Source organism: Salmo salar, chromosome 17 (assembly GCF_965601325.2).
Source record: "Salmo salar chromosome 17, fSalSal1, whole genome shotgun sequence".
In the NCBI taxonomy this organism is placed as follows: Eukaryota; Metazoa; Chordata; class Actinopteri; order Salmoniformes; family Salmonidae; genus Salmo; species Salmo salar.
Window position 1 is genome coordinate 75,918,083 of NC_138307.1, and position 72,089 is coordinate 75,990,171.

The 72,089-nt window shown below is 42.9% G+C and overlaps 4 protein-coding genes across 12 annotated transcripts in view; 3 read left to right on the forward strand and 1 right to left on the reverse strand.

The window, feature by feature from the left end:
- LOC106576512 (uncharacterized) overlaps positions 1-4,993 on the reverse strand; it is a 37,719-nt gene extending 32,726 nt beyond the window's left edge. For 2 of the 8 annotated variants that reach the window (XM_082964120.1, XM_082964114.1), the window contains exons 1-3: positions 4,868-4,965; positions 4,206-4,276; positions 3,614-3,678 (exon numbers count right to left, since the gene is read on the reverse strand). In XM_082964120.1, the coding sequence (XP_082820246.1) occupies positions 3,614-3,678; position 4,206 (66 nt within the window). In that variant the 5' untranslated portion in view covers positions 4,207-4,276; positions 4,868-4,965. The other 6 variants (XM_082964115.1, XM_082964116.1, XM_082964118.1 and 3 more) reach the window with 6 other exon arrangements.
- Positions 4,967-7,638, forward strand: zcrb1 (zinc finger CCHC-type and RNA binding motif 1). Its single transcript, XM_014184894.3, has 8 exons — positions 4,967-5,111; positions 5,267-5,380; positions 5,709-5,737; positions 5,990-6,101; positions 6,193-6,300; positions 6,418-6,527; positions 6,730-6,802; positions 6,938-7,638. Exons 2-8 carry the CDS (start codon positions 5,297-5,299, stop codon positions 7,085-7,087), a joined length of 666 nt encoding a protein of 221 aa, XP_014040369.1. The 5' UTR covers positions 4,967-5,111; positions 5,267-5,296; the 3' UTR covers positions 7,088-7,638.
- Positions 7,639-8,597: 959 nt separating this feature from the next.
- On the forward strand, positions 8,598-34,201 carry LOC123731903 (YY1-associated factor 2). Its single transcript, XM_082964124.1, has 4 exons — positions 8,598-8,750; positions 9,153-9,278; positions 23,772-23,927; positions 31,830-34,201. The coding sequence occupies exons 1-4, from the start codon at positions 8,725-8,727 to the stop codon at positions 32,107-32,109; spliced, it is 588 nt and encodes a 195-aa protein (XP_082820250.1). The 5' UTR covers positions 8,598-8,724; the 3' UTR covers positions 32,110-34,201.
- Positions 34,202-34,212: 11 nt separating this feature from the next.
- On the forward strand, positions 34,213-45,831 carry gxylt1b (glucoside xylosyltransferase 1b). Of its 2 annotated transcripts, XM_082964123.1 has the most exons (8): positions 34,213-34,338; positions 35,581-35,716; positions 37,047-37,233; positions 38,471-38,602; positions 38,832-39,083; positions 39,288-39,411; positions 41,685-41,857; positions 43,861-45,831. In XM_082964123.1, exons 1-8 carry the CDS (start codon positions 34,335-34,337, stop codon positions 44,026-44,028), a joined length of 1,176 nt encoding a protein of 391 aa, XP_082820249.1. In that variant the 5' UTR covers positions 34,213-34,334; the 3' UTR covers positions 44,029-45,831. The 2 variants fall into 2 exon arrangements, with proteins under 2 accessions (XP_082820249.1, XP_082820248.1); XM_082964122.1 differs by lacking the exon at positions 34,213-34,338 and having other exon boundaries at positions 35,263-35,716.
- The last annotated feature ends 26,258 nt before the right edge of the window (positions 45,832-72,089 follow it).

Genomic DNA, 72,089 nt, shown 5'->3' on the forward strand with positions numbered 1-72,089 from the left:
GGTTGTACAGTCGTCTCAAATAAAACTGTGAAGGACCTCGGCGTTACTCTGGACCCTGATCTCTCTTTTGAAGAACATATCAAGACTGTTTCAAGGACAGCTTTTTTCCATCTACGTAACATTGCAAAAATCAGAAATTTTCTGTCCAAAAATGACGCAGAAAAATGAATCCATGCTTTTGTTACTTCTAGGCTGGACTACTGCAATGCTCTACTTTCCGGCTACCCGGATAAAGCACTAAATAAACTTCAGTTAGTGCTAAATACGGCTGCTAGAATCCTGACTAGAACCAAAAAAATTGATCATATTACTCCAGTGCTAGCCTCCCTACACTGGCTTCCTGTTAAGGCAAGGGCTGATTTCAAGGTTTTACTGCTAACCTACAAAGCATTACATGGGCTTGCTCCTACCTATCTTTCCGATTTGGTCCTGCCGTACATACCTACACGTACGCTACGGTCACAAGACGCAGGCCTCCTAATTGTCCCTAGAATTTCTAAGCAAACGGCTGGATGTAGGGCTTTCTCCTATAGAGCTCCATTTTTATGGAATGGTCTGCCTACCAATGTGAGAGACGCAGACTCAGTCTCAACCTTTAAGTCTTTACTGAAGGCTTATCTCTTCAGTAGGTCCTATGATTAAGTATAGTCTGGCCCAGGAGTGTGAAGGTGAACGGAAAGGCTGGAGCAACGAACCGCCCTTGCTGTCTCTGCCTTGCCGGTTCCCCTCTTTCCACTGGGATTCTCTGCCTCTAACCCTTTTACAGGGGCTGAGTCACTGGCCTACTGGTGTTCTTCCATGCCGTCCATGGGAGGGGTGCGTCACTTGACTGGGTTGAGTCACTGACGTGGTCTTCCTGTCTGGGTTGGCGCCCCCCCTTGGGTTGTGCCATGGCGGAGATCGTTGTGGGCTATACTCGGCCTTGTCTTAGGACGGTAAGTTGGTGGTTGGAGACATCCCTCTAGTGGTGTGGGGGCTGTGCTTTGGCAAAGTGGGTGGGGTTATATCCTGCCTGTTTGGCACTGTTTGGCACTGTGGCCCCATATCATCGGATGGGGCCACAGTGTCTTCTGATCCCTCCTGTCTCAGCCTCCAGTATTAATGCTGCAGTAGTTTGTGTCGGGGGGCTAGGGTCAGTCTGTTACATCTGGAGCATTTCTCTTGTCTTATCCGGTGTCCTGTGTGAATTTAAATATGCTCTCTCTAATTCTCTTTCCTCTCTTTCTCTCGGAGGACCTGAGCCCTAGGACCATGCCTCAGGACTACCTGGTATGATGACTCCTTGCTGTCCCCAGTCCACCTGGCCGTGCTGCTGCTCCAGTTTCAACTGTTCTGCCTGCGGCTATGGAACCCTGACCTGTTCACCGGACGTGCTTGTTGCACCCTCGACAACTACTATGATTATTATTATTTGACCATGCTGGTCATTTATGAACATTTTAACATCTTGACCATGTTCTGTTATAATATCCACCCTGCACAGCCAGAAGAGGACTGGCCACCCCTCATAGCCTGGTTCCTCTCTAGGTTTCTTCCTAGGTTTTTGGCCTTTCTAGGAAGTTTTTCCTAGGGAGTTTTTCCTAGCCACCGTGCTTCTTTCACATGCTTTGCTTGCTGTTTGGGGTTTTAGGCTGGGTTTCTGTACAGCACTTTGAGAATATCAGCTGATGTACGAAGGGCTATATAAAAATAAATTTGATTTGATTTGATTGATCAAATCACAGCCTACTTCAACTTTGCCAAACGGGTGATGATTTAACAAAAGAGCATTCGCGTAAAAAAGCACATTCGTTGCACAAATGTACATAACCATAAATACCAATGCCTTTCTTAAACTCAATACACACATATTTCTTAAACCTGCATATTTAGTTAAAATAAATGTATGTTAGCAGGCAATATTAAATAGGGAAATTGTGCCACTTCTCTTGCGTTCAGTGCAAGCAGAGTCAGGGTATATGCAACAGTTTGGGCCGCCTGGCTCGTTGCGAACTGTGTTTCTTCCTAACAAAGACTGTAATTAATTTGCCAGAATTTTACATAATTATGACGTAACATTGAAGGTTGTGCAATGTAACAGCAATATTTAGACTTAGGGTTGCCACCAGTTCGACAAAATACGTAAATGGTTCCGTATTTCACGGAAAGAATAAACGTGTTGTTTTCGAAATGATCGTTTCTGGATTTGACCATATTAATGACCAAAGGCTCGTATTTCTGTGTGTTTATTATAATTAAGTCTATGATTTGATAGAGCAGTCTGACTGAGCGGTGGTAGGCAGCAGCATTACATTTTACATTTTAGTCATTTAGCAGACGCTCTTATCCACAGCGACTTACAGTAGTGAATGCATACATTTCATGCATTTTTGTACTGGCCCCCCGTGGGAATCGAACCCACAACCCTGCCGTTGCACACACCATGCTCTACCAACTGAGCCACAGGGACGGCCTGTGGCTCATTCGCAGGCTCGTAAGCATTCATTCAAACAGCACTTTCCTACGTTTGCTAGCAGCTGTTGCTGTTAACAGCGCTGTTTATGCCTTCAAGCCTATCAACTCCCGAGATTAGGCTGGCAATACTAAAGTGCCTATAAGAACATCCAATAGTCAAAGGTATATGAAATACAAATGGTATAGAGAGAAAGTCATAATTCCTATAATAACTACAACCTAAAACTTATTAACTGGGAATATTGAACCACCATATGTTCTCATGTTCTGAGCAAGGAACTTAAACGTTAGCTTTTTTACATGGCACATATTGGACTTTCACTTTCTTCTCCAACGCTGTGTTTTTGCATTAAACCAAATTGAACATGTTTCATTATTTATTTGAGACCAAATAGATTTTATGCATTATATTAGGGTTAAAACAAAAGGGTTCATTGTTCATTCAGTATTGCTGTAATTGTCATTACAAATATATATATATATATATAAAAATACAAATATAATTAAAAAAAAAAATAATAATAATAATAATAATGCCACTTAATCGGTATTGGCTTTTTTTGGTCCACCAAGAATCGGTATCGGCGTTGAAAAATCATAATGGTTGACCTCTAATATCAAGGCGGAGTTGAGTATTGATAACTAGTCACATGATTTGCTAGCAACGACATTCAGTCACCATCAGTTGATACTTGCACAAATGTTCATTCTGAAAACTCTTACCTGTACAACTGCAGGTGCTGAAGTTCATACTTTTAATAAAACCTATTATTGAATACAACCACTGACTTTTTCCTAATTTGTGTTGACCAACTTTTGTGCCAATTGAATCTCAACTGACGTAGTACGTCAAGGCCACTAGAACCCAAATGAGGAAAAAGTCACTGGTTGTATTTTTATTAACAGTTTGAATTTCAGCACCCCACAGAAGGAACGGTAAGTGTTTACAGAAATATTCACAAGTATCGACTGACGGCGAGACAATGTGGTTGCTAGAAAATCGTGCGACCAGTTACCAATACTCACCTCCACCTCGATACAAGAGAACGGAGTTGAGCGTTCCTCAGCTAAGTTCTGTTAAGTATTATAATGGAAAGTAAATTAGTACAATTATAAATATATAAACCCAACAACATTTTCCACAGACAGAAACACTCACCGGTCTGTCTGGTAGGAAGCGTTCCTCATAGACATCCCTTATGTTTCGGTCTCTCCTGTAAGCCACTGCAAAGTAGACAGCAGGGGAGGTTTAGGGTGGGTATAATTTGTGGAACGTTTCAACAGGAATCTGTTCCAAAAACGTTGTAAAGTACAAGGATGCCAACAAACAAAGTATACAAAGTAGCATGATCAATTCACCTAGCTAACTAGCTGCCGAAAAAGCATCAACTCACCACGTAGCTTATTCTTAATGTTTGTCCATGGGCTATCAGAGTGAGGACAGACATTTTTCAGAATAAACGTGGTGACTGAAACTTAATGAAATAGCCCACCCCCTACCCGGTATCTTATTCTGCAACTATACAACTTTGTATGCGTTGTTTGTTGGCAACCTTGTTATTTACGAAGTTTTTGGAACAGATTCCTGTTGGAACGTTCCACAAATTATACCCACCCAGGTTTACACAGTTAATGACAATCAAAGTTGTGGTAGGTGTTCATGAATATGCCTACATGTGGACATGGTGGAATTGTTCAGTACGCATAACTGGAAACCTTTTTTGGAGGAAAGCAAGATATTTTCCACTTACTTGTTTTGTCTGGACAAGTCTATGTAGTAGTATTGGGAGTGGGTAATGCCAATAGAGACAGTCAATACTAACTGGGGAAAAGAGAAGATGTTACGTATTAGTTTGACAATAGTGCATGTTGTGCGCATTAGCTATTAACAATGTAGGTTAGGTAATCCCAAGCATAGAGATATGTCAAATCAGTATGTGTGATAGTATGGAAACTACTGTAGCTAATAGCTAGCTCTGATCCAGAAGTACTGGCAGGATGTTAGCGCGCATTCCTCTGAGGCTCAGCCATAATCTTTGGCTCAGCGTTAGAAAGCCGCACTAACTCCTCGCTAGTAGCTAACTAATGTTACTCTTCTTTATAACAAACCTTCAACCATTGAGATTAGTGATATGAAAACACCTCTTTCTACTGGCTTGCTAATTAGCTACCGTATTTAGTACATAACGTTGTTCTAATATATATTTCGCAGGTTGTGTGGATTTAACTGCTAGCTACGTATGCTTACGTTAGCTAGCTACATGCTCAAGCTAGTCCACAGTCCATGCTGAGTTAATTCGCTCAAAACGAAGACAGTATTTAGAAAAAATACATATTTACTAACACAAACATGTAGATACGCACGTTGGAGAAAATAAAGACGTATTCTGAAAAGATATGACAACAAGCTCACCATTACCTACTTCTCACCTTCTTCCGGTTGGCGCATGTACACACTGAATTTTGATTGGATTGACAAAAAGTCAGTCACGTGAAACGTCATATTCCTGTGACGACGAACAGTTCTCCTTTGTTTTTGGCAGCTAAATAGCAAACACATGTTACTGAGATTGAATAACTAATAAAAAGCAACATATTTACCAGTTTTTTTGCCCACACTACTTAATAACTACAAATCACCAATGTTGTCTCTCTAGGTAAGTGATTTATTCGATTCCTTGAATGTGTATTTCCAGGTAATACACATCTGATTCGAGCTAGCATCACTGCTAGATTGCATATCGCTCAATGAAATAGATAACTAGCTAACTAACTTCAATCTGAATATTCATCACCATGAATCTGTTTTCAGTGTCTGTCTCACTCTGATGGTGAAGTCAAGATGAGTGGTGGTTTGGCTCCCAGTAGAAGCACAGTCTATGTGTCCAACCTGCCCTTCTCTCTAACCAACAGTGATCTACACAAGGTAAAAAAAAAAATGTTATCTTTGTTTAACTAGTCAGTTAAGAACAAATTCTTATTTTCAATGACGACCTAGGAAAAGTGGGTTAACTTGTTCAGGGGCAGAACGACAGATTTTTACCTTGTCAGCTCAGGGATTTGAGCTTGCTACCTTTCGGTTACTAGTCCAACACTCTAACCACTAGGCTACCTGCCATAATGTCTCCGTATGTAGAGTAATGGGATAGAACGACTTAACCCCTCCCTACCACTATTTCACAAGTTCATGATCCTGCTGTTTATGCCATTTGTAAAAATGACCTCAAATAATGTCTTGGATCTTTTCATTTCAGCTTTTCAGCAAATATGGAAAAGTTGTGAAGTAAGTTACTGGTATCAAAATAATGAGCTATACAAAGCTCAAATACAAACCAAAAAATTGTCACATGCTTTGTAAACTAACAGTGAACTTCCTAGTTACTGGTCTGTTTCCAATAATGCAGAGTTAAAGACAAAGATTTTTTTTTAAAAATAGTGACACGATGAATAAATACACAGTGAATAACTAAAAATCTATAGCACTATGTTGGTATTGTGGTGATCAGAGAAGATAATGATGGTCTCATGCTTTCAGGGTGACAATAGTCAAAGATAAAGAAACACGCAAAAGTAAAGGTGTGGCTTTTGTGCTCTTCCTGGACAAAGAGTCTGCGCAGAGCTGCTTTAGATCACTCAACAATAAACAGGTGGGCATTTTTCCTCTCCCTGTTTTCATAAAAAGTCACATATCTGATGTGTTGTTTTTGCGTTAAAGTCCCCCTCGTTTTCGCCCCGCAGTTGTTTGGAAGAACAGTGAAAGCGAGCATTGCAATAGACAACGGGCGAGCCACTGAATTTATCAGGAGGCGAAACTACACAGACAAGTCCAAATGTTATGAATGTGGGGTATGTTGATACTCTCTGCCTAGATAAGCCATCTCCATTTCCCTCTTCATCCATCCGGACGGTGTATCCGGATGTTAGTGCTATTTATACAATATTTCTGTCCTTTTCACTTCATAGGATACAGGGCACTTAAGCTATGCATGCCCAAAAAACTTGCTTGGTGAACGAGAACCCCCGAAGAAGAAAGAAAAGAAGAAGAAGAAAAAGGTTGAAGAGCCTGATGAAGTGTAAGTATCTTATCAGGACATTGATGCCATTCTCTCGTGTTCATAAACGGCTATGATCGTGGTCAACAGTAACTGTTCTATTTCAGATGGACTTTAGTTCAGAGATTCTTTGTTTGATTGTGATGTCATATTTCTCATTGTTTGTGAAGTCCTCTGTGTTTTGTTTCTATGACTTTTCTACTTTTTCCTCTGTCGTTGACAGAGAAGAGGAGGAAAGTGAGGAAGAAGGAGAGGACCCTGCTCTTGACAGCTTAAGTCAAGCCATAGCTTTCCAGGTAAGTGCACAAATGTACTTCAAGTTGGGGGGAAGTTAGTAGGCTATTGTATTACTTGAAACCCTCTATTTACTTGGTATTTGTCCTTATCTGACCCCTCTTTTACAATCACACATGGGATCATGTGTTCTACAGCAAGCACGACTTGAGGAGGAGCAGCATAGGCGACAGCAGACGGCCTTCGTGGCTGAGGAGGCCGGTCAGGCTTCTACATCAGACGACTCCAAGAAACCCAGGATCAAAAAGAGTGTCTACTTCAGTGACGAGGAAGAACTGAGCGACTGAGGGGATTTCACAGATATAATTCAGACTCTTGAGTAGCAAATATTTGAAAATGAACGGGACATTCTGTTTGTCAAGATCTGCAAGGGCATCATCGACCTGAGAAAAGACGAAGCATGTGTTTGATGAAAAGGGTTACAGTGTACCATTGTTTAGTTTAGGTCCTCAACTGTTTCTGTATCAGTATTTGTTCTGATCCTTAGTGTCCTTTATAATGAGGACTCAGCCACTGTTCTTTGCAGGCATTGGGACAATGTGAATGGAGATTAACTGTGTTTCTGCTCTTTTCTTTTCAACAGCTGTGTAAATATACCATAGTTGTTTTACTGTCTTTTTTTCACCCTTCCTATGTATGTCAATATTAGGGGAAATACAACTATTCTGTTTCAAGATGGCCTACCACATCCCCATCTTTATGTGAATGCACAATTTATTTGAAAATGGTATTGAAACATCAGTGAAAGAGTAGAACACCACAGATAGCATGTGGTTTTTCACAATAATGAACCACACTTTTGCTAATAAATAGGAATAAAGAACATTCAAGTCATGAACATTCCTTCCTGTATTTCAATATCGATCACAACTCCCCATCCACCAGCTGCTAACCAGAGACAAGGTGCAGTAAGGTGTGTGTACTGTAGTGTTGCCCTAATGTGTGCACCAGTCTCTCTCCATGTTTTCTAGCAAGGCAATATTCCTTCCTGTATTTCATTATTAATCTTCCATTCTGTGGGGGCTACTCTTCCCCTCCAACAGCCGTTGACAGTACAGTAAGGTGGATGTTGTCCTGATGAGCGCAGTGTGCACCTCTCACATACGATGTGTTCCCTATCAGAGAGCAAGAGCTCCATGTGATGGAGTGTCCTGACAGGAAGCCAGGCGATATAGGCTGCAGCTCAGCCCTGGCACATTCTGATTTATACCTGCAAGGCCACGTCTGTCTGTTAGGCAGGTCATCTTCAAGAGCTACCTTTTAAAGCGATGGGATGGGAGGAGAGCCAATGAAGTTACGTTATACAGATTTATGGTTTAGAAATGTATGACAACTAAATACAAGGTGAAATGCATGATTCACTTTTCAGTTCTGTCATGCATTTTTCTAACCCGTTATTAACTATGTATATAATCTGTAGCCTCTCCATCACAGTAGGAAACATGAATAGGGCTTAACATTCAACTATGCAATAATGTTAATGTCATTTACACTATGTCTATTGCGCTAAATGTCAGATCATCATAAATCAAAAGGATGGAATCTAATTTTCTCCACCCCTGCAATGATTGGGAATTCACCCGTCGAAGACATTGAACAATCTCAAGAAGTTTATGATAAAATGTCAAAAGACACCTCATTAGACCCTAATAATGCATAATTACGGTTACATTAGCGTATGTGTTACAAAGACGAGTGTTATTACAAATGTATCCATTTGAATCAGGAATGTGTGTTCCTGTCTGCGCTATATCCTCAGGAAATGGCTTCAAATGTGATTGGACAAGCCGCGTCATGTGACCATCCTCCAACTGGAGTTTCCACGACAGCTGGGAGCCGTGCGATACCTCCTCGCGTATTGCTTTCTTAAAGAATACGTAGGGACTGTCCTTATTTCAACATCCGCAAACAAACTTTTGGCGGCATGGGAGACAAGAAGAGTCCAACCAGGTAATGTCTGACTCATTCATTGCGCTGGTGTCATTGATGCTTGAAGTGGACACCATGACACATAATTGAAACACTCTTGTGTATGTGGTGTGGTGTGTGTGTGGTGTGGTGTGTGGTGTGTGTGTGTGTGTGTGTGTGTGTGTGTGTGTGTGTGTGTGTGTGTGTGTGTGTGTGTGTGTGTGTGGTAGCCGCGGTGTAACAACCATGGCGGACTGTCTGTTTTATTGCAGTGTCAAATCATAGCGCGAGCTCGTAAAACAGAACAATTTCGGAACACTGAATGGATCATCTTCCCAGATGTTTGACAACGCGAGCATATAGCCTACACATGATGCACACGCAGCACCCTGAACTGGGGATGTGAAACTGACGTGCTTTATGTCCTTTTTGTTTTGTTCGAAGGCCGAAGCGTCAACCAAAGCCTTCGGCGGAAGAGGGAAATTGGGACTGTAGCGTTTGCACATACAAGAACACCGCGGAGGCTTTCAAGTGCATGATGTGCGATGTAAGGAAAGGGACGTCAACACGGTAAGTGGATACGATTCATTTTGCTCGATGATAAATGCTATTATGGTCGTGCAAATGGATGGTCGACACGCGTATTTGTAAGTATTGTTGTATCAGGTTGTGTCCATTAATTTTAGTTTATGAAATGATGCATGTAAACATGAGAAATCTGGACGTCTTTATGCTGCAGTAGCCTGCTGATCAGCTGTACAGTGTGCGATTTTCTAGTAACCTGATTTGTATTGTGTTCCATGGAACAGCATGGATGCTGGTTATGAAATGGAGTGCATCTAAGAACACATGGAGTATCCTTAAAAAACATGGTAATCACTATCATCTATTGTAGTTAGAAAAACAACCTCTATTTGTACGCATGGTCAAGCACAATGAAAAAACATGTTTTAAATGAATTTGGCCTAGTTGATACTAACTCTATGTAGGCCAATTCTGTAGACAATCGGCAATAATAAGTGTATGTGTTTATCTACAATAGAGAGGTGAAGTGACATGACCAGCTATTATGCAATCATTATAGAGTAGTTACCAGGTCTCTCTTGAAAGAGATGTTATCTCAATGAGACTACCTGAATAAATAAAGATCAAGTCGCAGTAGGCTACTGAGTCCTTCCCCTGAAACTAGGCTACCCTTGCCTTGAAACTAATCTATGAAAAATGGCTCTGTAATCACGTGTCATCGTTGTTTGAAGAAGGATGTGGAGCCAGGTTCGATGTGTTAATTGAAAAAAGGTTACATGTAGTTTTAGTTTCACTCTGATTCATAGCTTCCATTGAAAACTTGAACTGCAACTTTCCTTCCTTCCAGACTAGAAAGGCAAGGCATGGTGGTGTCCCAAATGGCACCTTATTCCCGAGGTAGTGCACTAGTTTAGACCAGGGCCCTGTTTAAATGTAGTGCACTACATGGAATATTCTAACATGACAGGCACAAAACCTGAGCTGTTCCATCCTTGTTATTCCTTGTTATTCCAACCCCCAATACGGAGCTAAGAGACATAGATGGGTCATGAACTGGAGCTAGTTGATATGGTCATATCCTGTCTGGGGTTAACACCTCATCTGAGTGGAGAGAGAACATTAGTCTTCTAGAGCAGCACGCTGCGCACACACACTTCACACACACACACCGCAGACACACACACACACACACACACACACACACACACACACACACACACACACACACACACACACACACACACACACACACACACACTGGGGAGGCAGGTAGCTTAGTGGTTAGAGAGTTGGACTTTTAACCGAAAGGTTGCAAGATTGAATCCTTGAGCTGACAAGGTAAAAGTCTGTTGTTCTGCCCCTGAACAAGGCAGTTAACTCACTAGACCATCATTGAAAATAAGAATTTGTTCTTAACTGACCTGCCTAGTTAAACAAAGGTAAAAAGACACGCGCACACACACACTGCAGGCACACACACACACACTGCAGGCACACACACACACACTGCAGGCACACACACACACACTGCAGGCACCCACACACTGCAGGCACCCACACACACTGCAGGCACCCACACACACTGCAGGCACCCACACACACTGCAGGCACACACACACACTGCAGGCACACACACACACTGCAGGCGCACACACACACTGCAGGCGCACACACACACTGCAGGCACACACACACACTGCAGGCACACACACACATGCTTTGACAAGGCTGGCGGTGTTGATGAACTCAGTGGGAAGGGGAAGTGGAGGGCAGGAGGCAGGTCGGTATTTAATCATCACGGCTCTCATCATCCATCTTATGTCATGGTAGGTAAGGATCTTCAGGTCCAGGGGACATCATCCATCTTATGTCATGGTAGGTAAGGATCTTCAGGTCCAGGGGACATCATCCATCTTATGTCATGGTGGTAGAGGATCTTCAGGTCCAGGGGACATCATCCATCTTATGTCATGGTGGTAGAGGATGTTGTGGTCCAGGGAACATCATCCATCTTATGTCATGGTGGTAGAGGATCTTCAGGTGCAGAGGACATCATCCATCTTATGTCATGGTGGTAGAGGATGTTGTGGTCCAGGGGACATCATCCATCTTATGTCATGGTGGTAGAGGATCTTCAGGTCCAGGGGACATCATCCATCTTATGTCATGGTGGTAGAGGATGTTGTGGTCCAGGGGACATCATCCATCTTATGTCATGGTGGTAGAGGATGTTGTGGTCCAGGGGACATCATCCATCTTATGTCATGGTGGGTAAGGATCTTGTGGTCCAGGGGACATCATCCATCTCATGTCATGGTGGTAGAGGATCTTGTGGTCCAGGGTACATCATCCATCTTATGTCATGGTGGGTAAGGATCTTCAGGTCCAGGGGACATCATCCATCTTATGTCATGGTGGGTAAGGATCTTCAGGTCCAGGGGACATCATCCATCTTATGTCATGGTGGTAGAGGATCTTGTGGTCCAGGGGACGTCGTCCATCTTATGTCATGGTGGGTAAGGATCTTCAGGTGCAGGGGACATCATCCATCTTATGTCATGGTGGTAGAGGATCTTGTGGTCCAGGGTACATCATCCATCTTATGTCATGGTGGGTAAGGATCTTCAGGTCCAGGGGACATCATCCATCTTATGTCATGGTGGGTAAGGATCTTCAGGTCCAGGGGACATCATCCATCTTATGTCATGGTGGTAGAGGATGTTGTGGTCCAGGGAACATCATCCATCTTATGTAGGGATGCACCAATATTACATTTTTGGCCGATACCAATATCCGATATTTTCCTTGCCCCAAAAAATTATACAGATAACCAACATTTAACATTTAAGTGGACTTTTAAGCATTCTCGTACAGTTAAATAGTTAACACACACACACACATGGACACAGCAGTCTAAGGCACTGCATCTCAGTGCAAGAGGTGTCACTACAGTCCCTGGTTCGAATCCAGGCAGTATGACATCCGGCCGTGATTGGGAGTCCCATAGGGCCCAGTGTTGTCCGGGTTTGGCCGTCATTGTAGATAAGAATTTGTTCTTAACTGACTTGCATAGTTATATAAAGGTTACACACATACCACACTGACAAAAAAAGTTATTTTGTTGGCATTTATATATGTCCCCATTACCATTAAAAACCTCAAATCCATCATCAAAACCTATTTCTTTCACTTACTTGCTGTGCTGTTTCATTGTTCATTTGTTCAGTCTCAACCAGGATTTCATCATACATGTCAAGCAGTGAAGTTTCAGCTCTATCTGTCCTTGGCTTCTCTTCCTCGGTGCGCACTGTCACTGTGTCCGTTTCCATCTTGTCCAGCTGTGTATGTAACATTTCACGTAAACCCCGTTTTTCTGTTCTGCATCATAGTAGCGATCCTTGTACCTAGTATCGAGCACGGTGGCAGTAAAGAGGCTCAGAGAGAATGCCACAGAATCACTTGTTCACAGCCTTGAGTACTTTTGTAAGTTTTAACCCCACGGTCTGTGTGGGCAGTTTTGTTGAGCAGGCGCTTCAATGCCATGACAGAGGGTATCACGTCTGCTGCAGACGCAGTTGATGAGCTTATTTCTCCAGTCAGTTGTTCAAATGGTGCTAGGAGAGTGTTCATGTTTCCTAGTTTCAAACATGTTCTCAAATGCCATTAAAGTGGCAGCAGCGGTATGAAAACCAGCACATTCTTGAGCATGCAATACGGCTTTCCTCAGTACGAAGTCCTTGTCGATCCACTGTGCTGTCACACTCAGCATGCTCATGGGGTTGACATCGCTGGTGCAAATGTCAGTCGTGAAGCTAATAGCAGTGACGCCCATAGCAAGTAGCTCATAGATGTGCATTTCAACAATACTGTGTAACTCCGGTAGGGCAACATCTGAAAAATAGTGCCTACTTGGTAGTGTGTACCAGGGCTCAAGATGCTCGACCAGTCGCGAAAGCCAACATCATCCACGACAGAGAATGCTTGATTGTCAAGGACAATGAATTCCATTATTTTGATATTCATGGTTTTCGCCTTTGAGTTGTCTCGCAGATTTTTTTTTTTACTCTTTACTCTTTCAAATGACTGCTCGACTTGAACTTGTTTAGTTGTTGGAAGTGTGCACTTAGTATTTTTCTGTGTTTGTTCTGTGTAGCGCTGTATTTTTAGTGCCGTCTTTAAGTCATCTACCTACGTTATATAGGTATGCACGTCAGCTTTGACATCGGTTTTGCACATCGGCGTTAAACTAGACATCAGGTCGATGTTGGCATTTTTAGCTAATATCGTCTGATTCCGATATATCGTGCATCCCTAATCTTATGTCATGGTGGGTAAGGATGTCCAGGGGACATCTGCCAAAGCTTAGCTGACTGTGAATGTACAGTACCAATCAAATGTTTGGACACACCTACTCATTGAAGGGGTTTTCTTAATTTTTACTATTTTCTACATTGTAGAATAATAGTGAAGACATCAAAACTATGAAATAACACATATGGAATCATGTAGTAACCAAAAAAGTGTTAAACAATCAAAATATATTTTATATTCTTCAAAATAGCCACCTTTTGTCTTGATGATCGCTTTGCACACATTTCAATTAACAGGTGTGCCTTGTTAAAATTACATTTTTTGTTATTTCTTTCCTTCTTAATGCGTTTGAGCCAATTAGTTGTGTTGTGGCAAGGTAGGGGTGGTATACAGAAGATAGCCCTATTTGGTAAAAGAACAAATCCATATTATGTCAAGAACAGTTCAAATAAGCAAAGAGAAACGACAGTCAGTCAATCCGGAACAGTTCAAGGACTTTTAAAGTTTGTTCAAGTGCAGTCGCAAAAACCATCAAGCGCTAAGATGAAACTGGCTCTAATTAGGACCACCACAGGAAAGGAAGACCCAGAGGTACCTCTGCTGCAGAGGATAAATTCATTAGTTACCAGCCTCAGAAATTGCAGCCCAAATAAATGCTTCACAGTGTTCAAGTAACAGACACATCTCAACATCAACTGTTCAGAGGAGACTGCGTGAATCAGGCCTTCATGGTCAAATTGCTGCAAAGAAACCACTACTAAAAGACACCAATAAGAAGAAGAGACTTGCTTGGGCCAAGAAACACAACCGATGGACATTAGACTGGTGGAAATCTGTCATTTTGGTCTGATGAGTCCAAATTGTAAGATTTTTAGTTCCAACCGCTGTGTCTCTATGAGACGCAGAATAGGTGAACGGATGATCTCCACATGTGTGGTTCCCACCGTGAAGCATGGAGGAGGGGGTGTGGGGGTGCTTTGCTGGTGACACGGTCTGTGATTTATTTTTAGAATTCAAGGCACACTTAACCAGCATGGCTATCACAGCATTCTGAAGCGATACGCCATCCCATCTGGTTTGCGCTTAGTCCCACTATCATTTGTTTTTCAACAGGACAATGACCCAACACACCTCCAGGCTGTGTAAAGGCTATTTGACCAAGAAGGAGAGTGATGCAGTGCTGCATCAGATGACCTGGCCTCCACAATCACCCGGCCTCTACCCAATTGAGATGGTTTGGGATGAGTACGACCGCAGAGTGAAGGAAAAGCGGCCAACAAGTGCTCGGCATAATTGGGAACTCCTTCAAGACGGTTGGAAAAGCATTCCTCACGAAGCTGGTTGACAGAATGCCAAGAGTGTGCAAAGCTGTCATCAAGGCAAAGGGTGGCTACTTTGAAGAATATCAAATATATTTTTATTTGTTTAACAGTTTTTGGGTTACTACATGATTCCATATGTGTTATTTGATAGTGTTGATGTCTTCACTATTATTCTACAATGTAGAAAATAGTAAAAATAAAGAAAAACCCTTCAATGAGTAAGTGTGTCCACATCCCAAATGGTACCTATTCCCTATATAGTGCACTACTTTTGACCAGAGCCTGGCACCATGACGTCGGTGTTATTGAGTCACAGTCACCCTGGTGTTGTCCCTGAGTGACATCTTGCTTTCATGGACAACAAGAGAAACAAAGCCATGCAAGAATAGCTAGCTCTCTCTCTCTCTCTGTCGCTCCGTCTCTCTCTCTGTCTCTGTGTGTGTGTGTGGTTTTATTACCAAAGGTTGAACATTATCCTTCTCCTTCATGCAAAACCAATTATCCTGGTTTAAAGAGCAGTTTTCAAATGAGCCAGCTAACAGTGTGGAGGCAGACCCAATTGTCTCCATTGCCTCTGTGACTGGAATGTTGTGTGTACACGGGTCTGTGCACGTGTATTTGTGTGTATGTCATTTGTTTGTGTGTGTGTGTGGGTTTTGGGGGGCCTGAGTGTGTGTGCGTGTGTGTGTGTGTGTGTGTGTCTAGTCTCTGAAATGAGGCTGCTACAGCAGCTGCCAGACAACCAGAGCTAGGCTCATTAGTATGCTAGGGCTTAATCAGTGTGATGTCATCAGTGGAACAGAGATTTTCATCAGGACAACACTCTTAAAGCAGCCAGGGGGTCACCACCATTACAAACAACTCAACCACCGCTGCACACACAGGAAGATAGCAGAGGGAGAAGAAAGAGAGAGACATCAAATTCCCTCCACACACAGAAGACAAGGGGCTAAGAGAGAGAGAGTCTGAGAGGGACCTCTGCTCCAGAAGGGCCAAGCACTTGCCATCTGCCCAGAGCAGCAACACAGTTCACGTTTGCCAGCCGATGGTACTTAGCATCTCTGAACAAAGTGCCGACCGTAATTTGCCAACCGAGTGCGAACCGATTTTACGTGTAGAAATGGACGAAAATGCCGGCACTCAGACACCTACCGGCGTGTGGTCCTTCAAAAAAACAAACGGTAGACTATCATTCACTGAGATGTATTCTCAAGAGGGACAGGAAGAGATCTCAGTGCTGTCCTCCCTTCCTTTCCTCTCATCTTTTTCCTCTCTTCCTTTCCTCTCCTCTCAGAGAGACGGTCTACTTCATCAAGGCCAAGCGCTAACCCTCTGCCCTCTACAGCAACAACAACACAGCTCCTACCAGAGGTGATGCTAGCAAGATGGCCAACAAAGGAGGTCGCGGTAGTTAATGAAGGGCCAATAGCAACATGACTCGACCTGCGTCACCCACCCGTCCACACACAGCACACTCCAGGGGGTTGGCTGTCTCTTCTAGGGAGGGAGGGAGGGAGGGAGGGCTCTTCCAGTGGGGGAAAGAGCCAGACAGCTGGTGTACTAAGTCTAATGTAGGACATGGATTATGGAGGATATTAATATGACCTTTCTATTTCCCTCTGGCTTTATTTAGCTTGAGATATTATATATATCTCAAAGATTATATTGTGGTCACTAATTTTAGCTTGAACAATAATGTAGACCCTATGTAAGATCATTGCATGGTCACTGACTTTTGTAATCCGGTTTTAATATGGAATTAGTTACATAGGTCAAAAGTTACCCGTATCTGTGTCAAACAGGCCTAACTTTACTCCCAGATGGATGAGTTGGTACTGAGCTCATTTGGGGTAAAAGAGGGGAGGAGAGAGATGGAGGTAGAAAGAGAGATGGAGGTAGAAAGAGAGATGGAGAGACACGGGGAGAGAGAGAGACACACGGGGAGAGAGAGAGACACACGGGGGGGGGGAGAGAGAGAGACACACGGGGAGAGAGAGAGACACACGGGGGGGGGGGAGAGAGAGACACACGGGGGGGAGAGAGAGAGAGACACACGGGGGGGAGAGAGAGAGAGACACACGGGGAGAGAGAGAGACACACGGGGAGAGAGAGAGCCACACGGGGGGGGGAGAGAGAGAGACACACGGGGGGAGAGAGAGAGAGACACACGGGGAGAGAGGGAGACACACGGGGAGAGAGAGAGCGAGAGAGAGAGACACGCGGGGAGAGAGAGAGAGACACGCGGGGAGAGAGAGAGAGACACGCGGGGAGAGAGAGAGACACGCGGGGAGAGAGAGAGAGACACACGGGGAGAGAGAGAGAGGCACGGGGAGAGAGAGAGACACGCGGGGAGAGAGGGAGACACAAGGGGAGAGAGGGAGAGACACGGGACAGAGAGACACACTGGGAGAGAGAGAGACACACTGGGAGAGAGAGAGACACACGGGGAGAGAGAGAGACACACTGGGAGAGAGAGAGACAGACACACGGGGAGAGAGAGAGAGACACACGGGGAGAGAGAGAGAGACACACGGGGGAGAGAGAGAGACACACGGGGGAGAGAGAGAGACACACGGGGGAGAGAGAGAGAGACACGGGGGGAGAGAGAGAGAGACACGGGGGGAGAGAGAGACACGGGGAGAGAGAGACACACGGGGAGAGAGAGACACACGGGGAGAGAGAGGGACAGAGAGACACGGGGAGAGAGAGACACACGGGGAGAGAGAGACACACGGGGAGAGAGAGACACGGGGAGAGAGAGAGACAGAGAGACACGGGGAGACAGAGAGACACGGGGAGAGAGAGAGACACGGGGAGAGAGAGAGACACGGGGAGAGAGAGAGACACACGGGGAGAGAGAGACACACGGGGAGAGAGAGGGACAGAGAGACACTGGGAGAGAGAGAGACACGGGGGGAGAGAGAGAGAGACACGGGGAGAGAGAGACACACGGGGAGAGAGAGAGACAGAGAGACACAGGGAGAGAGAGAGACACGGGGAGAGAGAGAGACACGGGGAGAGAGAGAGACACGGGGAGAGAGAGAGACACACGGGGAGAGAGAGAGACACACGGGGAGAGAGAGAGACACACGGGGAGAGAGAGACACACGGGGAGAGAGAGAGACATGGGGAGAGAGAGAGACGGGAAGAGAGAGCCAGAGAGAGAGACGGGGGGGAGAGGGAGACGGGGAGAGAGAGCCAGAGAGAGAGACACGCGGGGAGAGAGGGAGACACAAGGGGAGAGAGGGAGAGACACGGGACAGAGAGACACACTGGGAGAGAGAGAGACACACTGGGAGAGAGAGAGACACACGGGGAGAGAGAGAGAGACACACGGGGAGAGAGAGAGACAGACACACGGGGAGAGAGAGAGAGACACACGGGGAGAGAGAGAGAGACACACGGGGGAGAGAGAGAGACACACGGGGGAGAGAGAGAGACACACGGGGGAGAGAGAGAGAGACACGGGGGGAGAGAGAGAGAGACACGGGGGGAGAGAGACACACGGGGAGAGAGAGAGAGACACGGGGAGAGAGAGACACACGGGGAGAGAGAGACACACGGGGAGAGAGAGGGACAGAGAGACACGGGGAGAGAGAGAGACACGGGGAGAGAGAGACACACGGGGAGAGAGAGACACGGGGAGAGAGAGAGACAGAGAGACACGGGGAGACATAGAGACACGGGGAGAGAGAGAGACACGGGGAGAGAGAGAGACACACGGGGAGAGAGAGACACACGGGGAGAGAGAGGGACAGAGAGACACTGGGAGAGAGAGAGACACGGGGGGAGAGAGAGAGAGACACGGGGAGAGAGAGACACACGGGGAGAGAGAGAGACAGAGAGACACAGGGAGAGAGAGAGAGACACGGGGAGAGAGAGAGACACGGGGAGAGAGAGAGACACACGGGGAGAGAGAGAGACACACGGGGAGAGAGAGAGACACACGGGGAGAGAGAGACACACGGGGAGAGAGAGAGACATGGGGAGAGAGAGAGACGGGAAGAGAGAGCCAGAGAGAGAGACGGGGGGGAGAGGGAGACGGGGAGAGAGAGCCAGAGAGAGAGACGGGGGGGAGAGGGAGACGGGGAGAGAGAGAGACACGGGGAGAAAGGGACAGAGAGAGACGGGGAGAGAGAGGGAGACACGAGGAGAAAGGGACAGAGAGACCCGGGGAGAGAGAGAGACACACGGGGAGAGAGAGAGACACACGGGGAGAGAGAGAGACACGAGGAGAGAGAGAGACACACGGGGAGAGAGAGACACGGGGAGAGAGAGAGACACGGGGAGAGAGAGAGACACGGGGGGAGAGAGAGACACGGGGGGAGAGGGAGAGGCACACGGGGAGAGAGAGAGACACGGGGGGAGAGAGGGAGACGGTTGGGTTGTGTGCAGCCAGCAGTTAGATTAAGATGAATGTTTTACAAAGCTGAGGTTTAGCAGAGCAGCTCTCTGATGCTGCTGAGAAGATAGAACCAGAATTGAAAGCATGTTGTCAACGAGGCTGTAATGTCTCCAGGATGGGAGGATGGCAACAGACGCCAGGGAGGAAGAAAGGAGGGAGGAGGAGGAGGGACAGAGGGAAGAGAGAAGAAACGAGGGAGAGAGGAGGGGGTAACCAAAACGAACATGACAAAAGAGCTTGTGACGTGCAGTTGGATTGGCACGGCAGTAAACACTAGGCCACGCGTTATTGCCAGGCCATTAAAGACACGCCATTAGCCACAATAGGAGGTGAATACAGGAAGGCAAATTACACGCCATTCTTTTAATGATTATCCCACTCTGTTCAGGTATTTTACAGCCATTGGAGAGGAGACACCACGTTATTCCAGTGCTCTCACTGCTCTGGCTTCTAGTCATTAGAAAACAATAAAACACTCTTCATGAAAGGGTGATTTAACTGCTGCTAGACAACTGTTAGAAACGGCGCGTTCCAAACATTAGCCGTCCTGCTAGCAGTCTAATAACTGGGTGTGTGAAGACCTAATTGTATTTGACCTTTCAACCCACCAGCTGTCCACTAATGAGTTCTCTGACACTTTCAGCCCAAGGGAAGGAACAGTCAGGATTTTACTGTAGCCAGTATTATGCTAGTATATTTCCACAAGTTCACACGGATATTTACTGAACTTCACCTGAGGGCTCGTATGACAGCTTGAATGATGGGGGAACTGCTCAAGTGTGTGAGCAGTGAACACACACACACACCCTCCATGTAGTCCTTTGCAGGACCTCTGGAGAAAAGGTCTGTTGAACTGAAAATCCAGTTGTCATGTCGGTACTGTTTACCTATGCCTATTTCAGACTTTCAGCAGTGAATGTTATATTATGTAAATTGTACAGTACACTGCGTGGGCATCTCCCTCCACCAATCACGGGGCATACTTACAAATATTCTCTACACAGTGCATGTAAGCTGTCTTTTTATCCCTACACCTACACCATACTAAACTGTACAGTACGCTGTGATGCAACATAGAATAGAATGCAAATGTACGTGTGTGTATATAAATATCACCTGAGAAAATGACTCTATAGGACTTCCAGAGTAGGGGGGGGTCTAGGGCGTAGTGGGCTAAATGCTGTGGAGGTGCCATAAACTATAGGAAGCAGAGAGCAATCTCTCTCACACACACACACACACACACACACACACACACACACACACACACACAGCTCCAATGGAGAGCAGCATAGCAGTAGCATGTTCTGGCAGGGAGAGACATTAATCATGTCACTGGATCCCAGGAGGAGGTGTAACACACACACACACACACACACACACAGCGACCTGCTGAAAGGGAGATGTGACAGAACACTGAGCCTGTAGGTTGACTGATCTGTGGGAGGACAGAGCACTCCTGCTCTGCTCTGATTAACACTGTATTATTCAGCTTACACTGGGCTGATCCCAGATCTGTATCGTTGTCTATGGCATGACAATGATAGTCAGGTGACCAAAGCATCTGGGGCTAATCTTTCATTAGTCTTCAATTGAATGACTTGCACTATGTTGTCTAAGGGGAACTGGTGTTTTTGTGTGGACTGTGTTAAAGAAAGAGCGAAGACTACATCAAATGATTTCAGGTTGACCTCATGAAACATACTGCAGCAGTACAACACATTGAGAGCTGACAGTTTCAGCCAGCTGTGGTCTAACAGCAGCCATGAAACATACTGCAGCAGTACAACACATTGAGAGCTGACAGTTTCAGCCAGCTGTGGTCTAACAGCAGCCATGAAACATACTGCAGCAGTACAACACATTGAGAGCTGACAGTTTCAGCCAGCTGTGGTCTAACAGCAGCCATGAAACATACTGCAGCAGTACAACACATTGAGAGCTGACAGTTTCAGCCAGCTGTGGTCTAACAGCCGCCATGAAACATACTGCAGCAGTACAACACATTGAGAGCTGACAGTTTCAGCCAGCTGGGGTCTAACAGCAGCCCTGTGAGACACCAGTGTTATGCCTGGGTCAATGAGTCATCAGGACCCCTGGTGTCTCTCTGTTTTAACATTACTGTATAACACAACACCATCACTAGAGAGGCTGACAGACAGGGGGAGGGAAGAGTGGGAAGAAGGGTGACAGGATGTGCAGTCATCCAGAGAGATTGCTATTGAGAAAGGCCGCCGTAGGCAGACCTGGCTCTCAAGAGAAGACAGGCTATGTGCACACTGCCCACAAAATGAGGTGGAAACTGAGCTGCACTTCCTAACCTCCTGCCCAATGTATGACCATATTAGAGACACATATTTCCCTCAGATTACACAGATCCACAAAGAATGTGAAAATATCTCCCATATCTATTGGGTGAAATACCCTACGAGAGAGAGAGACAGATTTAGGCTACTTCTGTTCGTTAGTCATTTCAATGAAATATATACCAGTTGATTGTTGAATAATGTAAAGTGTCAGGGCAGTGTAGAGACTAGAGACAGTGATGTAAGATCTAAAGGCACCTCATCATTATTTATCTAGCTGGCTGAAAGGAAATCCACTCTGTCTGGCTGCTGTTTGGTGCCTTTATTTAAACCCCTCCTTGATGTCCTACTTTCATAGTGGCAGACTCCATTAGCCATTCTAGAACAGATTCTGGGAGTGGGCTATTGATTGAAAATCACACTCCCACACAGGGGTTCCAACACACAGTATTAATGTCAGAACATAGGCTAGCGCGCAGAGCCAGACACTGAGGAAAGTCATCCTATTGGAATCCCTGTCCCAGCCCAGCCTGATGTGGTGTGTAAATGCTAGGCCAATACTGGACAACACACACACACACACACACACACTGGAGACCTATAGTAGGTGCTTTCATAATGACCTCTGATTGGGTTAACTGCTGTGCTCTGTTAACCACTCCACCTCTGTACAACATGACAGCATCAGTCCTGGCAGCAGTCTCCTCTATCACCTTGCAGCAATTGACTCAGTCTGAAAACCAAGCGCTCCCATCATCCATCCCAATGTGTTTGGGGAGTCGGGACAGAGATGATTTTCAACACACACAACAACATGAATTATGTTATTACTGAGAGATTGTTCTCCGGCTGATTAAAGTTGTCAGCATTGGTTAGTTCCATGGTGGGCTGTGCTGCGACTCCCCTCTCTCTCTCTCTCCCTCCATCTCTGTGTCTCTGGCAGTATATAGGCCATGTGAAACATGTCCACGCTGGCTGGTCTTGATGCAGTTACTGTAAGGGGATTTTCAGAACAACACTTGAATGTAGCTTTTTCAGGCTGTAGGTTTATAATTGAGGCCATTATGGTCATCTAAACTAAACAACGCCTTCCTCTTCCCTTAGCGACTCGTCCAGCTGTAGTTGTCATGGTTTCCGTGTGTCAGAAAGTCAAGTACTGTTCTATTTGAGAGTATCACAGATAAGCATACTGATAAGTAGCACTGCAGAAACAAGGCTAAACTGTTACTCCATCTTACTACAGCGTGATTGGAACTGACTAGAGACAAGCTGATGACAATTACTCTCATGGTGGTGAATTTCGTACTAAATGTGCTGGTCGGGTTTCTGCATGCCTCCAGGGCTCATCTGTGAAATGTCAGCGTGTGTGTTTTGTTCTAGACAGAACCACTGAAAGGAAAGATCACTCTGCAGTCAGTACAGAGACTGTATGGTGTAGTAATCTCACCATGGCAGAACACAAAACACACACACACACACACACACACACACACACACACACACACACTGACTGTATGGTGTAGTAATCTCACCATGGCAGAACACAACACACACACACACACACACACACACACACACACTGACTGTATGGTGTAGTAATCTCACCATGGCAGAACACAACACACACACACACTGACTGTATGGTGTAGTAATCTCACCATGGCAGAACAGCAGATGGGTCTGTCAGCACTGTGGGCTGGGCTGGCATTCACACTAGTTATTTGTCCGTCCCTAAAGAAGCAACATACAGGACCTGGCAGCTCATGCATACAGTGCTACTGGAATAATTGCATAATGCATGTTGTTGTGAAGCATTTGGACAGAGGAGGATGACATGGGGTAGCTGCTTCTTCAGAGAGGAGCTTTGGCTACACCCACTGATTGCATTCAATGCTGTATGTTCTTTTAAGTATTAAGCTGGGTGGTTAGTCACTGCTTTGGCCTTTTCACTTGTTATGTTGGCGAACTTCTGTTTTTCCCATAAGTGACGTCATTGCGCAACATTGAGATCAATGTTGATTGCTGTATCCAAGTTTCCAGCTTTTTCAACCGTTATTGTTGACACTTTACATTAAGGTATACTTTATAAATGGCTTAGAAACTGCTAATTACTAGATAGGTTGTAAATATAACACATTGGTTTTGCTCGCTAAACGCTTCCCTGTCTCACTAATGGTACGGTGTGCTCCTACAGGAAGCCTCGTCCTGTCTCCCAGCTGGTTGCTCAGCGGGTAGCGCCGCAGTTCGCCTCGCCCACGCTGCTGCCCAAGAAGGACAAGAAGGACAGAACGGACCAGGAGAAGAATGACAAAGAGCCCACAGTGAAGAAGAACAGCCACAAGAAGATGAGGTAAACATTCACAGATAAACAACTGTTTATCATGAACCTGTTGCATTTAACCTGTAGTAGTAGTATGATAGTGTGAGTAGTAGTATGATAGTGTGATTAGTAGTATGATAGTGTGATTAGTAGTATGATAGTGTGAGTAGTAGTATGATAGTGTGACAGTAGTAGTATGATAGTGTGAGTAGTAGTATGATAGTGTGAGTAGTAGTATGATAGTGTGAGTAGTAGTATGATAGTGTGACAGTAGTAGTATGATAGTGTGACAGTAGTAGTATGATAGTGTGACTAGTAGTAGTATGATAGTGTGACTAGTAGTAGTATGATAGTGTGACTAGTAGTAGTATGATAGTGTGATAGTAGTAGTATGATAGTGTGATGTAGTAGTATGATAGTGTGATTAGTAGTAGTATGGTGTGAGTAGTAGTAGTATGATAGTGTGTTTAGTAGTAGTAGTAGTATGATAGTGGGATAGTAGTAGTAGTATGATAGTGTGAGTAGTAGTAGGTGTGATTAGTAGTGAGTAGTAGTATGATGGTGTGATTAGTAGTATGATAGTGTGATTAGTAGTATGATAGTGTGAGTAGTAGTATGATAGTGTGATTAGTAGTATGATAGTGTGATTAGTAGTAGTAGTAGTATGATAGTGTGAGTAGTAGTATGATAGTGTGATTAGTAGTATGATGGTGTGATTAGTAGTATGATAGTGTGAGTAGTAGTATGATAGTGTGAGTAGTAGTATGATAGTGTGATTAGTAGTATGATAGTGTGATGTAGTAGTATGATAGTGTGATTAGTAGTAGTATGATAGTGTGATTAGTAGTAGTATGATAGTGTGATGTAGTAGTATGATAGTGTGATAGTAGTAGTAGTATGATAGTGTGAGTAGTAGTAGTATGATAGTGTGATTAGTAGTAGATAGTATGATAGTGTGATTAGTAGTAGTAGTATGATAGTGTGATTAGTAGTAGTGATGAGTGTGAGTAGTAGTAGTATGATAGTGTGATTAGTAGTATGATAGTGTGTAGTAGTATGATAGTGTGATTAGTAGTAGTAGTATGATAGTGTGATTAGTAGTATGATGGTGTGATTAGTAGTAGTAGTAGTATGATGGTGTGATTAGTAGTATGATAGTGTGATTAGTAGTAGTATGATAGTGTGATTAGTAGTATGATGGTGTGATTAGTAGTATGATAGTGTGAGTAGTAGTATGATGGTGTGATAGTAGTATGTAGTGTAGTAGTAGTAGGATAGTGTGATTAGTAGTATGATAGTGTGATTAGTAGTATGTAGTGTGATTAGTAGTAGTGTGATTAGTAGTAGTGTGAGTAGTAGTATGATAGTGTGATTAGTAGTAGTGTATGATAGTGTGATTAGTAGTAGTAGTATGATAGTGTGATTAGTAGTAGTAGTATGATAGTGTGATTAGTAGTAGTAGTATGATAGTGTGATTAGTAGTAGTAGTATGATAGTGTGATTAGTAGTAGTAGTATGATAGTGTGATTAGTAGTAGTAGTATGATAGTGTGATTAGTAGTATGATAGTGTGATTAGTAGTATGATAGTGTGAGTGTAGTAGTATGATAGTGTGAGTAGTAGTATGATAGTGTGATAGTAGTAGTATGATAGTGTGACAGTAGTAGTATGATAGTGTGAGTAGTAGTATGATAGTGTGAGTAGTAGTATGATAGTGTGAGTAGTAGTATGATAGTGTGAGTAGTAGTATGATAGTGTGCAGTAGTAGTATGATAGTGTGACTAGTAGTATGATAGTGTGAGTAGTAGTATGATAGTGTGATGTAGTAGTATGATAGTGTGACTAGTAGTAGTATGATAGTGTGATTAGTAGTAGTGATGAGTGTGAGTAGTAGTAGTATGATAGTGTGTTGTAGTAGTAGTAGTAGTATGATAGTGGGATTAGTAGTAGTAGTATGATAGTGTGAGTAGTAGTATGGTGTGATTAGTAGTAGTAGTAGTATGATGGTGTGATTAGTAGTATGATAGTGTGAGTAGTAGTAGTGTGAGTAGTAGTAGTATGATAGTGTGATTAGTAGTATGAGTAGTGTGATTAGTAGTATGATAGTGTGATTAGTAGTATGATGGTGTGATTAGTAGTATGATAGTGTGAGTAGTAGTATGGTGGTGTGATTAGTAGTAGATAGTGTGAGTAGTAGTATGGTGTGTGATTAGTAGTAGTAGTAGTGTGGATAGTGTGATTAGTAGTATGAGTGTGATTAGTAGTAGTATGATAGTGTGATTAGTAGTAGTGTGATAGTAGTAGTGTGATTAGTGTGTGTGAGTAGTAGTAGTGTGATTAGTAGTAGTGTGATAGTGTGATTAGTAGTAGTAGTATGATAGTGTGATTAGTAGTAGTAGTATGATAGTGTGATTAGTAGTAGTAGTATGATAGTGTGATTAGTAGTATGTAGTGTGATAGTGTGATGTGTAAGTAGTATGATGGTGTGATTAGTAGAAGTATGATAGGTGTGAGTAGTAGTATGATAGTGTGATTAGTAGTATGATGGTGTGATTAGTAGTATGATGGTGTGATTAGTAGTATGATGTGTGATTAGTAGTATGATGGTGTGATTAGTAGTATGTATGGTGTGAGTAGTAGTATGATAGTGTGAGTAGTAGTAGTAGTAGTAGTAGATAGTGTGATGTAGTAGTATGATAGTGTGATTAGTAGTAGTAGTATGATAGTGTGATTAGTAGTAGTAGTATGATAGTGTGATTAGTAGTAGTAGTATGATAGTGTGATTAGTAGTAGTAGTATGATAGTGTGATTAGTAGTAGTAGTATGATAGTGTGATTAGTAGTAGTAGTATGATAGTGTGATTAGTAGTAGTATGATAGTGTGATTAGTAGTAGTAGTATGATAGTGTGATTAGTAGTATGATAGTGTGATTAGTAGTATGATAGTGTGATTAGTAGAAGTAGTAGTATGATAGTGTGATTAGTAGAAGTAGTAGTATGGTGGTGTGATTAGTATCAGTATGATAGTAGTAGTAGTAGTAGTAGTATGGTGTGAGTAGTAGTAGTAGTAGTAGTAGTAGTAGTAGTATGATGGTGTGATTAGTAGTAGTAGTAGTATGATAGTGTGATTAGTAGTAGTAGTATGATAGTGTGATTAGTAGTATGATAGTGTGATTAGTAGTAGTAGTATTGTAGTGTGATTGGTAGAAGTAGTATTGTAGTGTGATTAGTAGAAGTAGTAGTATGGTGGTGTGATTAGTAGTAGTATGGTGTGATTAGTAGAAGTAGTAGTATGGTGGTGTGATTAGTAGTATGATGGTGTGATTAGTAGTATGATAGTGTGATTAGTAGTAGTAGTATGGTGTGATTAGTAGAAGTAGTAGTATGGTGGTGTGATTAGTAGTATGATGGTGTGATTAGTAGTATGATAGTGTGATTAGTAGTAGTGTGATTAGTAGTAGTAGTATGATTAGTAGTAGTAGTAGTAGTATGATGGTGTGATTAGTTGTAGTATGATGGTGTGATTAGTAGTATGATGGTGTGATTAGTAGTATGATGGTGTGATTAGTAGTAGTAGTATGATGGTGTGATTAGTAGTATGATAGTGTGATTAGTAGTATGATAGTGTGATTAGTAGTATGATAGTGTGATTAGTAGTAGTATGATGGTGGTGAGTAGTATGATGGTGTGATTAGTAGTAGTATGATGGTGTGATTAGTAGTAGTATGATAGTGTGATTAGTAGTAGTATGATAGTGTGATTAGTAGTAGTATGATAGTGTGATTAGTAGTATGATAGTGTGATTAGTATCAGTATGATTAGTATCAGTGTGATTAGTATCAGTATGATAGTGTGATTAGTATCAGTATGATTAGTATCACTGTGATTAGTATCAGTATGATGGTGTGATTAGTATCAGTATGATGGTGTGATTAGTATCAGTATGATAGTGTGATTAGTAGTATGATTAGTAGTAGTAGTAGTAGTAGTATGATGGTGTGATTAGTATCAGTGTGATGGTGTGATTAGTATCGGTGTGATTAGTATCAGTGTGATTAGTATCAGTATGATGGTGTGATTAGTATCAGTGTGATTAGTATCAGTATGATGGTGTGATTAGTATCAGTGTGATGGTGTGATTAGTATCAGTGTGATTAGTATCAGTGTGATTAGTATCAGTGTGATGGTGTGATTAGTATCAGTGTGATTAGTATCAGTGTGATTAGTATCAGTATGATGGTGTGATTAGTATCAGTGTGATTAGTATCAGTATGATAGTGTGATTAGTATCAGTATGATGGTGTGATTAGTATCAGTGTGATTAGTATCAGTGTGATTAGTATCAGTATGATGGTGTGATTAGTATCAGTGTGATTAGTATCAGTATGATGGTGTGATTAGTAGTATGATAGTGTGATTAGTATGTAGTGTGATAGTGTGATTAGTATCAGTGGTAGTATGATAGTGTGAGTAGTAGTATGATGGTGTGATTAGTAGTATGATGGTGTGATTAGTAGTATGATAGTGTGATTAGTAGTAGTATGATAGTGTGATTAGTAGTAGTATGATAGTGTGATAGTGTGATTAGTAGTAGTATGATGGTGTGATTAGTAGTATCAGTGTGATAGTGTGAGTAGTATCAGTATGATAGTGTGAGTAGTAGTATGATAGTGTGATTAGTATCAGTGTGATGGTGTGATTAGTATCAGTATGATGGTGTGATTAGTAGTATGATGGTGTGAGTGTAGTATGATAGGTGTGATTAGTAGTATGATGGTGTGATTAGTAGTATGATAGTGTGAGTAGTAGTATGATAGTGTGATTAGTAGTAGTATGATAGTGTGATAGTGTGATTAGTAGTAGTATGATAGTGTGATTAGTATCAGTGTGATTAGTATCAGTATGATAGTGTGATTAGTATCAGTATGATAGTGTGATTAGTATCAGTATGATAGTGTGATTAGTAGTAGTGTGATAGTGTGATTAGTAGTAGTATGATAGTGTGATTAGTATCAGTGTGATTAGTATCAGTATGATAGTGTGATTAGTATCAGTATGATAGTAGTATGATAGTGTGATTAGTATGATAGTGTGATTAGTGGTAGTATGATAGTGTGATTAGTGGTAGTATGATAGTGTGAGTAGTAGTATGATGGTGTGATTAGTAGTATGATAGTGTGAGTAGTAGTAGTATGATAGTGTGATTAGTAGTAGTATGATAGTGTGATAGTGTGATTAGTAGTAGTATGATGGTGTGATTAGTATCAGTATGATAGTGTGATTAGTAGTATCATGGTGTGATTAGTATCAGTATGATGTGTGATTAGTATCAGTATGGTGTGATTAGTATCAGTATGATGGTGTGATTAGTATCAGTATGATGGTGTGAGTAGTAGTAGTAGTATGATGGTGTGATTAGTAGTATGATGGTGTGATTAGTAGTATGATGGTGTGATTAGTAGTAGTAGTATGATAGTGTGATTAGTGGTAGTAGTAGTAGTAGTATGATAGTGTGATTAGTATCAGTATGATAGTGTGATTAGTAGTAGTATGATAGTGTGATAGTGTGATTAGTAGTAGTATGATAGTATGATTAGTATCAGTGTGATTAGTATCAGTATGATAGTGTGATTAGTATCAGTATGATAGTGTGATTAGTATCAGTATGATAGTGTGATTAGTATCAGTATGATAGTGTGATTAGTAGTAGTATGATAGTGTGATAGTGTGATTAGTAGTAGTATGATAGTGTGATTAGTATCAGTGTGATTAGTATCAGTGTGATTAGTATCAGTGTGATTAGTATCAGTGTGATTAGTATCAGTATGATAGTGTGATTAGTAGTAGTATGATAGTGTGATAGTGTGATTAGTAGTAGTATGATAGTGTGATTAGTATCAGTGTGATTAGTATCAGTGTGATAGTGTGATTAGTATCAGTGTGATTAGTATCAGTATGATTAGTATCAGTGTGATTAGTATCAGTATGATAGTGTGATTAGTAGTATGATAGTGTGATTAGTAGTGTGAGTAGTAGTAGTATGATAGTGTGATTAGTAGTATGATGGTGTGATTAGTACTATGATAGTGTGAGTAGTAGTAGTAGTATGATGGTGTGATTAGTATCAGCATGATAGTGTTTATTATTAGTATGATAGTGGGAGTATTACTAGTATTATTAGTGTCAGTGTGGCAGTATCAAAGTAGTATGATAGTAGAAAGGTACAGTTGAAGTCGGAAGTTTACGTACACTTAGGTTGGAGTCATTAAAACTCAATCCACAAATTTCTTGTTAACGAACTATAGTTTTGGCAAGTCGGTTAGGACATCTACTTTGTGCATGACACAATTAATTTGTACAAAAATTGTTTAGACAGATTCTTTCACTTATAATTCACTGTATCACAATTCCAGTGGGTCAAAAGTTTACATACACTAAACTGACTGTGCCTTTAACCAGCTTGGAAAATTCCAGAAAATGATGTCATGGCTTTAGAAGCTTCTGATAGGCTAATTGACATCATTTGAGTCAATTGGAGGTGTACCTGTGGATGTATTTCAAGGCCTACCTTCAAACTCAGTGCCTCTTTGCTTGACATCATGGGATAATCAAAATAAATCAGCCAAGACCTCAGAAAAGAAATTGTAGACCTCCACAAGTCTGGTTCATCCTTGTGAGCAATTTCCAAACGCCTGAAGGCACCACGTTCATCTGTACAAACAATAGTACACAAGTATTAACACCATGGGACCACGCAGCCGTCATACCGCTCAGGAAGGAGACGCGTTCTGTCTCCTAGAGATGAACGTACTTTGGTGCGAAAAGGGCAAATCAATCCCAGAACAACAGCAAGACCTTGTGAAGATGCTGGAGGAAACAGGTACAAAAGTATCTATATCCACAGTAAAACAAGTCCTATATCGACATAACCTGAAAGGCCGCTCTGCAAGGAAGAAGCCACTGCTCCAAACCCGCAATAAAAAAGCCAGACTACGGTTTGCAACTGCACATGAGGACAAAGATCATACTTTTGGAGAAATGTCCTCTGGTCTGATGAAACAAAAATAGAAGTGTTTGGCCATAATGACCATCGTTATGTTTGTAGGAAAAAGGGTGAGGCTTGCAAGATGAAGAACGTCATCCCAACTGTGAAGCACGGGGGTGGCAGCATCATGTTGTGGGGGTGCTTTGCTGCAGAAGGGACTGGTGCACTTCACAAAATAGATAGCATCATGAGGGAGCAAAATGAGGTGGATATATTGAAGCAACATCTCAAGACATCAGTCAGGAAGTTAAAGCTTGATTGCAAATGGGTCTTCCAAATGGACAATGACCCCAAGCATACTTCCAAAGTTGTGGCAAAATGGCTTAAGGACAACAAAGTCAAGGTATTGGAGTGGCCAACATAAAGCCCTGACCTCAATCCCATAGAAAATTTGTGGGCAGAACTGAAAAAGCATGTGCGAGCAAGGAGGCCTACAAACCTGACTCAGTTACACCAGCTCTGTCAGGAGGAATGGGCCAAAATTCACCCAACATATTGGAAGGCTACCCGAAACGTTTGACCCAAGTTAAACAATGCTACCAAATACTAATTGAGTGTATGTAAACTTCTGACCCACTGGGAATGTGATGAAAGAAATGAAAGCTAAAATAAATCATTTTCTCCACTATTATTCTGACATTTCACATTCTTAAAATAAAGTGGTGATCCTAACTGACCTAAGACGGAATTTTTACAAGGATTAAATGTCAGGAATTGTGAAAACTGAGTTTAAATGTACTTGGCTAAGGTGTATGTAAACTTCTGACTTGAACTTTATATGGTTTCCACATATTTCATAAGCGCTCCAGTTTGTGTGGTTTACCCCATCCTCTCTCTCTCTCTCTGTCAAAGGCTTATAACATCCACCTGTCTCCTCTCCCTCCATCAGGCCCAGGTTAAAAAATATTGACAGGAGCAGCGCTCAGCACCTAGAGGTCACGGTTGGAGACCTGACTGTCATCATCACAGACTTTAAGGAGAAAACCAAACCTCCCCCCTCCTCCACCAGCACCACCACACCCCCCTCCTCTACCACCCCCTCCAGCACTGTGTCTGTGTCTGCAGAACACCACAGTGGCTCCAGCTCAGACAACAACACTGAGAGAGGGGTCTCACGGTCAACTTCACCCCGAGGAGAGGGCTTCTTAGTCGGGACAGAGTCCCATTAGACCACCCCCCTTGGAGCCCCAGACCGCCCCCCCCCCCCCCAAGTTGGAGGCCCTGGACCAAACTCCTAGCCCAACAGACCCTCAGACCGCCAACCCCTAGACCTTGGCCTGGATTCCCGACCCCTAGATCTTGGCCTGGACCCCCTTGGCCTGGACCTCCAACCCCTAGACCTTGGCCTTGATCCCCAACCCCTAGATCTTGACCTGGATCCCCAACCCCTAGACCTTGATCTGGATCCCCAACCCCTAGACCTTGATCTGGATCCCCAACCCCTAGACCTTGGCCTGGATTCCCGACCCCTAGATCTTGGCCTGGACCCCCTTGGCCTGGACCTCCAACCCCTAGACCTTGGCCTTGATCCCCAACCCCTAGATCTTGATCTGGATCCCCAACCCCTAGACCTTGATCTGGATCCCCAACCCCTAGACCTTGATCTGGATCCCCAACCCCTAGACCTTGATCTGGATCCCCAACCCCTAGATCTTGACCTGGATCCCCAACTCCTAGACCTTGACCTGGATCCCCAACCCCTAGACCTTGACCTGGATCCCCAACCCCTGGACCTTGGCCTGGACACCCGACTCCTGGACCTTGCCCTGGATCCCCGACCCCTAGACCTTGGCCTGGATCCCCGACCCCTAGACCTTGGCCTGGATCCCCGACCCCTAGACCTTGGCCTGGATCCCCTAGACCTTGGCCTGGACCCCTGACCCCTAGACCCTGGATATGACTACTCATGGCTTAACATAGGCCACTCTAACCTCACTCCTCTGTCCTCAACTCGGATATGTAATGTTATCTCTGGACTTGCACATTTACTGTAGTACTAGCTACAGGTTATAGCTAGATCAACACATTTAGCAGCTACAGGTTATAGCTAGATCAACACATTTAGCAGCTACAGGTTATAGCTAGATCAACACATTTAGCAGCTACAGGTTACAGCTAGATCAACACATTTAGCAGCTACAGGTTATAGCTAGATCAACACATTTAGCAGCTACAGGTTTCAGCTAGATCAACACATTTAGCAGCTACAGGTTACTGCTAGATCAACACATTTAGCAGCTACAGGTTATAGTTAGATCAACACATTTAGCAGCTACAGGTTTCAGCTAGATCAACACATTTAGCAGCTACAGGTTACTGCTAGATCAACACATTTAGAAGCTACAGGTTATAGTTAGATCAACACATTTAGCAGCTACAGGTTATAGCTAGATCAACACATTTAGCAGCTACAGGTTACAGCTAGATCAACACATTTAGCAGCTACAGGTTATAGCTAGATCAACACATTTAGCAGCTACAGGTTTCAGCTAGATCAACACATTTAGCAGCTACAGGTTACAGCTAGATCAACACATTTAGCAGCTACAGGTTATAGCTAGCACTACTACTACCAACCTTGAGTTGTGGTTTGCTTTTGGACAAAAAAACACCACAATCTGAAGTCTTGTTTTAATGAAATTTCTCTGATTAACTTTAGGTCAATTTAACTGACTTTTAAAAACTATTTTTTGAAACCTGTGTTCTAAACATGAAGTAATGTCATTACATTTAGCTGATCTTAGCCTATTGTACAGCTCTGTTTTAATGTGTTATAACATCACGTCAGTGTTAGTATCCATGTCAACATCGGGACATTCAACCTCCTGTCCAATGAGAACTGTCGTGACATGATGATTATGGTTCAGAGTTCTTCAGTTTGTGTTGCATTATGGAAGAAAACATGAGGTACATGCGGAGAGGATTGAAAACCTATGGGTTCTCTTTTGGTACTTGTCTCTCAGTTGTAAAGTGTCATTTATTGATTGAATGTGTTGGAGACTGAATTGTATTGTCATTGACTCACATCAGCCGGGACCTGGTGTGGTTTTATCATTCATGAGAAAATATTCTTCAAAACAACGTCTGTTTTTGAATTGTGTCCGTTTTAACACCACCTCAAATGGTACTGTATCACAACATTCACTGTTACATTTTCTATAATTTGTTTTGTTTCTACCAAGCTTTGCTGTTTAGAAATGTATGGACAACTTGGTTGATTACATGGTTCAATGTCTATAAAGAAAGATATAAATAATGGCATTATGTATTGGAAAAGAGTTCTGCTTTCTGTCTGTTGTCCATGTTTCTATAACAACAGGGTTCTAGACTTTAACGGCTTGTCCTGGATATGAACCAGGGTTCTAGGGAACGTATGTTTGGATGGTGACCAATAATGGGTAAGTAGTGAAAGCAATTCTAGCCACAGTGTTTAACTGACACAATTGGCATGTACAGTATTCACACACCTTGACTTTTTCCTCATTTTGTTACAAAGTGGGATTAAAATGGATGAAATTGTATTTTTTTTGTCAATGATCTAGATAAGTATTCAACCCCCTGAGTCAGTACATGTTAGAATCACCTTCCTTCCTCTCTGGCAACTGAGTTAGGAAGGACGCCTACATCTTTGTAGTGACTAGGTGTATTGATACACCATCCAAAGTGTAATTAATAACTTCATCATGCTCAAAGGGATATTACATTTCTGTTTTTTTATTTTATTTTTACCCATCTACCAATAGGTGCCCTTCTTTGTGAGGCATTGGAAAACCTCCCTAAACTTTATGGTTGAATCTGTGTTTGAAATTCACTGCTCGACTGAGGGACCTTTCAGATAATTGTTTGTGTGGGGTTCAGAAATGAGGTAGTCATTCAAAAGTCATGTTAAACATTGTTATTGCACACAGAGTGAGTCCATGCAACTTATTATGTGACTTGTTACATACATTTTTACTCCTGAACTTATTTAGGCTTGCCATAACAGGGTGGTTGAATACTTATTGACTCAAGACATTTTAGCATACATTTTTTTAAATTCTACTTTGACATTGTGGGGTATTGTGTGTAGGCCAGTGACACAAAATCTACATTTAATCAATTTTAAATTCAGGCTGTAACACAACAAAATGTGGAAAAGGTGGTGTGAATACTTTCTGAAGGCGCGGTAGGTAGAGTAGACCTATCCTTTGTCTGGCCCACTCCGGCGGCTATCAAGGATGAAAAGCCAGCGTTTTTACCTACCGATAGCGTCATCTAGTGGATAACCTCTAACCCACATCAAATACAATAACGTTTCGTTTATTATAGGCCTACAATTAAAACATAAAAGTAATATCAGAAGGATGCTCTGATATTTCCTCATGAATGTGGTTTTGAAAAGCATATTTATTGTGTAGCCTACTTCTCAGAGTCACACACAGACCGGGGAAGGGATTCACTGTTATTTACACTCCTCCCTTCCCCCAATGGTTCTCACAGAACGGTGTGAATGGTGGTAGCCAGCTTCGTTCTGTGCCATGACTGACTTTTGAAAGCGCTTTTACTTTTAATAATGCGGCGTTACATTCGTGCATTCCTCGTGTGCATGTTGTTTGCCGTGTTCTCGGCCTTGTACGTCTATAGTAAACTATTTTATTCAGATCTGTCGGTCGGAGGAGGACTGGGTCGGAAGACTTTCCTCCATCGAGCCGCGGCCTCTCAGCGAAGCGACATTGGACAAGAAACCAGGCGAGGGCCGGACGAAACAGGCCCAGGCGATCAACACTGGTACACTAGGTAATAGTTACACTGCTTATTATATAGCTAGATTGTAATACACTTCAAAAGGCTTGAAACAAAATGAATGCATAACTTTCTTGGTGGAAAAATAATTTCCTCTGCAAGTAATGTATTGGAATGTGCACCGTTGACAGATGTCTTCTCCACGATAGTATCAGATGAACGGGTTTTTCATCAAGTTGCCTCTTTGTGAAACAAATATACAGTGACAAGACAAATTGTAACAATTCCTCTAACTTCTTGCATCCTTCCCACTTTCACTATGGTCATGGACACTGTACTTCAGTTCCAGCCCAAACAACTACATTAGGATCAAAGGATTAGGATCAAAGACTCGCAAATACATGTAAATATAGCAAAACAAGCTCAATATAGCATGGATGAACCTGTAATAAAGAAAATACGGGGGTTTTTTTGCGGGAAAGTTGACTGGTCGAATTAGGTTCAATAACATATATTTCTTCGTGACTTGACTTTTGAGAGATTTCCACAACATAAAGAGTGACACCTCTTTATTTTCATAGCTGATTGGTTGTCCGTCACCCTTTCGACCAACCCGTTGGGGTGGTGCTGGCTGACCTACTAGTAAATACGAATGTATTCTTAACTGACTTGCCTAGTTACATAAATACTAGTTACAGATGTCTTGACAACACATGTGGGCATCAGTCAGTAGTCTACACCAGAAAGCACGGAATAATAGCACGGAATAATAATAATCGGAAAACAGATTGCAGTTGTTGAAATGGAAGTTAAATCTCTGTTGGCCAACTTCAGTGGTCTCTGCTGGATCGCTAAGCAACAGGATGTGCAATTTAACGGGCGCTTATGGCCTTTAACAGTTTGTTACAGTCAACAAACTAGTGTGAATGACAAACAAGAGAATCAGGTTGCCTAGATGAACACACCCCCTTCTCTTCTGTCCTACAACAACTTTTAAATGCTAACCTTACTGCTTTCTCTCTTCAGTCAAGCAAGGGATCTCTATCAGCTATTAGGTTTAGCTGGTGGTGACGGGCATCTGGTTTGCTGTGTGATGAGAGAAGAAGAATAGCCTTTTCAAATCCTCTCTGGCCCTGTCAAATATTGACTTTAGATATGAGACTTGGAAGTTGGGAGAGAGAAGGGGAATGACAGGGCAAAGAGCTGTTCGACTGGCAAGAGAAGTCTACAAGCATGCCCCCCTCCAGGTTTGGAAGAGCAGAACAGCGTTCAGCGACGTGTCTGAACCAGTTGGTGAACCTGGCACAAATCATTGACAAAGGTTTTAACCTTTTAAATGAAACAAACTTTGATTTAACTCTAGCATACTTCTGTTTATTTGCAGGTACATCATGAGGGAAGCAGAGGGCCGTGTTTGGACAGCTGCACCCATGCACCTGGCTGTAGTGGCCTGCGGACAGAGACTAGAGGAGACTCTCACCATGCTGAAGTCTGCTGTTATGCTCAGCATCAAACCACTGTGCCTACACATCTTCGCTGAAGACCAGCTGCACGCCAGCTTTATAGAAGCTGTGAGTTGGACTGGATGCACTACTAGTCCTAAAGCCTGTGATTGGAGGCATAATAATGTGGTAGTAATGAGGTGTGATTGTGACAATGACGTTGTAATATCACATGCCCTAATATGATAATGTAATAGCATCTACATCACAACTCTAGAATATAGGCTTCAATAAAGTCCCATTTGGTCCGGTGTACATGATACACACAGAGTAGGAAACACTATGAACACTGCTCTTTCCATGACATAGACTGACCATGTGAATCCAGGTGAAATCTATGATCCCTTGTTGGTGTCACCTGTTAAAGCTATGATCCCTTGTTGGTGTCACCTGTTAAAGCTATGATCCCTTGTTGGTGTCACCTGTTAAAGCTATGATCCCTTGTTGGTGTCACCTGTTAAAGCTATGATCCCTTGTTGGTGTCACCTGTTAAAGCTATGATCCCTTGTTGGTGTCACCTGTTAAAGCTATGATCCCTTGTTGGTGTCACCTGTTAAAGCTATGATCCCTTGTTGGTGTCACCTGTTAAAGCTATGATCCCTTGTTGGTGTCACCTGTTAAAGCTATGATCCCTTGTTGATGTCACCTGTTAAAGCTATGATCCCTTGTTGATGTCACCTGTTAAAGCTATGATCCCTTGTTGATGTCACCTGTTAAAGCTATGATCCCATGTTGATGTCACCTGTTAAAGCTATGATCCCATGTTGATGTCACCTGTTAAAGCTATGATCCCTTGTTGATGTCACCTGTTAAAGCTATGATCCCTTGTTGATGTCACCTGTTAAAGCTATGATCCCTTGTTGATGTCACCTGTTAAAGCTATGATCCCTTGTTGGTGTCACCTGTTAAAGCTATGATCCCTTGTTGATGTCACCTGTTAAAGCTATGATCCCTTGTTGGTGCAACTCAATATTCTGAATGTGTTCCTAATGTTTGGTATAGTCCATGTATAACCTAGACCCGGGGCGTAAAACTAATTCCATGGAGGTCCCAGCTCTTGCAGGTTTTTTCCTTTCAAATAAGCTCTAGACAACCAGCTGAGGGGAGTTCCTTACTAATTAGTGACCTTAATTCATCAGTCAAGTACAAGGGAGGAGGGAGAACCTGCAGCCACTCAGCCCTCCGTGGAATGAGTTTAACACGTGGCCTAGAGGTTATCTATCTTGTCTATAAACTTTTGAGTTTTTACCTCTTTTTAAAACCTCTGTGAAATAACACTTGTCTGTTTGCTTTGTTCTGTGTTTAGTTAGAGTCGTGGCCAAGTTCGTTCCGCTCCAGGTTTAACTACACTCTGTACCCCATCACCTTTCCCCATGAGAATGCTGGAGAGTGGAAGAAGCTCTTCAAACCATGTGCTTCTCAGAGACTCTTCCTACCTGTGAGTTTCATAGCTGGAGAAATTCTATTTAGTTTAATTAAATATTAGCATGATGATGGTTTCCAGTGCCTCAAAATAATATCTTGGAGTGACTGTAAAAGTGTTACTATAAATATGTACACTAACTGGATTGTCTGTTTTCTGATTCTCTCTTGTCTTCAGTTGATCCTAAAGGAGGTGGACTCAGACATCTTGTTCTTGGCCTCTGACCTCTGTTTCTGTCCCCCAGCTCATCCTAAAGGAGGTGGATTCTCTAGTCTACGTGGACTCGGACATCTTGTTCCTCCAGCCTGTCGACGCTCTGTGGTCCCTGCTAGCTCACTTCAACGCTAGCCAGCTGGCCGCCATGGCGCCGGAGCACGAGGAGCCACGCATCGCCTGGTACAGCCGCTTCGCCCGCCACCCCTACTATGGCAGGACGGGCATCAACTCTGGAGTCATGCTCATGAACATGACACGCATCAGGGCCACACACTTCAAGGTAATATAAACTTCTACCAGCAGAGGTCACCATTGCAATACAGTCAGCTATAATGTCATCCAGAGATGGGAGAATCGAGATTTTCCACAATAATTGTATCCCTGTTGAATGAATGACAAACAAAACTCATAAAGATGTTTGCGCAGGCTCTTCGATTTTCCACTTCCACAATGTAACACACTCTGTCCTGTTCTGTGTGATCAGAATGACATGACGTCAGTGGGTCTGAGGTGGGAGGAGCTGCTGATGCCCCTACTGCAGAAATATAAACTAAACATGACCTGGGGAGACCAGGACCTGCTCAACATCATCTTCCATCACAACCCTGGTGAGACTCACAGCTCAGTACCTTCCTTATTACACCACATGATGAGTCACATGACATATAGACAGTGTATATGGTTGTTATAGTAGAAACGTCTTCCATCACAACCCTGGTGAGACTCACAGCTCAGTACCTTCCTTATTACACCACATGATGAGTCACATGACATATAGACAGTGTATATGGTTGTTATAGTAGAAACGTCTTCCATCACAACCCTGGTGAGACTCTCAGCTCAGTACCTTCCTTATTACACCACATGATGAGTCACATGACATATAGACAGTGTATATGGTTGTTATAGTAGAAACGTCTTCCATCACAACCCTGGTGAGACTCACAGCTCAGTACCTTCCTTATTACACCACATGATGAGTCACATGACATATAGACAGTGTATATGGTTGTTATAGTAGAAACGTCTTCCATCACAACCCTGGTGAGACTCTCAGCTCAGTACCTTCCTTATTACACCACATGATGAGTCACATGACATATAGACAGTGTATATGGTTGTTATAGTAGAAACGTCTTCCATCACAACCCTGGTGAGACTCTCAGCTCAGTACCTTCCTTATTACACCACATGATGAGTCACATGACATATAGACAGTGTATATGGTTGTTATAGTAGAAACGTCTTCCATCACAACCCTGGTGAGACTCACAGCTCAGTACCTTCCTTATTACACCACATGATGAGTCACATGACATATAGACAGTGTATATGGTTGTTATAGTAGAAACGTCTTCCATCACAACCCTGGTGAGACTCTCAGCTCAGTACCTTCCTTATTACACCACATGATGAGTCACATGACATATAGACAGTGTATATGGTTGTTATAGTAGAAACGTCTTCCATCACAACCCTGGTGAGACTCTCAGCTCAGTACCTTCCTTATTACACCACATGATGAGTCACATGACATATAGACAGTGTATATGGTTGTTATAGTAGAAACGTCTTCCATCACAACCCTGGTGAGACTCTCAGCTCAGTACCTTCCTTATTACACCACATGATGAGTCACATGACATATAGACAGTGTATATGGTTGTTATAGTAGAAACGTCTTCCATCACAACCCTGGTGAGACTCACAGCTCAGTACCTTCCTTATTACACCACATGATGAGTCACATGACATATAGACAGTGTATATGGTTGTTATAGTAGAAACGTCTTCCATCACAACCCTGGTGAGACTCTCAGCTCAGTACCTTCCTTATTACACCACATGATGAGTCACATGACATATAGACAGTGTATATGGTTGTTATAGTAGAAACGTCTTCCATCACAACCCTGGTGAGACTCTCAGCTCAGTACCTTCCTTATTACACCACATGATGAGTCACATGACATATAGACAGTGTATATGGTTGTTATAGTAGAAACGTCTTCCATCACAACCCTGGTGAGACTCACAGCTCAGTACCTTCCTTATTACACCACATGATGAGTCACATGACATATAGACAGTGTATATGGTTGTTATAGTAGAAACGTCTTCCATCACAACCCTGGTGAGACTCACAGCTCAGTACCTTCCTTATTACACCACATGATGAGTCACATGACATATAGACAGTGTATATGGTTGTTATAGTAGAAACGTCTTCCATCACAACCCTGGTGAGACTCACAGCTCAGTACCTTCCTTATTACACCACATGATGAGTCACATGACATATAGACAGTGTATATGGTTGTTATAGTAGAAACGTCTTCCATCACAACCCTGGTGAGACTCTCAGCTCAGTACCTTCCTTATTACACCACATGATGAGTCACATGACATATAGACAGTGTATATGGTTGTTATAGTAGAAACGTCTTCCATCACAACCCTGGTGAGACTCAACTCTCAACACATAGCTGTTTAACACACCATTCAATATGATTTTACTGCTGCAGTTGAATTATTTGTTACTTTTATTTTCTATTTTTTACTTAACACTTTTTTTAATGCATTGTTGGTTATATGCTTGTAAGTAAGCTTCTTTTTTTTTCACTGTAAGGTCTACACCTGTTGTACTCGGCATGTGACAAATAAAATTAGATTTGATTAGAAACATGAACCTTTTAAATGTAATAGTTGTGGCAGGTATCCCAGTTTCAGCCCTGCAGGGCAGCAGTGTATTGTCTTGCCTTATTGTTACCTGGGTAATAAGGTGTGTGTCGAGATAATCAACTAAGCTCCAGGGCGATAAGACAACCAGAAGGATTGGATTGGTGCCCCTCTAAACTAGCCTTTGTCTCTCCCCCTCCAGAGTGTCTGTTGGAAGTTCCCTGCCACTGGAACTACCGTCCAGACCACTGTATCTACGGCAGTAACTGTGGCTCCGCGGAGGAGGAGGGTATCTTTATCCTGCACGGGAACAGAGGAGTGTACCATGACCTCAAACAGCCTGCCTTCAGGGCCGTCTACGACGCCATACGACAGGTAAACTAAACGATCACAGATCTACGACGCCATACGACAGGTAAACTAAACGATCACAGATCTACGACGCCATACGACAGGTAAACTAAACGATCAAAGATCTACGACGCCATACGACAGGTAAACTAAACGATCAAAGATCTACGACGCCATACGACAGGTAAACTAAACGATCAAAGATCTACGACGCCATACGACAGGTAAACTAAACGATCAAAGATCTACGACGCCATACGACAGGTAAACTAAACGATCAAAGATCTACGACGCCATACGACAGGTAAACTAAACGATCAAAGATCTACGACGCCATACGACAGGTAAACTAAACGATCACAGATCTACGACGCCATACGACAGGTAAACTAAATGATCACAGATCTACGACGCCATACGACAGGTAAACTAAACGATCAAAGATCTACGACGCCATACGACAGGTAAACTAAACGATCAAAGATCTACGACGCCATACGACAGGTAAACTAAACGATCAAAGATCTACGACGCCATACGACAGGTAAACTAAACGATCAAAGATCTACGACGCCATACGACAGGTAAACTAAACGATCAAAGATCTACGACGCCATACGACAGGTAAACTAAACGATCAAAGATCTACGACGCCATACGACAGGTAAACTAAACGATCAAAGATCTACGACGCCATACGACAGGTAAACTAAACGATCAAAGATCTACGACGCCATACGACAGGTAAACTAAACGATCAAAGATCTACGACGCCATACGACAGGTAAACTAAACGATCAAAGGTCTACGACGCCATATATCAGGTTGGCTAAACGATCACAGATCTACGACGCCAAACGACAGGTAGGCTAAACGATCAAAGGTCTACGACGCCATACGACAGGTAAACTAAACGATCACAGATCAGTGTAGTCTACGACGCCGTACGACAGGTAGGCTAAACAATCACAGAGCAATATTTCAGCCCGCCTTCTGGGCCGTCTACGATGCCATACGACAGGTAAACTAAACGATCACAGATCAGGGTTTCCAGATGGGAAAACAACTTGTTTTTCATTGATTGTATATTAGGTGTGTAAGGAAATGGTTGTTTGTGCATCCAGACCACTTCTATGCAGATCTCCACAAGTTTCAGTGTTGAGTGAAACAGATTTCCTCATAAGGATGTGTTCTAACTGATCACAGTTGTTTTAATGATATCGACTACACTGGGCATTTGTTTAATGACATCAGCAATGTCCAGGTTTGTATTGCTTTCCTATAACTAAGGATCGAGCGTCCATCAGAAAGATGCCTGGTCAATATTGCGTCCTTGCCTCTTAGTACATCTGACACACACACACACACCTCGTACATAATATCTGAGAGTATTAAAGCCACAGTTAAACCAAGGCCCAGGAAAGAGCAGTAAAGTTTTAGTGCTGATGGTACATGTAGAGGCTCAGTCTCCACTGGCACAGTGCTCCGTCATCCTCATAAAAACAACACACACATTGGAAATGGAGCTTTATGACCGGTGGGGAGGGCTTAACTTTTAGTAACCCAATATCAGGGACTAAACCAAACGAGAGGACGTAAAATAGTAATCCCCTTTGATTTCCTGTGAGTGCTGTAAAGGTACTTCCATTATTGGGAAGAGGAGAAGACTGATTGTGTAATCTGTAGTTGGACTGAGGAGGATAATAAGGTGGGATTTAACCATGTTGAGGCTTTTATCTCTCTACATCACCTCAGCAGCTTCATGGACATTTATTCCACTGAAAAGAAAGGTTGGCCGTTTCTTAGGCTTCATACAACTATTAAAACATGTTTCACTACCCGTCTATTTGATCACACATTAAAAGCATGCAATGATGTGAATTGTACTGATTGTAAGTTGCTCTGTATAAGAGCTTCTGCCAAATGACTAAAATGTAATGAATTTCTGGCCACAGCTGTAGTAGATATCTAGAACTGTGGACTTCACATGTAGTGCCTGTTTGGTAACAGAATGTTCTATTTCTCAGTACTCATTTAGGGAGGATCCTGTGAGCTCTCTGCTGGTCCCACTGGAAGAAGAGCTGTTGAAGACTACCCGTTCATACTGTGGTAAATCACATGTTCTGTTTACTAAGAGACTGGCTCACAGCCTGGCCAACGTCAACAGAGATGCTCAGCGTCCACATGGACGGTAGTCTGATGTCCTGGGCCTCTATGCTGTCCTATAGTGTTGTCATGGTCAGAGATGGTAGCCTGGGTCCTGTTCATTAGAGCACACTGTAGCAAAACCTTTTGCAACGGAAAACTAAAATGGGTGTTTCTTATTGGACAAGTTGAGCTAGTGCCTACTCTGTTTCATTCCGTCGTCTTCTGTTTCATGACTACTTGGCACCTACAGTGTCTACAGCTACATGGTGGAAGGAATTTATTTTTATATTTTTATTTAACTAGGCAAGTCAATTAAGAACAAATTCTTATTTTACAATGACTGCCTACCCCGGCCCAACCCTCCCCTAACCCGGACGACGCTGGGCCAGTTGCGGGCCACCCTATGGGACTCCTGATCACGGCCGGTTGTGATACAGCCCGGGATCAAACCAGGGTCTGTAGTGACGCCTCTAGCATCGAGATGCAGTGTCTTAGACCGCTGCGCCACTCGGGAGGAAGAGACTACATGGACGTTGGTGACTTCATATGCTGGAGATACATGCTGTGTGTGAAGAATGACACCGCTGTCATCACTACAGACCCCATATCCTGTTCAGCGTTTCTCTGGTCATAGTCATCTGTATAGTAGGCTATATGGCATTTCCAATGCTGATGAGGCTCTTCTTTAATAGTGCTGTCTGCTGTATTCAAGAGGCCTTGCTATCCATATTGGAGAATTTGCCACAATGGTCTTATCCGGCCTGCAGAACATGACTAAACTCAATCAGCCTTTCTAAGCTAAATGGTACCTCTCCTATTGACAAAGAGCTACTCTGAGCCTTCTGCCATAATGTGAACAGCATAGTGCCATGGGAGAAGAAGAAGGCACAGACCGGAAGCTATTTTGGAGTTTGCTTTATCAAAAATGCACTTTTTTTAATGCCAGTCTTTCCCCTTTATATATTAAGATAAGTGGAACAAGATGCGTATTAATGTGAGTTCTGGATGTTTTCAGTTTATTGTCATTCTTTAGTTTTTGTGTCAATTTGTTTACTTCAGAAATAGTTACAACCAGTACTTCTCTTTGTATGTTATATTCTTTGTGAAATTTTTATTAGATGTGGTATGGAAGAAGCCGTCCATACTTTCTGCACTGATCTGTTTCATACATATTTTTCATACATTTCTTAAAGTCTTTATTACTTTGGTGGTTTGGGCAATTCCATCCTTAAAACATGCTGGGACGTTGTCTTTGAAGAAGCACTTTGTTCTGCAGTCAGTCAGTTTTCATTTATTGTTCAGACGACAAATTGTACATTATTTTGCGTTGTGTTTATAGCTAATACCAAAGTTTTTTGCACTGTTGAACGTATATTGGAAACATTGACCGTCAAAACAAATAACTTCCTTCTGTCTGTCATAAAATGATCTTGAAAATGTTTAGTCATTTTTACAATACATGTCTTCCTAATGTTTACTTTATGTATAAACAGGTAAATGCAGTATATTTTGTACCAGAAAGGTAGCACGCACCTTTTTGTATATGTCTGTCACTGTATCTTAACCAACAGTAATGTATTCTGTTAAATTAAATCCAGTAGTACACAATTTGATAGCTTGCCACCAGATGGCAGCATTTCTGCATCATGAACAGCAGTTAGCTGGACTAGAGGAGAGACTGTCGGGTTCACCAATTACATTGAGGGGGATTCATGACTAAATGTGGAACAAATATACACAGTTTACAAAATGTATGCCATCAAAATATCTATGCAGCAATAATGTTATGTGGTGCTGCCTGTGCAGTTTAGATGGGAGTCAATCTGTCAATAAATCAAGTATAAATACTTTATGATTGTCCCTACAGTTAACAGCTACGTAGTGGAGGTAGTATTTTACAACTATTCACTATGTCAATATTAATATTCCCTGCCTGATATTCCCTGCCATCGCCCTAATAACTCTTGTGAACTTGTGCTTGGCATGCGGCTTGGCTATTGTCTCCGTTGATTGTGTCATATCACCTCAACTTCAAGCAAACCATGGAACAAACTCCTAACCTCCCGCACCGTTCCTTATTAGATGATCAGATTTCCACTGATACTCAGCATCTTTTTCATTTATTCTGCGAAGGTCAGGGACTTAGATTGATGGCATGTTTCTGTAGCTGCTCCTCACAGATCAATATAACAGTAAATACCCTATGACCTGGCCATCTGGGGCCCTGGTGTCTGTCTCTGCTTTGAGCTGCTCATAAAGTGGAACTGATGGACCGTTAACATAACGCTGTAGGGCCCGTCTCTACTGCCATGGCATTGGCAATATTGAATGGTGTTATAGTGTAATGCACCTTCCCATCTATATATTCATGGGTCCATCCCAAATGCCACCCTATTCCCTATGTAGTGCACTACTTTTGAGCAAGTTCCTATGGGCTGTGCTATGGGCCCTGGCGAATGGTAGTGAGGTGAATTGAAGTGCACTAAATGGGGAATAGAAAGGGAAGGGAAAGGGGTGTACCCTGCATTCAACTGAAATGTGTCTTCCTCATTTAACCCAACCCCTCTGAATCAGAGAGGTGAGGAGGGCTGCCTTAATCAACATCCAGGTCTTCGGCAACTGGGGAATACTGCCTTGTTCAGGGGAACAGTGGGTTAACTGCCTTGTTCAGGGGAACAGTGGGTTAACTGCCTTGTTCAGGGGAACAGTGGGTTAACTGCCTTGTTCAGGGGAACAGTGGGTTAACTGCCTTGTTCAGGGGAACAGTGGGTTAACTGCCTTGTTCAGGGGAACAGTGGGTTAACTGCCTTGTTCAGGGGAACAGTGGGTTAACTGCCTTGCTCAGGGAAACAGTGGGTTAACTGCCTTGTTCAGGGGAACAGTGGGTTAACTGCCTTGTTCAGGGGAACAGTGGGTTAACTGCCTTGTTCAGGGGAACAGTGGGTTAACTGCCTTGTTCAGGGGAACAGTGGGTTAACTGCCTTGTTCAGGGGAACAGTGGGTTAACTGCCTTGTTCAGGGAAACACTGGGTTAACTGCCTTGTTCAGGGGAACAGTGGGTTAACTGCCTTGTTCAGGGGAACAGTGGGTTAACTGCCTTGTTCAGGGAAACACTGGGTTAACTGCCTTGCTCAGGGGCAGAACGACAGATTTTTACCTTGTCAGCTCAGGGATTTGATCCAGAAACCTTTCGGTTACTATTCCAACCCTCTAACCAGGCAGTGCCATTTTGTATGTAACCCATCCCTTTACTGCTGTGGTGTTAGTCTGATTCATAACGTGACAGAGCTTCATTTATCACTTCATCTATAAGAGCTTATCAATGACTTTGATTGACCTTTGTGGTCAAACGTACCAAGTAACTTCCTCGTTCCCAGGGGATGAAGACAATGGGAGGGGCTTCAGCACAATGTTAGAAATTCAATATTTTCTATCAGCTCGTTTTTACTTCCCTGAAAGTCTTAAGTTTTATATCCTCATAAATAACTCTGATTTCATTTCTGGCCAGGGGTTAGGGATGGAGCTGGTTCAGATAAATTCATGACCTCAAGCAGTCAGTACCGCTGGTCAATGTTCTAGTAGAGGGAAGTACGTGTGTGTGTTATTATCCATCCAAAATAAACCTATTTCTTTTCAATGGTTGACAAGGTAACGAGTTTGTCCTGTGGAAGCCTTGGTTATCTCAACAAGAGGTTGTCTATTATTCTGCAGCTTGAGAGTTATATAGAGATGAAGGGATGAGAAAAGAAGGTGAAGAATACAGAGGGATGGAGAGACCATGAGGTGGAAAATAGAACAGCAGGAAAGGACAAGGCTGTGATACTTAAATCTTCTAAAACATTACCAACCTTGTTAACACTTTACATGAAGTTTCCCCTATTACTATGTCGCTAACACAGTAATAACTTAATGACATGGTAAAACCTATGGAACTACTGTGTCATTACACGGTCATAGGGTTGTCATGGAATCACTTATTCCACAATTGGAATAAGGAATGTGTAATTACACATTCACTTGCTGAAGGTTATTCCACATGTGTAACTACTGATGTTATTGTTCCTGTTCCACAATGTAAGTAATGTTTTGTAATCACACGTTTGAAAGTAATCCGTGAATTACCATGATAATAACTTAAACCTAAATCTGACCTTGTTACATATAACTGCATGTAAGGTTCCATTACCATTGAATCCACATGTAATACCATGTTGATAAATAGACTAGGACCTGGTAACAACAATTGTAACAACAATTGTAACAATGCACTGTCATCATCTAACCCTGTCATCAGCTAACCCTGTCATCATCTAACCCTGTCATCAGCTAACCCTGTCATCAGCTAACCCTGTCATCAGCTAACCCTGTCATCAGCTTACCCTGTCATCAGCTTACCCTGTCATCAGCTAACCCTGTCATCAGCTAACCGTGTCGTCATCTAACCCTGTCATCAGCTAACCCTGTCATCAGCTAACCCTGTCATCATCTAACCCTGTCGTCAGCTAACCGTGTCGTCATCTAACCGTGTCGTCATCTAACCGTGTCGTCATCTAACCCTGTCGTCATCTAACCCTGTCGTCATCTAACCCTGTCGTCATCTAACCCTGTCGTCATCTAACCCTGTCGTCATCGAACCCCGTCGTCATCGAACCCCGTCGTCATCTAACCCCGTCGTCATCTAACCCCGTCGTCATCTAACCCCGTCGTCATCTAACCCCGTCGTCATCTAACCCCGTCGTCATCTAACCCCGTCGTCAGCTCACCCTGTCGTCATCAGCTAACCCTGTCGTCATCTAACCCTGTCGTCATCTAACCCTGTCGTCATCTAACCCTGTCGTCATCTAACCCTGTCGTCATCTAACCCTGTCGTCATCTAACCCTGTCGTCAGCTAACCCGTCATCATCTAACCCTGTCGTCAGCCAACCCTGTCGTCAGCCAACCCTGTCATCATCTAACCCTGTCATCAGCTTACCCTGTCATCAGCTTACCCTGTCATCATCTCATCTAACCCTGTCATCAGCTTATCCTGTCATCATCTAACCCATCATCATCTTACCCTGTCATCAGCTAACCTGTCATGTTTGTTTCTATGACCTGGCTCAAAGGCTATAATGAATCAAGTGTAATGTCTGAACAATGTAGTTGCATAGGATGTATTGTAATTAGGAACAAGCAACTTCATGTAAAATGAAACCCTGTAGAGTGTAACCTTTATAATTACTATACAACCTTTGTAGACAATAGGCTACCAGGATAAATTAGGAAATCAATACAAAAAAATGTAAGAGAAAATTTACATTTGTTACATTGTACTTACAATCTGTAAAAGGATCCGCCCCTTTTTTCAATTTTGGCCTAAAATGACACACCCAAATCTAACTGCCTGTAGCTCAGGCCCTGAAGCAAGGATATGCATATTATTGACGCCATTTGAAAGGATGAACTTTGAAGTTTGTGGAAATGTGAAAGGAATATAGAAGAATAAAGCACATTAGATCTGGTTAAAGCTAATACAAAGAAAAAAACAACCATTTTTTAAATATTTTTTGTGCCATCTTTGAAATGCAAGAGAAAGGCCATTATGTATTATTCCAGCCCAGGTGCAATTTGGATTTTGGCCACTAGATGGCAGCAGTGTATGTGCAAAGTTGTAGACTGATCCAATGAACCATTGCATTTATGTTCCAAATTTTGTGTCAAGACTGGCCAAATGTGCCTTTTCAAGTTCAAAACTGTGCACTCTCCTCAAACAATAGCATGCTATTATTTCACTGTAATAGCTACTGTAAATTGGACTGTGCAGTTAGATTAACAACAATTTAAGCTTTCTGCCAATATCAGATATGTCTTTGTCCTGGGAAATGTTACTTACAACCTCATGCTAATCACCTTAGACTACGTTAGCTCAACCGTCCCGTGGGGTGGACACCGATCCTGAAGTTAACAACTAAATCTGTAATTACAATGTTGATAAAAGGGATATACATGTACCTACCCAGGAGCATATGCTATGATTAGATGCCAAGTGTCTAATCAGAGTAGGCTGTCAGAAAGGCTTAAAGACAGGATTAATATGAATGAAGTCAGAGGGACATTTTGTCAATATTTGTCAATTGATCATTGAGGACAGAGGCTCATGAAGAGGACAGGCTACCAGCTTCCCTTCTTCTGTCCCTCCATGCCAACTCCCTCCTTCCCTCCCTACCTCCCTCTGTCCCTCCCTCCATGCCAACCCCCCCCCCCCCCCCCCCCCTCATCCTTCCCACCCTACTCGACTCCCTTGGCTGTGAAGTAAATGTAACATATTTGATAGGATGACTTCCGCACATAGCATTTTAAGTACTTGTCATATGCCATCTCTAGATGTACGTGAGGAAATGGATTCTACATGTCCCAGCTATTAGGGACAGGGGATTAGAGATGGAGATAAAACTAACGAAGGGAGAGAGAGAGTTTCCTTCATAGATACATGTAAGTCCCAAATTGCACCCTATTCCCTATGTGCATGTACTTTTGACCAGAGGCATATGCGCCCTCGTCTAAAGTAGTGCACTATATAGGGAATAGGGTGCCATTTGGGACACACTGTATCTGTTGCTTATTTCCATGTCGGTTGATGGCTTGGTCTTCAACTAGATGGTGATGTCAGCTTCCTCCTGATATTGAGACTGGTACTGTAATCAACGGGGCCTCATTAACGCCACTCTGATTATGTTGTCATTGCGTTCAGTGATTATAGTGGCAACATGCTTTTACATCTAACAGTGTTACTGCCTCTTTCCCCATCATTCAGCGTATGGCTCCCGTGACTCACATAACTTTGTGAATGAAGTCGTCAAGTATTTTCACAATATTTAAAGATTCCGGTGCCTGTTGCAAATCAAAAAAGCGAGTAAGACATCTGTCTTTCCAGAGAGGACAATTATTATAAAATGTCTTGCCTCAAACATTAAATGGAACCAGCTTGAGTCTGCGGTAGTTAAATATGCTAGCCTTGGGAAATATCTTTCCTCTCGTTTGAACCAAGAACCACAGACGTCTGATACAAAGACAAACAGAAGTAAAAATGGCACCTGACTATGAGCGGTAGAATTACACCCAAGGACAAAGGGAGAATAAGCTCTCACGTCCTTGTTTCAAAGCTTTCAACTTTCTTCAAAAGCTCCAAACTTTCAGCCAAATAGGGCTTTTCAATGTTTTTAGTCTTCAAGGTAGTTTGTGGATCTCTTTGTACAGTGAAAACACAAACCTACGAGAGTCAACAGAACCAATGTTCACATCTATACTCCTCTACATCTATGTTATAGAAGCCATCAGTTCTCCTCAGGTGCCGCTCAAAGCAGAATAGTTTATGTAGGACAGACATAGAATCAAATATAACAAGGCCTTTACAGAACACCAGCACAGAACGTTGCCGTACCGCTCTCCCTCCCCTCAAGGCAACTCAACATTCAGTTTGTGGAAACTGTGTGTGAGGGACAGACGGGGTATAGAATAAAAAAGGAGGAGCTCTTTAAAGAAGACTGTGACAGCCTCTCTCCATATCTCTCTCCATCCGACTCAATAGGGCCCTCGTCAAGTGAACACAACAGAAGTGTTGTGGTGACAAAGAGCAGTGACATCAGAAATGGAGTGACCCCACGCCTCTTTTGTGTTTCACTCTTCCGTGACCATCCTCATCGTTTAACAACACATTTGTCATTACAATCCCCCATCTCCATTCATCCCACGCTCCATCCCTCCTCAACAATGTTTACCTCTGTCGTGATCGGAGTTAAGAGGAGGAGGGGTGGTGGTTCTGGATCAACAGAGAAGCAGCCTATGCTCTTCTCCATCCAGCGACCTTATCGCTCTCTCTCTCCTCCACGCTCCCTCTCTCTCCCACCGTCTCCCGTGTGTCTCCCTCTGTCTCGCCTGTGAGCTTTTCAATTAGGTAATTACATGGCTCTTGAAAGGAGGCAGCCTGGACACTGGGGTTCTATTGTGAGAGCACCTGTCCCCCCACAGACTGCAATTACCTGCCATACTAGTGGGAGAAGAGAGGAGGAGGAGGGGGAGGGAGGGAGAGAGAGAGAGCGGGAGGGGAGACGGGAAGAGGAGAGGGAGGGAGGGAGGGAGCGGGAAGAGGAGAGGAGGGAGAGAGAGAGCAGGATGGGAGACTGGAAGAGGAGAGGAGGGAGATGGAAGGAGGGAGAGAGAGAGAGCAGGAGGAGAGACTGGAAGAGGAGAGGAGGGAGAATGGAGGGGAGGGAGAGAGGCAGGAGGGGAGACTGGAAGAGGAGAGAGAGGAGGGAGGGAGAGAGCGGGAGGGGAGACAGGAAGAGGAGAGGTGAGGAAAGAGGTTAGGGAGAGGAGAGGACAGGGGGGAGAGAGAGAAGATAAGAACATTGTGTTGTGTCCTCCGTGCTGCCAGCGACCCAGCCAGCATCCAGGGAGAGGCGCATTCAGCAGGCCTGGCCTTCCATCAATAGCCCTGGGAGGAAGGGACGGATAGATGGAGGGATGAATGAAGGGACGGAGGAGAAGAGGCAGGGGAAGAAACGGGGATATCCACTGTGGAGGGAAGTGGTTCTGGGTTGTAGAAGAGTATGGTAACACAGAGACATGACAACAGGGTTTTTTTCATCTGTTTGTTTGCTTGTTGACATGTTTTCATGCAGCCTGTTTCTAATCTCCTATCTATCTAGAAGACGTTCATCTATACAGACATGGTATAGTGATGACGACTACAACGTAGCTGTAGCATGCAGGGCAAACAATCCATTTAACAACCATGTTTGATTCATTGAATGTGATCCTCAGCTATTTCTGTGGGGCATTCACTTCACATCTCGTTCAACTCAAACAAATGATAGTCTATATCTTAAAACACACATTATTCAGTGTGTTAGACTAAGTAATAGTAAATGATCCCCTCTGACAGTGAGAGTACACGGTTCTCTGATTCCCTAGTGTGCTAATTTACACCTGGGTTCACTTTATTGTGCACTAGCTATTGATTTTCCTTGGACACACCTGTAACGTTCTAAAGCTCTGTAAAGTCAATGCAGATGTCTGCCTGCTAGGGAGAGATTGGAGGTAGAGATCTGTGTGTGTGTGTGTGTGTGTGCATGCTTGTGTGAGTGAGAATTCCCACATAAATGAGCGTCGGGCCTCGAGGGTGGCAAAACATGTCAATACGGCTGCCATGACTGTTCCCATGGCGATAAGGATCTACCTCCATCAATTAAACCGCTTGGACTTCCTAGTTGCAGACAGTGATGGACAGGTTCAATCTGACACATCACCATTAGGTTTTACTCCACATCCATGGGCTTGTCTCATATTACACCATATCCCCTGGTGGTTAAGAGCGTTGGGCCAGTAACCAAAAAGTAACTGGTTCGAATCCCTGTGCCGGCAAGGTGGAACAATCTGCCGTTCTCCCCTTGAGCAAGGCAGTTAACTCCCAACAACATCTGATCCCCGGGCGTCGATGACGTGGATGTCGATTAAGGCAGCCCCCCAGCACCTCTCTGATTCACAGGGGTTGGGTTAAATGAGGAAGACATATTTCAGTTGAATACATTCAGTTGTACAGATGACTAGGTATCCCCCTTTCCCTTCTATAACATCACCTCCACACTGTTGACTACTGAGTGCTCCATTGTCTTTCAGGTTCAAGGTGAATGGTGATGTTTGTCAAACAGGCTCAAGCGGTATGGCTTTAAGAGGAGGTGCTTGTACATCATAACCATGCATCCCTGATCATGCAAATGAGCTAAATGATGTCAATGGTTAAATGCATTCTAGATGGCATGTTTGGCACTGTGCCAAGCCCCTGTGTATAATCCAATGCACTCACCAGCGATATCAGTGATGTTATCATGTTTCCACATTGTAATGTTCAGGATGTGATATCGGTCAGATTAATCAGTATCAGCAGCGTCGTATGACATTGAGGACTAACGAGGTTCTTAATGAGGGGAAACTGGGAAATGGAACGGGCATAATTAGGATAGACCCAATTATCGTCCACATAGAGATTCTGTTTTTAGGGGACTTAGGTCAGCAATGTACAGGTCCTTTTGACTTCTTGAGGGAGGGAGACAGACAGACAACGAGAGAGGAAGAAAGGTGTCTACAGAAGGACAGAATTGAAGTGTTGGGTTGGTACACTAATGACTGGATCCTATATCCACCTACTGTAGGTAAAGTTAGTGAGGACACATCAGTACTTCAGTTAGTGTTTGAGGTTTCCTCAGTACTTCAGTTAGTGTTTGATCTCCCCTCAGTACTTCAGTTAGTGTTTGAGGTCCCCTCAGTACTTCAGTTAAAGTGTTTGAGGTCCCCTCAGTACTTCAGTTAGTGTTTGAGGTCTCCTCAGTACTTCAGTTAGTGTTTGAGGTTTCCTCAGTACTTCAGTTAGTGTTTGAGGTCCCCTCAGTACTTCAGTTAAAGTGTTTGAGGTCCCCTCAGTACTTCAGTTAGTGTTTGAGGTCTCCTCAGTACTTCAGTTAGTGTTTGAGGTTTCCTCAGTACTTCAGTTAGTGTTTGAGGTCCCCTCAGTACTTCAGTTAAAGTGTTTGAGGTCCCCTCAGTACTTCAGTTAAAGTGTTTGAGGTCCCCTCAGTACTTCAGTTAGTGTTTGAGGTCTCCTCAGTACTTCAGTTAGTGTTTGAGGTCTCCTCAGTACTTCAGTTAGTGTTTGAGGTCTCCTCAGTACTTCAGGGCGATCTGTGCTCTTTGATCTGGGAGGCCTTTGAATCTCCCGTCACCCTGACACGTTATGTAAGATAGCAGCACATACAGACACACACACACACACACACAAACATACTCCCAGCTCTTCAGAACACAGCGTCTTGACAAGAGGAAGAATAACTTTTTGAAGAAGAGTAGAGACAGTCAGACTGACATAAAGTAAAAGATGGGAGACGGAGAGAGGAGACAGACACTGAGTGGCACACTGAAAGGGCTGCCTGTACCTAACCCAAGATCATAGTTAAAAATGGAAAAGGAACACAGAGACAAAGCTGAAGGATGTCAAATATAACTCTGCGATATATCTGTGATGTTCCAAGGTCATAATCAGACGGTTGCCATCTTCCTGTATCTCAGCTCTGATGCTGATGGACCCCTCAGGACTCGGGAAGAAAGTGAGAGAGACAGAGAGAAAGGAGGGAGAGAGAGAGAGGGAGAGAGAGCGAGAGAGAGAAAGGGGGGAGAGCGAGAGAGAGCGAGAGAGAGAAAGGGGGAGAGCGAGAGAAAGGGAGAGGAGGAGGAGAGGAAAGAAGAGGCTTAAAGAAAAAGAGAGAGATACAGACAGAGAGAGAGAGATCACTATACTGTATGGTCCAGGGAAGGTGTTCCTCCCACACTAGGATCATTTGGTTAATTCATGGCTCAACCAGGGTCTTGGCTGAGGAAATGTGGGAGGGGATCTTAATGGAAGAATTACTTCCCTATGGCTGCTTCCCCAATGGCACCCTATCCCCTATATAGTGCACTACATACAGAATAGGGTGCCATTTGGGACACAGACATATAGCCTCTGGCCAAAAGTAGTACACTACATAGGGAATAGGTTGCCATTTGGGACAGCCGATATAAGCCACCTACTTAGTGTTCTTCTTCAAAGCCAAGATGAATAAAATCCAGCACGGCATCACACTCCATTTCTGCTAAACCTAATCATAGAAATTGCAGTTGGCTTTTTTTTCATGGCTCGACCCAAATTATATAATTTAATTAACATTTAGGAGGCCAGAAAGCTCCTCTCATATCTTAAATGCCACAGCTGGCAAGATGTATTCATGATGTTTGATATGAGGAGATGGGAAATAAAAGGCAGTAAAACTAAGACTTATAATTTGTCTAAGATCAGGACTTCCATGTTATTGTATTGATTAGAAGGGAGTTATCTACTACTGTAACTCTTCAGCTGGAGAAATAACAATATCCAGAGTATTTTAAGATCCCAGGGACATAACTCTCAATTCTTGTAAGATCCCATGGACATACAGTGCATTCAGAAAGTATTCAGACCACTTGACTTTTCCCACATTTTGTTACGTTACAGTCTTATTCTAAAAAGTATTGAATCATTTTTTCCTCATCGATCTACACACAATACCCCATAATGACAAAGCGAAAACAGGTTTTTAGAAATTTGTGCACATCTATTACAAATAAAAAACTGAAATACCTTATTGACATAAGTATTCAGATCCTTTGCTATGAGACTCGAAATTGAGCTCAGATGCATCCTGTTTCCATGAATCATCCTTGAGATGTTTCTACAACTTGATTGGAGTCCACCTGTGCTAAATTTAATTGATTGGTCACTCAACTGTCTATATAAGGTCCCACAGTTGACAGTCATTGTCAAAGCAAAAACCATGCCATGAGGTCGAGTGGATTGTCTGTAGAGCTCCGAGACAGGATTGTGTCGAGGCACAGATCTGGGAAAGGGTACCAAAAAATATCTGTAGCATTGAAGGTCCCCAAGAACACAGTGGCCTCCATCATTCTAAAGCTGGCCGCCCGGCCAAATTGAGCAATTGGGGGAGAAGGGCCTTTGTCAGGGGGGTGACCAAGAACCCTCACAGTTCCTCTGTGGAGATGGTAGACAACCATCTCTGCAGCACTCCACCAATCAGGTTTTTATGGTAGAGTGGCCAGACCGAAGCCATTCCTCAGTAAAAGCCACATGACAGCCTGCTTGGAGTTTGCCAAAAGGCACCTAAAGGACTCTCAGACCATGAGAAACAAGATTCTCTGGTCTGATGAAATCAAGATTGAACTCTTTGTCCTGAATGACAAGCATCACTTCAGGAGGAAACCTGGCACAATCCTTACGGTGAAGCATGGTGGTGGCAGCAAATCAAATCAAACTTTATTTGTCACATGCGCCGAATACAAATGTAGACCTTACCATGAAATGCTTACTTACAAGCCCTTAACCAACTGTGCAGTTCAAGAAGAGTTAAGCAAATATTTACCAAATAAACTAAAGTAAAAAATAACACAAAATAACAGTAACGAGGCTAAATACAGCGGGTACCGGTACCGAGTCAGTGTGCAGGGTGACAGGTTAGTTGAGGTAGTTTGTTCATGTAGGTCGGGGTGAAGTAACTATGCATAGATAATAAACAGTGAGGAGTCAGCAGTGTACAAAACAAATGGGCAGAGGGGGGTGTCAATGTATATAGTCCAGTGGCCATTTGATTAATTGTTCAGTAGTCTTATGGCTTGGGGGTAGAAGCTGTTACGGAGCCTTTTGGTCCACAGCATAATGCTGTGCGGATGTTTTTCAGTGGCAGGGACTGGGAGACTAGTCAGGATCGAGGGAAAGATGAATGGGGCAAAGTACGAACAGATTCTTGATGAAAACCTGCGCGAGAGCGCTTAGGACCTCAGACTTGGGTGAAGGTTCACCTTCCGACAGGACAACGACCCTAAGCACACAGCCATGACAACGCAGGAGTGGCTTCGGGACAAGTCTCTGAATGTCTTTGAGAGGCCCGGACTTGAACCTGATGGAATATCTTTGGAGAGACCTGAAAATAGCTGTGCAGCGACCCTCCCCATCCAACCTGACAGAGCTTGAGAGGATCTGCAGAGAAGAATGGGAGAAACTCCCCAAGCTTGTAGCATCCTACCCAAGAAGACTCTAGGCTGTAATTGCTGCCAAATGTCATTCAACAATGTACTGAGTAAAGGATCTGAATACCTTTGTGAATGTTATATTTCCGTTTTTTATTTTTAATACATTTCCAAAAATGTAAAAAAACGGTTTTTCCTTTGTCATTATGGGGTATTGTGTGTATATTGGTGAGGGGGGAAAAAACGATTTAATTGGTTTTAGAATAAGCATGAAACTCAACGAAATGTGAAAATAGTGGAGGAGTCTGAATACTTTCCAAATGCACTGTAACTCTCAGTGATTTAACATCACCAGGGACATAACTCTCAGTGATTTAACATCACCAGGGACATAACTCTCAGTGATTTAACATCACCAGGGACATAACTCTCAGTGATTTAACATCACCAGGGACATAACTCTCAGTGATTTAACATCACCAGGGACATAACTCTCAGTGATTTAACATCACCAGGGACATAACTCTCAGTGATTTAACATCACCAGGGACATAACTCTCAGTGATTTAACATCACCAGGGACATAACTCTCAGTGATTTAACATCACCAGGGACATAACTCTCTGTGCTTTAACATCACCAGGGACATAACTCTCAGTGATTTAACAACACCAGGGACATAACTCTCAGTGATTTAACAACACCAGGGACATAACTCTCAGTGATTTAACATCACCAGGGACATAACTCTCAGTGATTTAACATCACCAGGGACATAACTCTCAGTGATTTAACATCACCAGGGACATAACTCTCAGTGATTTAACATCACCAGGGACATAACTCTCAGTGATTTAACATCACCAGGGACATAACTCTCAGTGATTTAACATCACCAGGGACATAACTCTGTGATTTAACATCACCAGGGACATAACTCTCAGTGATTTAACATCACCAGGGACATAACTCTCAGTGATTTAACATCACCAGGGACATAACTCTCAGTGATTTAACATCACCAGGGACATAACTCTCAGTGATTTAACATCACCAGGGTGCAATAAATCTGATGGCGGTTAACAAATCAATCCCCATCACATGATGACTGATCATAGACACACACACACACACACACACACACACACACACACACTGTAAAGTGGTGATTATAAATGGATCCAGTATGAGATAGTGGTGTTCAACAGTATATGTCAGTTAATCATCACTAGATGTACAGCGCAGGCTGGAGAATAATTACATTGTTTAATTGTTGTCCAAGAAGTCATGGTAATTATGCTAACCTAAACCCCATGGGTCTCAACATGGCATCAGAAATAAACTATGACAGATTATAGCTGGATTCAAAAAATTAACTACTGTGCCCTGCATCCCTGCATCCCTATTCCCTATGTAGTGCGCTACTTTAGACCAGGGACCTGGTTAAAAGTTGTGCACTCTGGGGAATAGGGTGCCATTTCGGAAGCAAACTATAAGAGCCTAATGTAGTGGGATATAAATCATGTTTCTAAGATCTCTACATTTCATGTTCATCATTTCATGTTCATTTTTTTGTGTTTATCCATTAATTAACTTCTGATTGGACTTAATATCCATGGAGTTTACATTTCTCCATTAATTAGTGATGCTGTTGCAGTCGGCGTTCAACATTTATTTAACATTAAACATTTAACTTTATCATTCAACGTTTATTTAACATTAGACATTTAACTGTATTTATCATTCAACATTACCATTTATCATTCATCATTTCACTTTATTCATCATCAAACATGCAACTTTATCATTCAGCATTTTACTTTATTTATCATTAAACATTTAACTTCATCATTCAATATTTAACTTCATCAATGAACATTAAACTTAATTTTCATTCAAAATGTAACTTTATTTAACATTTAACTTCATTTATCATTCAACATTTAACTTTATCATTCAACATTAACAAGTCCCACTCAGCTCTGTCCCAGTTAGGTGATGAAGTCCCACTCAGCTCTGTCCCAGTTAGGTGATGAAGTCCCACTCAGCTCTGTCCCAGTTAGGTGATGAAGTCCCACTCAGCTCTGTCCCAGTTAGGTGATGAAATCCCACTCAGCTCTGTCCCAGTTAGGTGATGAAGTCCCACTCAGCTCTGTCCCAGTTAGGTGATGAAGTCCCACTCAGCTCTGTCCCAGTTAGGTGATGAAGTCCCACTCAGCTCTGTCCCAGTTAGGTGATGAAGTCCCACTCAGCTCTGTCCCAGTTAGGTGATGAAGTCCCACTCCACTCTGTCCCAGTTAGGTGAGGAGCTTGTAGTGGTTATAGTGTAGTCTGTACAGGTGAAGGATCTTAATTTGAGCCAGTTAGCTACAGCAGGATAACAATCCTGCAGCAACAGGAAATTTGAATTATTATGTGGATTATAATTAATGGACCTTATTTGTTGGGGCTGCACATTTTGTTGTTAGGGCAAATCAAGTCTGACAATTTAAAGTGGAAATTACAAACTTTAGAAGCCTTTCTAAACCTTGAATACACTACAAGTTTGCATTTCCTGCTGTGCAGGAAAATGTCTTTGCAACAAAATGAGTGATCAAATTAAAATCCCACAGCTGTAGTTTCTAACCTGGTGTTTATAGTGTACATACTGGATGTGGGTTGTGTCAATTCTGTGTTTATATATCTTGTCTGTATGTTCTGTGTTTATATATCTTGTCTGTATATTCTGTGTTTATATATCTTGTCTGTATGTTCTGTGTTTATATATCTTGTCTGTATATTCTGTGTTTATATATCTTGTCTGTATATTCTGTGTTTATATATCTTGTCTGTATGTTCTGTGTTTATATATCTTGTCTGTATATTCTGTGTTTATATATCTTGTCTGTATATTCTCTGTTTATATATCTTGTCTGTATGTTCTGTGTTTATATATCTTGTCTGTATATTCTGTGTTTATATATCTTGTCTGTATATTCTCTGTTTGTATATCTTGTCTGTATGTTCTGTGTTTATATATCATGTCTGTATATTCTCTGTTTGTATATCTTGCCTGCATGTTCTGTGTTTATATATCTTGTCTGTATGTTCTGTGTTTATATATCATGTCTGTATATTCTCAGTTTGTATATCTTGTCTGTATGTTCTGTGTTTATATATATCTTGTCTGTATATTCTGTGTTTATATATCTTGTCTGTATATTCTCTGTTTGTATATCTTGTCTGTATGTTCTGTGTTTATATATCTTGTCTGTATGTTCTGTGTTTGTATATCTTGCCTGTATGCTCTGTGTTTATATATCTTGTCTGTATGTTCTGTGTTTATATATCTTGTCTGTATGTTCTGTGTTTATATATCTTGTCTGTATGTTCTGTGTTTATATATCATGTCTGTATGTTCTGTGTTTATATATCTTGTCTGTATGTTCTGTGTTTATATATCGTGTCTGTATATTCTCAGTTTGTATATCTTGTCTGTATATTCTGTGTTTATATATCTTGTCTGTATGTTCTGTGTTTATATATCGTGTCTGTATATTCTCAGTTTGTATATCTTGTCTGTATATTCTGTGTTTATATATCTTGTCTGTATGTTCTGTGTTTATATATCTTGTCTGTATATTCCATTTGTTTATCGTCTGTGTATTCTGTTTATTGTTCCGGCATCATTTCACTGAGTCAAATTCCTCTACAGTACATGCAAATGTGTTTGGTGTATAAAGGTGATTGTGAGTGCCTTGAAGGAGGAGGAGTGATTGTAGTGCCATCCGACTCACAAGGCACAGGGTGGCGAGTACCTGTCAGGTGAGCCGGCAGCGATGACCCCCATCGTATTACAGATAGTATATTATATTCTGTTCTATACTTCTAGGATAGTAGAATTTATGTCTAAACCTTGAACTCTGTGAGTGACTCCTATTTGTCAGTATGCAGACATTATTATTTATGCCACTCCTATGGCCTACAATGCAACACAGTATAAATCAAGCAGCATGAAACGGCCATTGCCTCAGAGACATGTGTACATATATCTTAATCTATGGCTCAGTGTTTCTCCGTTTTTACTCCCACCTCTTTATAAGCCCACAGATGACAACAGGCCTTTTGTTTATCTGTTGTGATGTTCAATGCTGTTTGTCTATAATATTCATGACTTCCGTTCTCCTAGGCAGCGATGCCAAACACACACAAAGCACTGTCTTCCAGCCTTTTGTTTTCCTCTGCCGGTTGTGCCGATGGATGTCTTTGTCCACGTTTAATTATGGATGAATGGGAAACAATAGCAAGGTAATTGATAGCAGTTCCTCTTCGTGGTCCTCCCCCTCTCACTTTATCAGCCTCACAGCACAGGTTGTCACAATGGCTTCCTTCTTACGCCTTCACCCTTTCTACCGCATTTATTTACCAAAATAACAATTGTTCTGGTTCCGGACAGATAAGCGGTTTAATTCTGTTAACTTCTGTTATCTCATCAGTGGCAGAGGGAAATTGAAAGAGAACGGTGAAATTTCCTAATTAGTGATTTTGATGTATTGTCCCCTTGGATGTGTGAGATTGGCAAACAGATTGCGCCCACAATGATCATTTGTAATTGGAAAATTGGGATTCAGAAAATATCCTTTAGATTTCTACAGGCTTTACGTTCTCTCACGTCCACTTTGTCTCGCGTCCACTTTAACTCTACCTACATATATATACTGCTCAAAAAAATAAAGGGAACACTTAAACAACACAATGTAGCTCCAAGTCAATCACACTTCTGTGAAATCAAACTTTCCACTTAGGAAGCAACACTGATTGACAATAAATTTCACATGCTGTTGTGCAAATGGAATAGACAACAGGTGGAAATTATAGGCAATAAGCAAGACACCCCCAATAAAGGAGTGGTTCTGCAGGTGGTGACCATAGACCACTTCTCAGTTCCTATGCTTCCTGGCTGATCTTTTGGTCACTTTTGAATGCTGGCGGTGCTTTCACTCTAGTGGTAGCATGAGACGGAGTCTACAACCCACACAAGTGGCTCAGGTAGTGCAGCTCATCCAGGATGGCACATCAATGCGAGCTGTGGCAAGAAGGTTTGCTGTGTCTGTCAGCGTAGTGTCCAGAGCATGGAGGCGCTACCAGGAGACAGGCCAGTACATCAGGAGACGTGGAGGAGGCCGTAGGAGGGCAGCAACCCAGCAGCAGGACCGCTACCTCCGCCTTTGTGCAAGGAGGAGCAGGAGGAGCACTGCCAGAGCCCTGCAAAATGACCTCCAGCAGGCCACAAATGTGCATGTGTCTGCTCAAACGGTCAGAAACAGACTCCATGAGGGTGGTATGAGGGCCCGACGTCCACAGGTGGGGGTTGTGCTTACAGCCCAACACCGTGCAGGACGTTTGGCATTTGCCAGAGAACACCATGATTGGCAAATTCGCCACTGGCGCCCTGTGCTCTTCACAGATGAAAGCAGGTTCACACTGAGCACGTGACAGACGTGACAGAGTCTGGAGACGCCATGGAGAACGTTCTGCTGCCTGCAACATCCTCCAGCATGACCGATTTGGCGGTGGGTCAGTCATGGTGTGGGGTGGCATTTCTTTGGGGGGCCGCACAGCCCTCCATGTGCTCGCCAGACTGCCATTAGGTACCGAGATGAGATCCTCAGACCCCTTGTGAGACCATATGCTGGTGCGGTTGGCCCTGGGTTCCTCCTAATGCAAGACAATGCTAGACCTCATGTGGCTGGAGTGTGTCAGCAGTTCCTGCAAGAGGAAGGCATTGATGCTATGGACTGGCCCGCCCGTTCCCCAGACCTGAATCCAATTGAGCACATCTGGGACATCATGTCTCGCTCCATCCACCAACGCTACGTTGCACCACAGACTGCCCAGGAGTTGGCGGATGCTTTAGTCCAGGTCTGGGAAGAGATCCCTCAGGAGACCATCCGCCACCTCATCAGGAGCATGCCCAGGCGTTGTAGGGAGGTCATACAGGCACGTGGAGGCCACACACACTACTGAGCCTCATTTTGACTTGTTTTAAGGACATTACATCAAAGTTGGATCAGCCTGTAGTGTGGTTTTCCACTTTAATTTTGAGTGTGACTCCAAATCCAGACCTCCATGGGTTGATAAATTGGATTTCCATTGATTATTTTTGTGTGATTTTGTTGTCAACACATTCAACTATGTAAAGAAAATAGTATTTAATAAGATTATTTCTTTCATTCAGATCTAGGATGTGTTGTTTAAGTGTTCCCTTTATTTTTTTGAGCAGTGTATATTACCTCAATTACCTCGACTAACCGGTGCCCTCCGCACATTGACTCTGTACCGGTACCCCCTGTATATAGCCTCGCTATTGTTTTTTTACTGCTACTCTTTGATTATTTGTTACTGTTATTTTTTACTTATTTATTTTTTACTTAACACTTATTTTTTTCTTCTTAAAACTGCATTTTTGGTTAAGGGCTTGTAAGCATTTCACTGTAAGGTCTACCTACAACTGTTGTGTTCGGCTCATGTGACAAATAAAATTTGATTTGATTTGAAAAGGAAACGGCTAACCTTTCTAGCATTACCTCAGGTAGTTAGGATGAATGCTAATCAGAGGCTTCAATTTGATAACTGTACTGTACATAAAATATTCACCCAGTGTTCATTAGTCTATAGTGCAGCTGTAGTAAGAGATGAGAAGGCGAGGGAGAGAGAGCGATAGAGAGCGATAGCGAGAGAAAAAAGGAAAGGGAAAGGGGGATACCTAGTCAGTTGTACAACTGAATGCCTTCAACTGAAATGTGTCTTCTGCATTAAACCCAACCCTTCTGATTCAGAGAGAGAGAGAGAGAAAAAATGAAGAGAGAGAGAGAGAAAATGAAGAGAGAGAGAGAGAGAGGAGAGAGAAAATGAAGAGAGAGAGAGAGAAGACAGTTAAAAACAGCAGCTCAGTTTTTACCCAACAGATAAAACCTTCACATTGAGAAGAGAGAGAGAGGAATCATCTGGACCATTCTACTTGACAGTTGTTCCCTGTCATCTGTAGCCTCTCATCTGAGGCAGAGAAGCAGTCCTTCAAAACCATCTGCCTGCTTCCACTGCTACTAATTGATATGTCCTTGAATGTGTGTGTGGGGGAATATACATACTGACAGATGCTCGGGGTGGAATGTGTACGATACACAGGAAAGGGGTTGGGCCCGATCTAGAAGATGTGGTACCACGAAACGAAGGAATCTTCATGATGCTTTAGTATGATTCGGTTGTTGAAACAATGGATAGCTTACTGCAACATTCCACACATTCCAGAAGTGTGTTTTCAGTGGCTTTCCACTATATTAGATTCACATTGTCTATCTCTCAGCCTCACTGCAAAACAGTTCTATTATCACATATCTACAGGGAATCAACACAATAAAACACATCTTAACAACAGTGTGCAATGCAGTGAGGCTGTCTTTCAGAACCTCTCCTCCTCCCTCCTCCCAGCTTGAGCACCAGTGAGTTGACTTTCACCATATCAATAGCCTGAGCCCTCCAGCATTGAAATACACAACTGATGTTTTTTTACACAAACCTCCCAACGTCTAACCTTCAAGTTTGTACTGAGGAGCGTAACAGAAATAATGAAGTGAGTCAAATTATTCTGAGAGAAAACGGCTGCCAACCTGTCTCTGTAGTTAGTTCAAGCCTCAACGGGGGATCTCTCTCTCTCTCTCTCTCTCTCTCTCTCTCTCTCTCTCACTCTCTCTCTCTCTCTCTCTCTCTCTCTCTCTCTCTCTCTCTCTCTCTCTCTCTCTCTCTCCTCCTTACGAAACCATTAACAATGTAAAGCCCAAAGACAGTCATGGTTACAGTATACCAGTATAACTGCTTGAAAGTAGATAGAACAGAAACTTTCAAAGTGGAACTTGGCCAGTGCTGAGGCACAACACTAGATGTTAATGATCTTCCTAGATCGTCCACTCTCAAAGGGGATTCTGTTGAAGGAGAACGAGATAGTAAAGTTATTAATCACAAGAACAGACAAGAACATGTAGTTCAAGAGGGAACCACATTGTATAATCCATCATTGTCAAGCTATATTTGGAAAGAATATAGATGATATCAAATATATATATGGGTGTAGAATGCATGCTGCTGTCCAGTTAAACAACATACATTTACATAAGCATCAAGCTGTGTGTATTTGAAGGTACATATTCTATATTCAAGCAGCAGTTTAGATTTGATATTATATGAAACACTGAGGCTTCTACAGCAGGTCGTCGCCCTGATAATTATCTGAGTTTAGGAGTTGCCCTTTCCCCCCACTGTCTTGGTATCAGAGGAGACCTATTCACCACAGATGTGTGAATAATTGCCCTGGTTCTTGATATGAGCTATAGCTGCTGTATTCCCTATAGTGGCAGAATGGAACGGTAAAAACAGCTATTGTATTGGCGTCGCAAAAGGTCAAATGTCTACATCGACCTAAAAGTGGTGTAATTAACTCTTTACCAACGTGTTGACAGAATAATGAGCAGTAAATGAATGAACACTAATTTGTTAAGATTATTGCTTTGAATAGTAGAAAGGCTACATGAATCCAGTAATGTATAGAAATGCATATGACTATACTGTGTGCATGTAATCAATAAACAGTATAGTCTACTACAAGATATAGGATTATATAGATTACAAAAGTACTGTAGTGTCATATTTATAAATACTTTATAAATACTAATATAGAAGCACACAAACACACCAAAACTATGCTATATAATATACTATACTCCAGATATCCTGGACATGGAGCCTCTCATCTACAACCACTACTATAGATATCCTGGACATGTAGCCTCTCGTCTACAACCACTACTAAAGATATCCTGGACATGGAGCCTCTCATCAACAACCACTACAATAGATATCCTGGACATGGAGCCTCATCTGCAACCACTACTATAGATATCCTGGACATGGAGCCTCATCTGCAACCACTACTATAGATATCCTGGACATGGAGCCTCATCTACAACCACTACTATAGATATCCTGGACATGGAGCCTCATCTGCAACCACTACTATAGATATCCTGGACATGGAGCCTCATCTACAACCACTACAATAGATATCCTGGACATGGAGCCTCATCTACAACCACTACTATAGATATCCTGGACATGGAGCCTCTCATCAACAACCACTACTATAGATATCCTGGACATGGAGCCTCATCTACAACCACTACAATAGATATCCTGGACATGGAGCCTCATCTACAACCACTACTATAGATATCCTGGACATGGAGCCTCATCTACAACCACTACAATAGATATCCTGGACATGGAGCCTCATCTACAACCACTACTATAGATATCCTGGACATGGAGCCTCATCTGCAACCACTACTATAGATATCCTGGACATGGAGCCTCTCATCAACAACCACTACTATAGATATCCTGGACATGGAGCCTCATCTACAACCACTACAATAGATATCCTGGACATGGAGCCTCATCTACAACCACTACTATAGATATCCTGGACATGGAGCCTCATCTACAACCACTACAATAGATATCCTGGACATGGAGCCTCATCTACAACCACTACTATAGATATCCTGGACATGGAGCCTCATCTACAACCACTACAATAGATATCCTGGACATGGAGCCTCATCTACAACCACTACTATAGATATCCTGGACATGGAGCCTCATCTGCAACCACTACTATAGATATCCTGGACATGGAGCCTCTCATCAACAACCACTACTATAGATATCCTGGACATGGAGCCTCATCTACAACCACTACAATAGATATCCTGGACATGGAGCCTCATCTACAACCACTACTATAGATATCCTGGACATGGAGCCTCTCATCAACAACCACTACTATATACAGTGGGGCAAAAAAGTATTTAGTCAGCCACCAATTGTGCAAGTTCTCCCACTTAAAAAGATGAGAGAGGCCTGTAATTTTCATCATAGGTACACGTCAACTATGACAGACAAAATGAGAAAGAAAATTCCAGAAAATCACATTGTAGGATTTTTTATGAATTTATTTGCAAATTATGGTGGAAAATAAGTATTTGGTCACCTACAAACAAGCAAGATTTCTGGCTCTCACAGACCTGGAAATTCTTCTTTAAGAGGCTCCTCTGTCCTCCACTCGTTACCTGTATTAATGGCACCTGTTTGAACTTGTTATCAGTATAAAAGACACCTGTCCACAACCTCAAACAGTCACACTCCAAACTCCACTATGGCCAAGACCAAAGAGCTGTCAAAGGACACCAGAAACAAAATTGTAGACCTGCACCAGGCTGGGAAGACTGCATCTGCAATAGGTAAGCAGCTTGGTTTGAAGAAATCAACTGTGGGAGCAATTATTAGGAAATGGAAGACATACAAGACCACTGATAATCACCCTCGATCTGGGGCTCCACGCAAGATCTCACCCTGTGGGGTCAAAATGATCACAAGAACGGTGAGCAAAAATCCCAGAACCACACGGGGGGACCTAGTGAATGACCTGCAGAGAGCTGGGACCAAAGTAACAAAGCCTACAATCAGTAACACACTACGCCGCCAGGGACTCAAATCCTGCAGTGCCAGACGTGTCCCCCTGCTTAAGACAGTACATGTCCAGGCCCGTCTGAAGTTTGCTAGAGAGCATTTGGATGATCCAGAAGAGGATTGGGAGAATGTCATATGGTCAGATGAAACCAAAATATAACTTTTTGGTAAAAACTCAACTCGTCGTGTTTGGAGGACAAAGAATGCTGAGTTGCATCCAAAGAACACCATACCTACTGTGAAGCATGGGGGTGGAAACATCATGCTTTGGGGCTGTTTTTCTGCAAAGGGACCAGGACGACTGATCCGTGTAAAGGAAAGAATGAATGGGGCCATGTATCGTGAGATTTTGAGTGAAAACCTCCTTCCATCAGCAAGGGCATTGAAGATGAAACGTGGCTGGGTCTTTCAGCATGACAATGATCCCAAACACACCGCTCGGGCAAAGAAGGAGTGGCTTTGTAAGAAGCATTTCAAGGTCCTGGAGTGGCCTAGCCAGTCTCCAGATCTCAACCCCATAGAAAATCTTTGGAGGGAGTTGAAAGTCTGTGTTGCCCAGCGACAGCCCCAAAACATCACTGCTCGAGAGGAGATCTGCATGGAGGAATGGGCCAAAATACCAGCAATAGTGTGTGAAAACCTTGTGAAGACTTACAGAAAACGTTTGACCTGTGTCACTGCCAACAAAGGGTATATAACAAAGTATTGAAATAAACTTTTGTTATTGACCAAATACTTATTTTCCACCATAATTTGCAAATAAATTCATTAAAAATCCTACAATGTGATTTTCTGGATTTTTTTTCTCATTTTGTCTGTCATAGTTGAAGTGTACCTATGATGAAAATTACAGGCCTCTCTCATCTTTTTAAGTGGGAGAACTTGCACAATTGGTGGCTGACTAAATACTTTTTTGCCCCACTGTATATCCTGGACATGGAGCCTCATCTACAACCATGGAGCTCAAACAAGCTCCTCATGGCTTCTACAACACCCACATCACACCATGGCATAGCAGTATCTGCGGGCAGGGAGATGAGAGAAACTTGAGGTCTTAATTGTATAGCCCCAGCGTGGTATTGGTGTCCCTATAACCTAATGACCCTGAGATATCCAGTGGGAGATGTGTTGGCCAGGGGTAGAGAGGGGATGAAGGTAGAGGATGATGAACTATTTGCATTTAGATTGTGTTGACACATATCATGGTCATATATGGGATTGGGCCAATGCTATAGAGAGGAGGTCCAATAGGTATACATGAAGTGGTCTGCTGGTAATGGTGATGTCTGTTTCTACTTTGGTTATTTTACCTCTAGACACTGGGTTGGGAGATATGGATGGGGTTGGACCACCAGAGACACTGGGCTGGGAGATATGGATGGGGATGGACCACCAGATAGTGGGTTGGGAGATATGGATGGGGTTGGACCACCAGAGACACTGGGTTGGGAGATATGGATGGGGTTGGACCACCAGATAGTGGGTTGGGAGATATGGATGGGGTTGGACCACCAGAGACACTGGGTTGGGAGATATGGATGGGGTTGGACCACCAGATAGTGGGTTGGGAGATATGGATGGGGTTGGACCACCAGAGACACTGGGTTGGGAGATATGGATGGGGTTGGACCACCAGATAGTGGGTTGGGAGATATGGATGGGGAAGGACCACCAGATAGTGGGTTTGGAGATATGGATGGGGTTGGACCACCAGAGACACTGGGTTGGGAGATATGGATGGGGTTGGACCACCAGATAGTGGGTTGGGAGATATGGATGGGGTTGGACCACCAGATAGTGGGTTGGGAGATATGGATGGGGATGGACCACCAAATAGTGGTGGTCGTGCTGCACCTCGCTCCGCGGGTAATATTACATTTCATTACATTACATTACATTACATTGGAACGATTTGATTAGTGTATTGTTAGCTAGCTACATAGTTGTATCTGCTGTCTTTGTATCAAGGATAAAGGTGTAGCTCTGAGGAACTAACAAGGTTAGCTAGCCAGCTGTATTCATTCGTTCGCGCCGTTTTCGAAACAGCGTCAACACCATAACACCACAGCTAGCTAGCCAACTTACATTACATTTCATTACATTACATTACATTGGAACGATTTGATTAGTGCATTGTTAGCTAGCTACATAGTTGTATCTGCTGTCTTTGTATCAAGATAAATGCGTAGTACAGAGTAACTATCGAGGTTAGCTAGCCAGCTACATTCTCTAACATAGTCAACAACGCGCCCACTGCTAGCTAGCTAACCCTACCAGCTAGCTGTATCATGTTTAGTCAATAAGATTTTTGCAACGTTAGCTTAACTTTCTGAACATTCGAGATGTGTAGTCCACTTGTGTAGCTAGCAGGACTGACTTTGTGTTAGCTAGCCAACGTTTAATTACTTCTGCGTTATGAACTAGACACGGACACGAATGATCCATTGGTGTCCGGGAAAAAAACCTGGTGTTGACTGATCAGATCAAATGATTGAGATAAAGAGCCGTTGTATTGAACACTGCGATGTTTAACAGTGAGAACGGCAGAATGGTGAACTTACTAAATGAAATGAGAGTTTGACTGTGTGATAATAGGTTGCTTCTTGTGTAAATATTTTCTGTCTGGATTTTAATGATTTGTATGTGTATTGATAGGTTGCTTCTTGTGTAAATATTTTCTGTCTGGATTTTAATGATTTGTATGTGGGTTGGGAGATATGGATGGGGTTGGACCACCAGAGACACTGGGTTGGGAGATATGGATGGGGTTGGACCACCAGATAGTGGGTTGGGAGATATGGATGGGGTTGGACCACCAGAGACACTGGGTTGGGAGATATGGATGGGGTTGGACCACCAGATAGTGGGTTGGGAGATATGGATGGGGTTGGACCACCAGAGACACTGGGTTGGGAGATATGGATACTTTGAAATAGGTAGCATTTGTGTTAAAAAAAGGTGACCCATTTTTCCCGTGTCCAAGGGCATTGAAATATTTGATATTGATTTATACACTTTGTTCTGTTGGAATTTAGAATTCCCAAATCAAAGCTTTTGATTTGGTGTTACCAAGTATTGGTGCTAACCTTGTGTTATAGGATGCTAGCATGCTAGTTAGCTAGTTAGCTACGGCGTCATAGGACACGGTGCACTAGGTGGGTTTTCACGGAAGAATACTGTACCAAGTTATCTAGCGGAATAAACTAAGTTTGAGCCTATTCCTGGAAACATTGAACCACTGTAGTTTACATCAATTTTAATTTCTAGTGGTAGCTAGAAAAGTTATATTTTAGCGTGTTACTGTTTCAGTGAATTGTTAGTGAGGGAGGCCCTGCTCTCTCGCTTCCCCATTCGTTTAGTTAATTTTCATGCCAATCTCCTTTGCATTAGCGTAGCCTCTCCTGTAGCCTATCAACTATGTGTCGGTCTATCCCTGTTCTCTCCTCTCTGCACAGGCCATACAAACGCTTCACATCGTGTGGCCGCTGCCACTCTAACCTGGTGGTCCCAGCGCGCACGACCCACGTGGAGTTCCCAGGTCTCCGGCAGCCTCTGGAACTGCCGGTCTGCAGCCAACAAGGCAGAGTTCATCTCAGCCTATGCTACCCTCCAGTCCCTCGACTTCTTTGCGCTGACGGAAACATGGATTACCACAGAAAACACTGCTACTCCTACTGCTCTCTCCTCGTCTGACCACGTGTTCTCGCACACCCCAAGAGCATCTGGTCAGCGGGGTGGTGGCACTGGAATCCTCATCTCTCCCAAGTGGACATTCTCTCTTTCTCCCCTGACCCATCTGTCTATCTCCTTCTTTGAATTCCATGCTGTCACAATCACTAGCCCATTCAAGCTTAACATCCTTACCATTTATCGCCCTCCAGGTTCCCTTGGAGAGTTCATCAATGAGCTTGACGCCTTGATAAGTTCCTTTCCTGAGGATGGTTCACCCCTAACAGT

What these genes read in the sequence shown, in the direction of transcription:
- zcrb1 (XM_014184894.3), top strand. Translation starts at nt 5,297, where the DNA reads ATGAGTGGTGGTTTGGCTCCCAGTAGAAGCACAGTCTATGTGTCCAAC. An exon ending in GATCACTCAACAATAAACAG is followed by an intron (nt 6,102 to 6,192) that starts GTGGGCATTTTT and finishes TTCGCCCCGCAG; the next exon opens with TTGTTTGGAAGAACAGTGAA. An exon ending in GTCAAGCCATAGCTTTCCAG is followed by an intron (nt 6,803 to 6,937) that starts GTAAGTGCACAA and finishes TGTGTTCTACAG; the next exon opens with CAAGCACGACTTGAGGAGGA.
- gxylt1b (XM_082964122.1), top strand. Translation starts at nt 35,493, where the DNA reads ATGCGGCGTTACATTCGTGCATTCCTCGTGTGCATGTTGTTTGCCGTG. An exon ending in ACGCCAGCTTTATAGAAGCT is followed by an intron (nt 37,234 to 38,470) that starts GTGAGTTGGACT and finishes TTCTGTGTTTAG; the next exon opens with TTAGAGTCGTGGCCAAGTTC. An exon ending in TCAGGGCCACACACTTCAAG is followed by an intron (nt 39,084 to 39,287) that starts GTAATATAAACT and finishes CTGTGTGATCAG; the next exon opens with AATGACATGACGTCAGTGGG.
- LOC123731903 (XM_082964124.1), top strand. Translation starts at nt 8,725, where the DNA reads ATGGGAGACAAGAAGAGTCCAACCAG. An exon ending in GACAAGAAGAGTCCAACCAG is followed by an intron (nt 8,751 to 9,152) that starts GTAATGTCTGAC and finishes TTTTGTTCGAAG; the next exon opens with GCCGAAGCGTCAACCAAAGC. An exon ending in AACAGCCACAAGAAGATGAG is followed by an intron (nt 23,928 to 31,829) that starts GTAAACATTCAC and finishes TCCCTCCATCAG; the next exon opens with GCCCAGGTTAAAAAATATTG.